We start from the raw sequence: 72,089 nt of genomic DNA on the forward strand, positions 1-72,089 counted from the left end.
TAATGTTACTTGTGTTACATGCTGAAGCTTACTAAAGATAAAAAGGCAACATAAATCAGGTAGTTATGGATGTTATTGCAGAAGAACCATTTTGTTATATCGTTCTTGTGTGGTTTTGTTACTTTTAAATGAACATTATATGGCAATTGGTCGTTATAACCGATAGGGGATAATCTCGATCGTGTGTCAAAAATATAAACAATCTTAACATAATAAAATACCAATTATATAGTGTCATATTTTCACACCTGAAGGTGTAGTTAAAAAAGGGGGGTCGATCCGAAACATCGTCCACATGTCAAAGCGTTTTGTTGCTGCGATAAAGACTTGGACTGGCTGAAATAAATGTATGTGTTGTCCTCGAGTAATTGTTGATCGTCTCCAAACTGTGGACTGAATAATATCGTTCCTTCTGCACCAAATTTTCGAGGTATGTATTTTGTTTTTGTTTTTTATATTTAATTCATCGTTCAGTGTGAAATAATCTAGACGAAGGCGACTGTGGTAGGTCACCGATTTTAGATGATCAATATTGCAATGCAATTGTCTGTTTGTGAGCAATTGATTTTTGTGGGCTTTGGAAGATATTTCAGACTCTAATTGTTGGGGAAAGAAATGCGTATTCGTGCAGCTGAGTTTTTGTGAAGATTGCCTTTATTGCAATTATTGCTACGGAGCGAATAGCTGCGATAATAATCAGCAGGTGTAAGGTTTAAAATGTATTGAGATTGAGATCATTTTTCATCTTAAAAAATATATTCGTCAATTGATTATAGATACTCTGTTAAAACCGCCAGAAGACGGTATAGGCTACTCATTGTGTAGTCCCTGTACAGTCATTGCAGCATCGTTTTGTTAAGCATCAAATTATTTGGTTAATGAGAGATATATGCGCACTTAACTTGGGCGATATAAAACAGATAAAAGAACGGAGGATCCTTTTTCAAGCCGTGTGAGCCCTAATGGAAAAAGAAGTTCCACATGTTTAATCATTAACATAAATATTAGTTAAATTCATATAATTTATTTCAATACTAACCAAATAATGGCAATACCCAACTATACACATTTAGTCAAGATATAATTTTGTTACAGTGCAAATTTATTGCAACCACAAACCGACCATTGTTTAATTATGAATAACAGATGAAACAAGACAACCCCATATGAGCCAAATTCTGGGAAACTGGGCTTCATACATGTGTCTTAAGTGGCATCCCAGATAAGTCTGTGCAATCTGCACAGGCTAATCTTGGAAGACACTTTCTGTCTACACTGGATTTTTGTTTAGAAAAGACTTCCTTTAAACGAAAAATTCCATAAAAGGGGAAAGTGTCGTCACTGATTGACCTCTGCAGAGTGCATAGGCTAATCTGGGACGACACTTTTCATACATTCATTAAGCCCAGTTTTCCCAGAGCGCGGCTCATATGTAAAAAAGTAAGAATGTAGACATTTTAGGAATTATTACCCTTTAATAAATTAATTAAAATGGAAAGATATTCTCTACAAAACCTTTTTAAAAGCCACTTTATTGCAACCACAAACTGATTGTTGTTACATTATGCATAACAGATGGCACAGGACAATGCCCATAAGCATTTATCAAGCATCATAGAAAGCCATCTATCCAATACACCTTACCATAGCTCGTCTCTAAATAGATGTACAGGGTGGATTCCCTTTCCCCTCATCCCTAAGTCAAAGAAATCACTCCCAGGCAGGAGAGTGGTCCCAATAACGATGGGGCACCTAGAAAAACAAGAAACCGTCGGAGACGGGTGATGCTCCCCAAAGGTTGTTTTTTTGTCACAATATTGCACTATATATTCAGATAAAAGGAAACGTCTTGAAAGGCATAACAACTTTGGACAAAATAAAACGATGGATGGTTTAGCAACTTAAAAATTTCAAAGGGCCATAACTATTTTAATAAATCATCTAACCAGAACCCAATAATAACATGCCCATGTCCTCAAAGTAGTTAAGCTTCCCATAAAGCTTCATTGAAGTCCAGTCAGTAGTTTGGGGAATATAGCCTGGACAAGAATTGCACTATACGTACGGTGTATAGAACTTTTCAAAGGGCCATAACTCTGTTTAAAATCATCCGACCATAACCGGCTGATAATATGCACATCTCCTGTTGGTAGTGAAGCTTCCCATAAAGTTTCATTGAATTCCCGGAATAAGTTGTTGAGAAATAGCTCGGACAAGAATGGCACTATATGTAAAATGGAAAATTTCAAAGGGCTATAACTCTGTGAAAAATCATCCGACCAGAACCGGCTGATAATATGCACATCTCCCTATGGTAGTGAAGCTTCTAATAAAGTTTCATTGAATTCCGGTCATTAGTTGCTGAGAAATAGCCCGGACAAGAATTGCACTATATGTACAGTTAATGGAAAATTTAAAAGGGCCATTACTCTGTGAAAAATCATCCGACCAGAACCTGCTGATAATATGCACATCTCCTCTTGGTAGTTGAGCTTCCCATAAAGTTTCATTGAATGCCGGTCATTAGTTGCTTAGAAATAGCCCGGACAAGAATTGCACTATATGTACAGTTAATGGAAAATTACAAAGGGCCATAACTCTGTGAGCATATAAACCAGGATCCTATCTCACTTAACATCATTAAAAAATTTCAATAAATATACTATTTTTGAAAAATTATAATTGCTCAAAACCATTGTCTATAATTAGTTCATGCAAGATATTTTACCATACTTTACCATGTATACCGCGCAGCCATTTATTTTAATTTAAACATGGGAAGTAAAAAACTGTGTGTAATACACAGTAAAGTACGGAAGTCATTGGCTTGGTATTGTTCACATGTCCTGTATGTTTGGAATATATTGGTCATTTGTCCGGAACTAAAACTTAGTTGTAAAATTATTTTGTAATCAGATTTTAAGTAAGACAGGGTCCAGCGTAACATGTTTACAATGACAGCAACACTATTTATTAATAGAAATGATATAATAGCAATGAAATTAAAATCTTGAAAAATCATTATAATTATCACTATCACCATCAAATTGATTGACTTCTACTTCCAGTAAATATTTTAGCCTAAGTTTCTAATTACCTGTTAAATAAGATGAAGATTGTAAACTGTTCATAAAAATGTACCCATAAAGTTTTACAATACTGAAATATTAATTCTGTGAAAATAAACAGCATTTTCTTAAAAATAATGATTTAAATTGAAAACTCTTATTGCATATTTACCACTCATTTTATAAGTATTGCTGTTAGCTATAAGGTCCAAAACTTATTACAGCCCACCTAACAATAACTATGATTAAATGCTTCTTCACTGAATAAATTATATCACAACAAATGTTTTCTTACAATAATAACAGTTTATGTTTTTAACCTTTGCCACTCAGAGGCAAAGTAAAAATGGCTATATGCCGGTTGTTCATGTTTAATACTGTTTGCCGCTCATAATTAACTAAGGCTTGGGAATGAAGCATTACAACTTTATTAAGAAAAGTCTTTAATTTAATTTGATTTTCAAATGGACTACAAACAGGTCAAAATGCGTTTCTGAAATGTAAAGGGTTAAATTCCTCTTCATTCATTTCCTATACCATGAAAAATGAAATTAAATTAAAGACATTCCATAATAGATTTAAAGATCCAAAGATAATGATGATCAGCAAACAGCATGAAACCTGAACAGACTGCGAGTTATTTGCAGGCTGTTCTGATTCTATGCAGATTCCATATAGCCATTTTCACTTTGCTTCTGAGTGGGAAAGGGTTTAACGTGTTGGGATACCTGCTTCCTACGATGTTCACAGAGCACGCCTGTCCCTTCTGTACATGTTTGAAGGAACCTGGCGTCAGTGGCACGCGTAAGACCAGCCCAGGCAGCATTAGATCTAGGGAGCAAATATGATATGACCCTTGCACTGAGAAAACAGTGCTTAATGTATGTGCCTAAAGTGTCGTCCCAGATTGATATATGCAGTCCACACAGGCTTATCAGGGATGACACTTTCCGCTTTTATTGTATTCTTTTCGTTAGAGTGTTCTTAGCTTAAACAAGTTTAAGCAGAAAGTGTTGTCACAGATTAACCTGAGGTGCAGACTGCTTAAGTGTTTCCACTGTATTAAAAAAAGAGATGTTTGTAAAACATGTAAGTCCCCTTTTTCTTTACTCCAACTTACCAAGTATATCAATTTTAAATGAGTTCAATCCCAATTAGACCTCAGCAAGCATTTTTTTTAATTCTTTGTACGTTTTATCAAAGGTTTGTATGTGATTCATGCAAACATGAGCCTCGCTTTGTGAAAAGGGGGGTTTCTGCGGACTGCACATGCTTATCTGGGACGACACTTTACGCACATGCATTAAACCCCCTTTTCACAGAGCGAGGCTCATATGTTAAGAATGGGATGCTACCTGCTCCAACCACAAGTTTCTTGAAGACTGTGGACCAGTGGTAAATCTTTCCACGAGATCTGGGTAGCGCCATAGCAGATAAACTGAAACAGAGTTGTTTTATCATAAAGATGATTGGCAGATAAAATACTGATGAACAAGTACTGTCACTGTAAGTGGCAAATGTCCCCAAAGCACTGTTTTGACCCAAAAGTGTGATCCTAACCTTCATAAATTGAGAAAACAGATAAGTTTAATTTATTGATTGAAAAAAAGGTAATCTCAATTTCTTCTTTTGATATATGCATTTTAATTGAAATCTCCTTTCACTAATGGTTTACATACCTTGCATTTCCTCTTATGAATTTATGTTTGACACATGAACAATTAACATTGTGCAAGTTAATTATTTTGTAGGAGTAAACTTAACTTTATATGAAGATACTAAATTATTCTGATAGGAAACGTTTTATTTTGGTTCTGAGCACCAAATTAACGGTGGAAAATCAATGTTGGTTACTGTAACAAATTCTTACCACTTGGATAGAGCACTTTCTGCTTGTCCACTTCAAGCAACAGTGGCTGTTTATTCACGCAGTATATGAAGGCATTCTCTCCAGTGTTCATGTAAATCTTCACAGAGCTCATGTCTTCTTTGTTAGGTATAATTGAGGTCACGTCTTCAGCACTCAGGTTCGGATATGATTTCTGTATTTCTACTCTCAGTTTCTTTCTAAAAATATGTAATGTAAATATTGTAATTGAATAAACTAAACATCAAAAGAATGTTATAATTTGAACACAAATTTTACATATTTTTTAATGAACATACATCATCAAAATGTTCTTTATACAAGACTTTACAATCTTAACTCATGTGTCTTAATTCAAATAACACTGTTATACACTACAAACTTTCAACTGCCAACATAAGACTAACCAACAGACACTTAGTTTACAAAATTAGTGCACCTTTCCTGTGCTATAATTGTCAATTTGAAACATCTGCTTTCAGTTCGATAACTGATTTTTATCAAGTTTTTGTTTTGAGCGATTCTCCAAAAACGATACGCAATTTGATGGCGATGGTAACGGCCACTAACGGGTATTGGGTTTGTAACAATATAAATTATGTATAAGGTCGATTTAACACGATTTTTAACATTTGTCAGACCTATTTTGTACATGTTTTTTTTCTTTACCAGGAAGAACTCTGTGATGTATGTATGCTCAAAGCATTCAAGAAGATTTGCTCCAGACTGGTGTTATGATTATTTAAATCACATATTAACACATAATTGTATGTGTGTTTTAGGTTTTATTAGTAAGTTTAATAAAGGTGTCATAAGTTGCTTATTTGTGGAAATTTGCAAAACAATTTGAATAAAGCAAAAACTCAAGTTTCCAAGTACCATTCAGACACCTTAGCAACCAATAAAAAAGACCGGTCTGATAAGAAACATTGTATATGAAATATGTTGATATATTATTACAGAGAGCCAAATTTAACCAGTCATTTGACAACCGATCAACAATTTATGTATAGTTTTCTGTTTTATTTCCATGAATTTAAATACAGATTGATATATACATATAGTGTATTCGTTCGGAGGGCAAGAACGACCGATACACATGCTACATATGCCAGTTACTGATAACTTTCCGAAATGAATAAGAGGAATTATGGGCGTAAAAAGGATTTCATGACTGATCCCCACACAATTTATAGAAACCGCGATACTCGGATGTGTAGTTCAGCGCTAAACCAATTTAGTTAGCCGGCCCAAAATATATTTGAGAACGTCCGAAATGTTTATCCGAACACTTTTAAGTATAAAATGGACATGTTTGACGAAGACAACTTGTCATAGTGAACAATTTTAGCTCGTAATTAATGAATTACCTATCTGATCCTTTCATAGATGTCTGCGATTTCGCTCTAAATGGTTTCTTAAACATCGTAGACGTTTTTCCCTGCAAGTTAAATAAATTATAGATATTGTTGTTGTTGTTTTCCGAATGATCCGAAAACTCAATCTCCACGCAGAGTTGTCGTTCCATGCTCTCACATAGAGTTATGGTCGTTTCGTGCCACCATCAGTTCGTGCCACTGATATTACTGTTAAAAAGGGGTAGCGTTTTGTCCCACTGATTATATATAGCCAGGTAGGTGTGAATAATACCGTATAGGTGTGAAGCAAAACGGGAAACTTTTGCACCTAAGATGGTCACCTCTGTGCCATGTAAAAACAACATTTTTCAAGATTATTTATTCAGGTTAAATGTATTCTACATGCGATTTTTCATCATTTAAGATTTATTTTAAATATAATAATTTCATCAAATGTATTTCAGTTTAAGATTTATTTTAAAGTTTTTATATAGATAATATATAGTACATTAACAATATTGATATGGAATACATAAATAAAATAAAACATCACTCCACAAGATATATTTCATTTTAAGATTTATTTAACATTTTGTACACATATATACACACAATAAAACAGCCTCTTATACACATAGCAAATATAGTACACTACACGTTATTTTATAAGATTTCACAAGATATATTTCATTTTCAGATTTATTTAACTTTTTTTTTACCCAAATATATACATATATACAAACAATAAAACAGCCTTATATACATATAGCAAATATAGAACACTACACGTTTTTTTTTCAGATTTCACAAAATATATTTCATTTTAAGATTTATTTCACATTTTGTACACAAATATATACAAACAATAAAACAGCCTCTTATACACTACACGTTTTTTTCTTCAGATTTCTTTCTTCAAACCTCGTCTTCGTCATGAACCTGGTCATAGGATGTGTCAGGTCCCAGACCTGCGACGCGACTACATGCCCGCAGAAGCTGGGTAGTTGTCGTTTCGTCGTCCTCATACTTCTCCCATATGAGGAAGAGTCTCCCGTGAATTTCTTTGTATTTCTTGCGATGCACGCGTCTAAGGGCGTGCTCTGACACTGGGCGGATCATCATATCCACCGTATCTGCCTCACAGCGTAATAGTGGGGCGAGCAAGTAGAACCCTAGGTCGGCACGTCCTGCCCCAGTGTTGATCCTGCGATGCCACCCTGAAAGAAAGATATATGTTGCGTACTATGATACAATATTTTATATATATATATATATATTTATATTTATATATTTATATATATATATATATATATATATATATATATTATACACTAATTTCATCTTATTAAAATTATAAATTGCTTTGTTATTATTAATTCAAAATAAAAATAATACCTTCGACGTCGTTGTTGGTCCTCACTGTCTGACGATACACACTCCAATTTGCTGGATACCACATTGATCCTCTGACCCACATTCTTTCCATGTACAGGACTACATTCAGAAAAGGGGCGCCGACCTAAAATACTTATTTATTGTTATAAGCTACAACATTCGCACATCATGTTAAATATTGTTATATTATTATTATTATTTAATTTATTTATTTTAATTTATAATAACAATTTATTATTATGAGGTTGTTTGTGAATTGTTATGGGGATAACTTAAACGATAATAATATTAATAATAATAAATACAAAGCCTGCGACTTTAACTGTTCGAAGGCAGGAACGATGTGCTAGCACGGCAAATACGGCAATGACATCAGTTTCCTCAAGAAGAGGAACTTATCACCCTTTGCCGCATATGCCGTTGCGAGGCCTTCGTTCACTACCTTCCGATAGACGCGCTGGTTCCAGTGAAACACACAGCCCTTCAGCGGAGTGCTGGCTGCCGCATAGGTACATCAACATGATTTGCTGATGCACCTTCTTTGGCAGTTTGAGCCGGCACAGCGAGATCATGAAGCGGTGGCTTGGCATTTACCCCTGCTGGCTATGTGTCCAAAGCCCTGGCAGCTATATCACCGGGCAGGTTTAACTGGACAGGGACGGATTTCCAGTTCAACACAGGTGCCGGTTACCAGGACTTTGTTGGGGACTGGGCCAGAAGTAAGAATAGTTATTTTAACCATTTTCGGAAAGCCAGGGGGCAGTGCGGAAGGGTACAACCCTTTCCATGTTTGTAATTTTGAGTTCGGATGAAAGGTTTGCAGGGTTTGTGATTGCAATGAGCAACGCACCTATTATATACTATGTGTTCAACTGACCTTATTTACTCTTTCAGTGTTAATTACACAGTTTGTACAATTTTAAAGATAGTTTATTAGTTTACTAATTGACCATTAAAGGTCTGGGTTGCATATTAATTGTCTGCACGTCTCTAATATAAAATTAGAATGCCTTTAGCGGCACATGCCGCTAATTAATAGTTTGCGAGTTGCTAGTAAAACATAATCTTTTCTAAAAGTAAATGACCAACCTTTTATTATTTATTTATTGATAATAAATTGTACATAATGCACTTTGCATTAATAACTGAAACACAAAAACGGTAAAATAAACAAGATTTTTTTTATTATAATTGTTAACACTATTGTAATTTGCTACATCAATATACACTTCATTATGATTCACACCTATACGGTATTTTTCACACCATTCTGGCTATATATTATCAGTGGGACAAAACGACCAATCCCTCCCAGCCCCTTCCTACACAAAAAACAGTGGCACGAACTGGTAGTGGCACGAAACGACCATCACCCCTCACATACACCTCTGCGTTGGGCTCAGCAGCCATCTTGCCAAGAATCTTGGCATGAATCTCGTCAAAACAGAACAAACGCAATCAAAGTATATTTGATTTGATTTTTAGGAGCAGAGGCGTTAAATAATGAAATAGGTATTTTAAATATACGATACATCGTGCAAAAATTTTAATGAAATTCTTTGGAACTATTGTATTGTCCATTTACGCAGATGGAATCATTCCGCGAACTTAACAGATGTAAACAAATAGACACATTGAGTGACGTTATGCATTGCATCGACGGCAAACTTGTATTTACAGAGAGGAGACGGTCAGTTCTGTTGTATTTATCAAACAAAGCAAGGGGAGATAGACAGTAAAGATAGATAGATCGATAGATGGTTTTCTTGCAAGCAGTGAATGTAATGTAACCGTCGTGCAAGAGATTTTTCGTATACTGTAACCTTCATGATGAACGCATGGAATGAACATGAAATGAATGAGACGCTCTCATAAAAAAGTCCGTTCTGAGCCCATCACAGAGGTGAATGTAATGTTACTGTCGTGCAAGAGATTCAATCTCCACGCAGTGTTGTCGTTCCTTGCTCTCACATACAACTCTGCATAAGGCTCAGCACGCCATTTTGTCTACCAAATAGCTAAAACCGAACAAACGCATACAATGTATATTTGAGTGGATATTTAAGATCGCATGCATTTAATTAAGAAATATGACTTTTAAATGTACGATAAATCGTGCAAAAACTTGTGAGTTTTAATGCAACTCTTTGGAACTATTGTATTGCCCATTTACACAGATGTAATCATTCCACGCACTTCACAAATGTAAACAATTGTACATATTTTTTATTGAGTGACGTTAGGCATTGCTTCGACGTATTTATGTATGTCGGTTTCTTAACATAAAAAAAACATATCAATTTTATAATAATTAATTAAGACTGATATAAGATATCATGGTATGAGATGGTTTTCTTTAATGCAGTTAATGCAATGTAACCGTCGTGCGAGAGATTGTTTAGTATACTGTAACCTCACTGATGAACGCTTGGAATGATCATGACATGAATGAGTGAGACGCTTTCATAACAATAGTCCGTTCTGAGCCCAACACAGAGGTGAATGTAATGTGACCGTCGTGCAAGAGATTGGCAAGAGATTGCCGAAAACTAGTTACAAGTCATGCGATTGGAGTTTTTGTAATAATCGCAATACATAGGTTAAATTCAACCAAGTATGTACATTATTGGATGTTGCGACTTTAATTGAGTATTCCCTTTAAATTTCCACAGTGAAATGTTAAACGACATCCGTTATTGTACGATTTTTTTTATATTGTGGCATATTAGGTTTCCAAGTGGATGCATTGAACTACGGGTTTAAGTGTTTATATAAAGAACATCACATCAGGACAGAAGCTGTAGTCCAGAGTTAAGACACAGACTATAAGACCTTGAGGTCCTTTTATCAAACTCCACCCATACCATTGGAGTTTCCTGAAGCAAGACATTTATCCACGTTAGCTCCTCTCTAAAATAAGCCAATTTGTGTATGTGTGTATGTGTCAACCGCTTGCTTTTGATGTATGTCGGCTAATGATTAACTTGATGGTCGATATCAGACTAATAACCTGAAGTTTAACTTAAAAGCTCACTGAAAACCATCATGATAATCATAATCAATAATAATTCAAAGAAATATAAAATGATTACATCTGTATTCATTATTTCTTAATAATTTCAGCATATCAACTCCACCAAAAAAAAAAATTGCCTTAACATAACTTAAGAGCATATGAGCATTCGTTTAGTAAAACTTGGAATCAACTACACCATGACATTGGTTTTGTTCCAAACACAAAAGTACAACATACAAAGTGATACATTTACTGGTTAATACTTCAACACTGTTGTCCTATAATTTATTGCAAAACAATAAAAACAATATACAAGGGACTTGTGCACAGATTTTTGAATGTTTTGAAAATGTAATTAAAATGAGTTTACTTACACAATTGTTATAGTTCAAATAGCTTAAATTAATACTAATAGCAAGGATAATTTTTAAATGAAAAATGTGCCTACCCTGGGGTTCGAATTGGGGACATATGTTAACAAAAGCTAATGCACTACACCACAAAGACTTTAAATTTGGTCGGTAGTTTAATCGGGATTACATTGTTTTACTAAATTGTCAATGAAAAGCGTTACAAATGCTGTATTATTTTTCCAATTTCGATTGATGGTTATCAATAAACAAACATATATTTTCAACATGTTTGTTAGTCAAGAGTAGTATTTTGCATGATTTAATCAAATGCGTGCATTTTTTTAATATATAACCTTTGTTATGAAAATCCTCTTTTAACCAAACTGTGAACAAGTCCCTTTAAGAATATAAAACGTTTGAATTGAATGCCATATGTGTTATGATTTTCTCCAAAACAACATTATAACATTAAAACAAACACCAGCTATAATAATATTAATGCTAAAAGCACAAAACAGAAACAGATTTCATCGCACAACCATCAACGATAAGACTAAAATTTCAATATAAAACTTTCTGTGTTAACATAATTCTGCACTAAAACTATGTTAAAAACATGAATTTTCAGATTATGAAAAAGTGATACATTTACTGGCTAATAATTCAATACTTCAACACTGTTGTCATATAATTTATTGCAAAAAATGAAAAACAATATTGAATGGACTTCTGGTCAATTTATTTTATTTTTTTTGAAAATGTTATGAAAATGAGTTTACTAACGCAATTGTTATACTTAAAATGGCTTAAAATAAGCACAACATACAAAGTTGTACAATTACTTTCTAATTTTTCAACACTGTTTTCCTATAATTTATTGCGACAAATGAAAAATCACTTGAGTTATAATCTCTGTACATTCAACATCATTCTATCAACAGGCAGGACTTAATGCAGCATGCAAAGGTGTTCACATGCCAAATTTCAAGAGGCCATACAGGTATCCTTCCTGAAACATCTCACGTCTGAGCATTTTATATATGAGCTTCGCTCTGGGAAAACAACGAATGTGCGTTAAATTTCGTCTCAGATTAGCCTGTGTGGTCAGCACATGTTAATCAGGGACAGCACTTTCCGCCTAAACTGGATTTTTGCTACAAAGAGACTTCCTTTAAACTAAAAATACCATAAACGCAGAAAGTGTTAAACATGATAAGCCTGTGCCAAATGCATAAACATTTAGCACCCTTTTCCCAGAGTTAGACTTATATCCATTATTATATCCAAAGGTGTTGTTCTTTGCTTACAAAAATACATCCACATCAACCAACAATAATCCATATTAGCACTTTGAAATGTATTAAATTCCCTACCCACATATATTTAATTTACAAAAATAAGAATTATATTGAAAAATTTTCCAATGAAAATGTTTTCAAACATCTAAGCTTCAAATTTATTCCCGGAGCTTATAGCTTTTGGAAAGTGTGGTTAAATGTAATGCCAATATACTGTCACATTAAGAGGTAAACACCTTGGATTTCTAAAATAATTATTGCAGAACTGTAAACATAATTCTATATTGCAAGTAAATAATAACATCAGTTTTTAACAAAACATGTGTGTAACCAAGATTATATGATTTTTAACATGTAAATACTCGATCAAGTATAATTCACAACACTTATTATGCAATATAATTTAATAATGATGACTGATACAAAAATGTAGAAAAAACTTGTGTGAATAATTGTAACAGAAAAGAACCCCAATTCAAGACACCTGAACATAGCAGAAAAAAGTTTATTACACATGAAACATTGAGTTTTTCATGGTTTTTGTCTGCAAGCAAAGTGAAAATAAGTCAAGTCTCGTAAAAAAAATTAACCATCTCTATATACTGTACACATTGTTCGTTAGAGTTAATCTCTATGCATGGCACCTAATATCAAAGTGTGTTCTGTCAATTCTTTTTAAATCTTCTTCTATATCTGAATTCATGAATGATCAATAACTATGAATTTTTCGCTATGTTCAAGGTACATGTGTCAACAGGCCTCCAGATTTATCCGTTCAACCAGTTAGAACCTTCCCCGGACAAGGGTAAAGCATGTTGAATCAATATCAGTACGAATACAAACTTAAAGTAATGAAACAAAATGACCTTTCAATGTTAATGCAAACAATACACGGGCATTCAATGAGAATTTTCACAAAACTAATTTTTCCATATAAGTGATGAAATAGATGACATTATGTAAATTCAAATGTTTAAAGACAATTTTTATTTTTATAATGTTTAATAAGACATGAATTTAAATGGGATCAACAAATTATGATTTGCATTTTAAAGTTGATATGAAAATCCTACAGGTATACACTTTACATGCACAGGTATAGATTGTTAATAAACAAATACTTCAATATGCAGTAAATAAGACTTCAACCAATTATTGAGACGCTGCAAAATATGATAGGAATACAATTATATATAATTATATAATTATAATGTTCATGAATTGAATTATAATTGCAACCATAGACACATACTTTAAATAGTTTAGGTCTTTTGTAAAAAACTGTGATATTGAAAAAAAGTGACAACAGAACACATTGCATGACAATATTTTTTTCTACATGCAGCAAAACCAGAAGATTTGTCAAAGGACAATTTCGTTATTATATTATAGATATCTTCTTGTACGCAAATATTGAACTCTAAAGTTTTTCATATCATTTTCATCAATCCGTGAAAAACGAAAAAATAATCGTCAAAAATTTGGTTCACTCAAATTCATTACGTTTAAAATGGAGTTCTGCATTAAAACATAAAAGATGCAACACTTGGGTAAAAAAATCTACGTAAAAATGTGAACAACATAAAAAAATAACTGGAAACAATGAAATTTAAGCACCATTGTAAAAATTAGTTTTACATATAACACATATACCATTCTGTGTTAACATGATAAATTACATTAATGGTTAAATAATATTAGATACAATTAAAGTAAATCACAAAATATAAAAAAATGTCAGTCGCTCATACATTTTAGAACACTATGACAAGAGTGCACGATTGACTGTGACTATTTTCTTGAGCAAAATTGAACACTAAAAAACAAACAATAGTAAATAAAATATGCAAGCTCTAACACAATTTATTGAACTGACACACAATTTTCTTTCAAAGAGCCTATATCATACATTTACAACACACATGTTTTCTCGGCTAAAAGCCTTTTCATATAAGTATAACCACGTATGTATAAATTTTGCATCATTAAAAATTATTCAATACAGGTACATATACAACTGATGGCATACATAACAAAACGTCAACCACCAAAGCCAATCTTCTGTTGTATTCGTTGCCATAGCAACTATTGGTCCACCTACTTTTTGAAAGTATCATAGAATATACTGAGATTACAATTTATGAGCGTGTCAGTAAGTTAACATATTTGAATAAAATGTATAAAAGTTGTTATTTATGCTAAAATAGTATTATAAAAATAGAACAATTCGTGAAAATGCATCATTAATTACTTCAAATAAAACTTCTATTACTCAAAATGTTTTATCCCACTTTTACAGCAAATTCGGTTGATTAAAGCCCCGTTGATTAAATTTGTGCTATAATACACGGCACGAATCGACGTCATTTTGTAGACAAAATGACGTCATAAATCCAGCGAAATTATCCAGTTAAACAAATTTTGTTTAAATGAAAAGGTTAACTGAATAAAAAGTGGAATAAATAGAATAGTAGGTTAGTGTTGATTATAGATCAGGTTTATCATGCTCGGCACGAAAGCGAAAAAGCACTCGCCAAGGCTCATGCTTTTTGTTTTCTAAGCCTCGCATGATAAACCTGATCTATAATCAACACTAAACTATTATTCTCTATATACATAAAACGTAGGCAGTTTTCTAACTCCAGTATTTCCTCGCACAAAACATTTCTTTGCCACATGTTTTAGATCAAAAATTATATTCCTTGCTTTATATTTTTGTGAACTGCTTTACAACAAACATGTAAATGAACGGCAACCATAGTCACTGCAAGTCATGCTCAACAGTGGGTACAGAAAAGCTTGTGGTGGGACAGTTTTGTTTGTTACCATGTTTACAAAAATACAAAAGTGAAAAATATTACCTGATGATAGATGAAACTTGCATGATAAATAAGTATATAAAAAAGCATAAATCCAGGACTAACATGTACATATTTTAGTGCAATATTAATAACACCTCAGAACAATTCAATCTTGCACTCAATTTCCAATATTTTTTGCTGTTTTTAAATAATGAAAAGTCACACAACAGGCTTGATAAAACAAAATGTAATGTTCACGATATACCAGGTAATTTCCCTAAATTGACACTTCAAGTGCAAAACCATGTTAAGCAGAACATGGAATGGAAAATTGTTCATATGTTCATATTGAAAGTTTTATCGGGTTCAATGCATACATTGGTGTGGTGTTAATTTGGGCATAATATTCGGGTCCAGCTTCTTCAAATTATGATAATGCAAACTGGAAAATAAAGTCAATAGGAAGCACTTCATTTCATATAGTATGTTTTTTTGGTGTTAAACAACAAAAGATAATACACGCTTATTTGATATATATACATTTTCCAAAGTTTGAAACTTGTTGAAACATACCCATGAAACCATGCATTTTTATTATGGATATATATTCTAAATAGTTATATTCTAAATAGTTATTTTTGCCTCTTGGCCACCAGATTTTTTTGTTTACTCAGAACTTTTATACAGGTGAAATTTGAATTGTGGCATAGGTCTTATCAATTGCGATTGGATCATTTATGGGTTTGTATAATGTGTGTCTGTAAAAGATCATATTAGCATTGATACGGTTAATAGCTCTGCGAGGGATTTGTGTTTTAATCAAGTGTATCGGGACGTGCTTGCATTTCTTCTGGAAACAATTTCAGAAATGATAATACATTGGTGGACCATTTAACAATTGCGTAAGTAACTAAGCAAGATTTAATAAGTTATTCGTTTAAAAATTAAAGGAGATAACATATATGACTAGGTGTGATATATTTAACGATTTTCTAAGTTTTGTGTATGTTTTCAGTTTTGTTCCTAACATCTTATATTTCGTGAAATGTATTTGAGACTATTTAACACAATTGATAAACACGCTATTTAGGCTGTTTTGATAATTAGAGACATAATATTTGAAAGTTTTGATATCACTGTTTTTGCAGATAGTTAGATCTTGATTAAAAAAGAATACAAAAAAAAAAAAAAAATCCTAAAACATATCTAGAAGTTTTTTTAATAATACCTTACATACTATTATCTTATTTTTCATGACCAGATACTGTATAAGACCATATTATCTATGGTTGTTAATGAAAAAAAAACAATATGAAATTGACATAAATATTAAACTAAAGGTCATAGTTTAGAAGCAAAGATTTACTTGTGGCTTATTAATACAATTTCAATGTCACCATTTAATGCCAACTGTAAAATGTAATATCCCGTTTGTGTTCTATGTCAAATCGATACACTTGCAAATCTGTGAAGGCCAATATCAGCAAAGGTATAAACTGTTATTGCAAGATATGATTGAAATGAGTTAAATTACCCCAATCAAAGTTGTTTGTTTCACCTAAACCGAACCACCATAATTTATGTACCGACTCTTAACTCTTTTGGTATGTATTTTTTTGTATTACGTTTTCGATTATTATTGCTACATATGACCATATTGGAAAAAGTTAACGTTAACACGTAAAAACAAAATATTTCCAAAAGCTTTAGAATGCTTCTATCATTTACTATCCATATAAAAAATATCATCGCACAATTAAACGAAATAAAACAAGTTTGGGCCGCCTACCTTCTCACTTGTTTGGCGATGTTTGTTGAAACAATCAAATGCAAAGGCATGGTTAACTTTTTTTTCTATAATTATGTATATATCAATTCAAGAGAAGTTCATAGTACGATTTACATAGTAAATTATGTGAAGTATGGCTCCTTGTGACATAATTGCATAACTATAATATATTTGGAAAATAGCATTTTATTTGAAGAAAATACATTTATACTTAAACATTTGCAATTTTTCTTCTATAATATATGGAGAATCTGGATAGTACAATTTTTCTTGATATATTGAAACGAGATTATGGATTGTTTCAATGCAAGTCCGAGCAAGCTATTGAACTTTCAGGGTTTGTATTTACTCGCTGAAAATTGTGTGCGTATGCTTATATTCTCTACTTAGTTTAAACATATTTTATTTCACGAACAAACATGGTACACATAGCATATACAGTAACAAATGAACCACGTTGTTCTAAACAACGGATTAGAACGAAAGATCAAGATATTATAGGGTTCCTCTATATACGCAGTAATTGCAAGCAAGTGTGTAACATTTTGTAGGTAGCAGGCATGTATTTTGACAGTAAAATACATAAAAATAGTTTAACAATTGACGTTATCTAAAAAAATATAATAGGTTCATCAAGTATGATGAAATAGATGTGAAGACACATCAGACAGAAGAAAAGTAAAAACAAAACTTTTGAAAAAAGAAATAAGACGAGCTCTTTTTTATTTTATGTGGTACAATATATTCAACACATATTAATGTACCAATTTAGTGTCGTATGAATAGATATCGTTGCGGAAATTAAAATGAAATATATTGTACCACAAAAAAGAGCATTATGAATCTTGTTAAATCTTTGTTACCAGGTCACATTTAGCATTGAAGTTTTGGCTATTGCTATAAGAAACACTGATTGCTTATGGGTTGACTTTTACGAAACATTTTACGAAATATTCGTTGATTTTGAGTGTTAATGGGGCTTTACCGTTTAACAAATTACATTTATAAATAATATTTAGGTATATAATTTTGTACCATTGAGTTTGAAGAACATGTCATTAATATGTTAACCCAATTGCAATCGATGTAATAATTTTTTTTACTTCATTCATGTTTCAGTAAATAAAAAATAGCATTAGTCTTCTACGGACTAAAATGGTGATCGATAAATTTCAAAACCTTTCTTTCAAATTAAAAGTAGTAACCGCCAAAAAATAACATTTAATTCAAAATCAGATTTTGGAAATCATTAATAAGAGTATGTCTTATGAATGACAGTTTATTTGATAACCTTTGATTTTCTGCGTTACCTATTAAATCTTAATAGAAAGGTTCAATTATAATGTCCTTTAGCGTAGTGTATTTACACACTTCATAGTTGGAGACAAAATTTATTAAATAATTCTTAAAGAGGGGTTTTGCAGAACAAAACAGATCAGATTTCAAATATGTTTTACTAATATAAACTCCAGCTGCATCAAAATAGATAATTATTTTCATCACCACTAGGTCCTTTATTGAAGGCTATTGAACAATTTTCGTACACACACGACAAGGCACAAATACAGGAAACATATTTAATTACATATACATGTCCACGTATACATATAAACTGAGAAAAAACGTGAGCATATAATTGACAACACATCTGACCTTGCGTTAGCAACCAATTGCAAGTGTTATACTTCATTGGTGTCTATTATCAAGTCAATAAGCGTTAGCGTTAGCTTAAGCATTAAAGCATAAGGCTTATTATATGTTATACTCAAATGCATGTTTGGGGCCTTATAACTTATATGGTTCACTTTAAATTGTGAATAATGATTTTGGCGCTTGTTTTCATCTTGTAATTGATGAAGGGCTTGCTTTAGGGATGAGAGAAAAAAAGAACATTCGATGTAATATAATTGAACGCTATGGTATTTCGGTTAACTTGAATGAAAGAATCCCACCAAGTAAAATTCACTGGAGGAAATGTGGGATAAAGATGTGGGCTTTACTTAAACTATGTGTTCATGTCTATTTGAAATGTACTCGTTTTATGTAATTAAAATAAATTTCAATACATTTTCATTTAAACATGCATTAAATGATTCTTAAATGTTAACCAATCATGAATGAGGCGGTATTTTACGCGTGAGAGCACAATTACCTCCTTCAATATCCACGTCTTTACTTTGACTTTAATCTCTGTGTACTGATAACTTAATAACATATTCCCCTAATTGTTTGAATTGATTTTAAATAAGTACGCCAGCAGGACAATACAATGTGCAATATTCAATTCGCGTGTCGCGTTATGGCATTCGTGTTTTCATTTTCTGGATGCAAAGGTACAATATATTAAAATCGTTTTAGACGGGCGTATGGTTTGTGATTTATTCTTTGGTTATTATGACGTTCGGCTAGTCCTTAAACTGATTTAAATCACAAATGCTTACATTGACCGTTCCACGGCGATGATCACAGTTTTAAACAATTTCTAGTTATATTTGGTGTTCTATTATAAAGAAGTGGATATAAATAAATATTCTTTTCATATATTATTTCTGGAATTTTATCTTTAGCAATATTAAAGATCAAAGTAGAACATTTAAGTATCAATTGCCTAGGATAAACGAAACGATCTACACACCTTTAGTTTTCGGGGCCTTTTTTTATTTCTCGGAATTGCAAGTATATTTTGTCATTTTGTCAACAACACAACCATTATTTGTATATCAATAATTTGATTTGCGTTTACCGGCATTGTATTAATAACCGACGGTTATTATGAAACATAAAACTTTTCTATTACATCTACACATGCAAATAAGAAAATACTTGTTAGATACACAATTTGTATTGACTTAATAAGCTTACTAGTATGATTCAATTTAAGCTTAATATGTCGCAATTTATTACGTTTTTTTTCGTCTTGTGTTCGTTAGCAACAACGAGTTAAAGTCAAATTTAGTTTACATTTAAGTTTTGTGGAATGCTTGAAGAGATTTTGAAATAGACAAATTTATAAATCCATGTTCCGTTTAATCATAGATTTTCTATCTTTTTGGAGGTACAGCGTGTTATTCAATACATTTTCGAGAGCTGACAATGCAAACACTTATGTTTATTGGTAGAGGCATGGGCTATCCAAATACTTCCTAGTAAGCAAAATGAGTTCCTACTTGTCGCTATTCGTTTGGGATATTAATACAATCATTATTGCAGTTGTTGAGCATTTTAAACCTGATTTAAACATGGTTATAATTAACCACTTGCCAGCTGTCAATAGAACGTTCAGTTAAGCCAATCAGATATCGATTTTTGACACAACCCGAAGCAGCGTCGTAGCGTCACATTTTGAACGTCCATATTTTGAAGCTCATGAAGGTTGATTTTGTCTTTTAAAAATCGCAAAATGTTTTCGAACGCACTATGTATGCTGCAAACATTCACTATTTGCTTTAACAACAGTCTTTCTTCAATGCATAGTTGTATACGTCTGCATCATGTAAAATTTTTACCGTTCAATAAGTTAAATAACGCTTTTCTTAACCTTCGTTATTAATATTGTTTAACGGTGATTTGTTAATATTCATGCATGGACACATACTTCGATTCCATTTGATACTTTAGGATAGGCCGGAATATGCCCTTCGGAATATATCATGCCATCCAGCGATATGACTCCTTAACATTTATACACAATATAAATCTACGATCCCATCATTGGTTTATTGGGACGTTTTTTTCAAATGTGATCATTTTTCAAACTTGTTTCATAAATTCCAAACAGAAACAGTGTACATAAAAGCAGAGAAGAAGACAACATCATGTCTAAAGAACTATACTGAAATAAGTATCTGATGTTGATTGTTTTTTTTATAAATTTGTTTCAGTAACAGAACAATTCGATCATAATTGTTCATAACTACACAGTACACGTGTAGCACTTTATTATAGGACGAAAATATTAATAATACTGACGTATATGTGGTATTGTTAGGTAAGGTGAGGTTAACATACGCCTGATGCCCAGTTGCTATATATGTCTAGGAAATTAGTTACCTAAAATCAGCAACATATTAAATTGGATCAAACATTAACATTATATTTCAACTAATGTACATGCGTGAATTATGCCTGCTGTGTCATCATGATTCATGAATTCCAAATTAATACTGGATATGAATTTCGATGGATAAAACATATATGAATAGATTATTTAATGCACCCTCTTGTTAAAATGTACATGTTAGAAATTAGCTACCCACATCAGACGCGATTCGTCTACTATCTTTGGTTGGGGTTTTCTAATCGATAGATCACGAAGATAGGTGGGCCGAGCGATAGGTTATTTGACGAGCGGTTAATTGGCACAACGTAATGTCTGTTACGACAGTCTTGGTGTCCACATAGTAAGAAAAGTTACATTTTTTATAGAGATATCAAACAATAATCTTTGTATCGGAAATATGTGAAAATAGTGAGTAAAAACTGTTTATACTTATAGTAGTAATTTTGGTTCTTCTTGCGTTTTGGACATGTATTTGCATTATACTGACTGTCAGATGTAATCACATTACACATACTACTTAATTATTAATTTCAGGGTTTGATATTACGATTTCATTATTAAATAGTTTGGACTAATATACAATAAATGTAGCATACTGTATAGATTCTTGATAAATTGAAATACATTTTTTAACCGCGATAATGGTTGAAGAAAGTATTGATTTTTATTCACTATTGTCAATGTATGTAGACAGCGAAGTTTATACAATATTACGACAGGGGCTGATAATTATCGATTACTATGTAAGGTACAGCAAGCGATAGCTCTATTGACACTATAATGATTAAGCTGCACATTTGCGCAAATCGAAGAGAAGCCCTCCTCACAGGGGGTTTCTTTCAATCATATGATTTATTAGGCATATGACTGTGCGATTTTAATAGAACACATACAACAATAATAAAATATAATACTAAAGTTACTGTTCACTAGTTATTCACAAAAACATGATCGATGCATACACAATATTAAACAGGCTTTAAATTTAAACGATAACACATATACTTGAATTGTAAAACAGAAAAAAAATGTTTCACCTTATTTCAGCAATAATTACGCTTCAATAAGGTATGAATTATGTTTGCTTTACAATTAAAACAATAAATAAGTAATTAATGACTGTGCACAACCACTCTTTAATTAAACTATACGCACGTTTTAGACATTTAAAACATTATGTTTCGGGTTTTTAAGGCAAAGTAAGTATTTGAGGGTTTAACACAGTCTTCAATTGCAATTAAACATCTGTTTATACACTTATAACACTAACATTATGTTATATAAAAAAATGAAACTCAGAAGCTGCAACAGTATTGCATTTCTATCATACACACCTTCGTGGTCCTTTATTTTTGACAAGGAACCAATTGTCAAAACGGTACAGTACGGCACAAAACGAAACAACATATACACATTGTAGAATAAAGCTGGGGTCACCGCCTTGGAACGGTTAATGCTAAGCACTGGAGGTTTAAACCGGTTATAGAGAGCTCACCCTCACACTTGGCCCAGCAATATTCATGATACATATAAGTGTAAATAAAATTTAACCTCATAGCATTGCAACTCAAATAAAACAGTAATTAAAGGAAATTAAACGCATTCAATTTAGTTACTATTTAATTACTCAATGGTAGGAAGGAAACCAGAGCAACAGAGTTACAACTTTTTGAGGCACGATGAAATAAAATTACTAACACGCATCAACTACATCCCTTCTTTGTACAAACAGATTAATAGCAATACAGTTTTGTTTCATAACATTAATGTTCTGCGTTTTACTTTGTAACGTAGATCACGTTATATGACTATTTCCACATATAACTCTCTTGCTATATTGTATTCACGCTCTTATGAAGTTGACGATATTTAAAGGACCCGTACTTATAAATTATGTGCCGTTACAGGCAATTTCGTCGCTGAAATGTATATTTGTATGATCACTTCTTCATATTGAATTCTGTCATTTCCTATAATTGTGCTCACCGCACTCGCCGATAAAAATAGTTAACCTGAGACACAGTAAACTTGGCGTTATGATAAAATCGAAATAAACCAATAAGTACCGACTGTATTTGGTTTGGTGGTGAACAACGCACAATACCACATACTTGTGTGCATTATTTTGACACGTTTACACTACACTTCTCTGATATTTGAATGTACGGGTGGTAATTACTCATCGTGAATTGATTAAACATTTATTTCGGTTCAATAAAGATTTCCTCCAAGTACTTCTGAGTTATTGTATAACTTCTATGAGTGTGAAATTATAATATAGGTGCATAACATTGTAGATTTGTTTTATGTGATGTATTGATTGATCATGAGTTTGTTCATGCCACCATAAATACCGAAACGTGTTGAAAGCAATGACTTTTGTTGTCTAACGGAGAGTGAAACATTAGGGAATGATTATAAATCTCGTCGAAAGTATTTAAAATTATAATGAAATTACTTTATGTTTTATATTTTAAAAAAAGCTCGACTTCAATCATTATAAACGCCTCTTTTGCGTGTAATGTCAGATTTTAAATAGATATCTTCATACGTCGCCTTCATTGCGATATATACTTTGATTGCTTTAACTGGAAAATACAAACAAAATGCATGTAACATATACAATCAAATGTCTTTTATAACAATAACTGACATGTTTTTAATAAGCTTTAAACAAATTCTCACTAACGTATTTATTATATAAAATACTTGGAAGAATATATAATATATAATATTATGCATGTTATTAAAAAGAAGAAAATAGTGTAACCTACACGGGTCAATGTGATATAATTGTTGTTTTTCTGTTAGCAAATATAGGACCATATGACACTTTGATTGTAAATGGGATATGTTTTTAACTTTTTCCATCACCTAAATACTTTTAATCATTGAAACGGTACGCTATTACGTTTAAATTCATTATTAAAGAGGCAAAATAAATACATCAATATTTCCAGTTTGTTTAATAACATTTTACATGAATATTGATATTTTCGCATGACTTATCTATTTCATATTAACAACGTACGAAATTTTTATTGTTATAATGTTTTGGTATTAATATCTTTGTAATAACTTATTTATTTAAACTCGATTACATCGACGGCTTGTTGAAACGCTATCAATTCCGTTTCCTGGGTAGAACCAGTACTTGGTGTTTTTAAACGCTCCTGCAGTGGGGATCAAACCCGTGACCTACCGGTCGCTTAGCGCATATCATATCCATTTCGTCATTAATATCTTAATATGTAAGATAAACTTTTCGATACAAAAAGAAAAACACATGTTAACAAATAAAATGTCTCAAAACACGGAGGTTCGCAAGAAAGAAGTACCGTATAACGCCTCATAGTCTCTTCAATTCCAAGCTTGGCAAGTATCAATAAATATAATTGTATGATAAACGTTATTCTAGTTGTTCAAATATTTATTTATCCCAGTGATATCTCGATTGAGTTCGAAACTTCATCCTTTGAGGTCAAACATCAGATCACTAAGTTCAATTAAAAAATGGCTTGAGGACGCTTGCTCAGTTTATGAAACTTGCTGTGAATATTTGACCTTAAAAGTTCCGGTCCTTTAACAAACATGGAAGCCAATTGTCTCGGCAATATGCATTTATGGATATATTTTGAACACTCTTGAAGTCACATTTTCGCTCAATCAACACAAATCTCGCTGAGAACGTTTGAGTGAGCAGTACATATCTAAAACTATTGCCAGAGGGCGGGGAAGTTTTCCGTATATGTGCGAGTTTATTAGTAGCGATATCATCTTGCATTTAATCAGAATATGTGTTCGAATTATTTTCAGCCGAGTTTAAACAATTATTTAACAAGATTAAAACCTTAAACACTCCAAACACTTGTTTAAGCAATCATCACGAAAACTGCAATTACCATTTGATTATGTCCTCACTTATGATATTTTGGCTGAGTTTTTAAATTCGTGTTGCGTTGGAAAGACAGTATATGTCTTTAACAAAACTTTCTGAAACCTTCCTCTCCCTTGGTCATATAATATGGCAACCGATAATGCGATTTGATAAAGGTGTTTATCCATTACGGGAGCGTATGTTAAAATACGGTATATGACTTTAATATGACATTTGGATCAATGTCTTAAGAAGGAAAACAACAATTCAATCGTTCATTCTCTCATTTATATGCATGGAGATGAAAACCATATTAAATATGTTATATGTTATATAACGTCACCATAAGCGAGCTGCTCTGTATTATGTATAGTATAACGCTAAAATCAATTAATTGGTTTCTTTTTATAGATGTGTACATGTTGATTAATGTTTAAACTAACATGATGTGTTTGTTCAAGAAAATACACAAATAGAATCGAGTACACTGTACGTCGATGAATAAGGTTGTATATAGAATTTCCGTTCATGCCTCGAATAAGTCTTAAATAGATAAAATATATCGATTAACTATGATGGATACTGAATGTGCATTTAATCAAGAGAAAAAAAAACACTATCACCCACTGCACAATTATTTGCTCACTCCATTTAAGGTTATTGTTTTAAGTGTTTACATGCCACACACATATTTTGTATTTGAAATAATAACCCGAATCTGTTACACTATGAAAATAACAGTGTATAAGTGTATTCCGTGTAATCTTATATGATTCGTACATCAATATATACATAGACATTACGTATGCCTATGATAAACACACCAAGTCAGTATTTTTGTAAACCATTGCCTAATATGACGGACGTCTTACAACAATGTTTTTGTTATTTCATACTAGTTGCACACATCGACCACCAATGTGTTGAAATAACAATGTCAAACCGAAAGTCTAGATGGCAGTGTTTATTATTAACCTGCACGTTGGGTAAGTATGCAATTTGTGTGTTATTTTTAATGATAATTATGTATTTGTATTAAAGAAGGGTTTGATGTTAAATTGTATGTGGAAACAGTGACACTCTTTGGTTCAAGTATATCACTGTTGTTCTATGTGTGATCTTTCATTTGGTAATAGCTAAAGTGTGTGTGTAAAGTGTCAATTATTCAAACAAAATATTATATTATCGGTTTAATAATTTATTTATTTCAATCGACATGAAATACATCGATACATAATATGAATGCGTGCGTTACTGTTTTTTCTTTCTTTAAGCTATGCTGTGGAAACATATTATTGTTTCTGCCCAAGCTTCTGGAACAGTAAGACTATGTATGTATTCTTTACTTGATACAGTGTAATGTGTGTGCGTCTTTTTCTATTCAATTTAAATGATCATTGACTGAAATAATAACGCAATTCAAAAGCAATAACAATTACCGAAAGCATCAACCGCGCAATTTCTTAATATGACACACCGTTTTTTCTACATAAATTATCTAATTCATTAAAATATAAATAAGTTATATTTTTGTAGATAATTTCACTGGAAAAGACGTCAGGCTGGTTGGCGGAAACAGTGAACTGGAAGGACGAGTAGAAATAAGCATTAATGGCATTTGGGGAACAATTTGTGCAGACTCATTGTTTGACTTTGTTTACGCAGATGTCCTATGCAGAATGCTACATACGAATCTGAGGTTTATGTGTTACTATTTTCTTACGATGACAATTTGAATCCCGTTTTTATGGTCAATCTTATTAAAGTGATTGTATTTCGTAGGATTTAGTAAATTTTTGTACATAATTATTTATTTAAATGACAGCATAATTAATTGTAAATGGTGTATCATTCAACAGTGCATATAGATTACTACACAGACGGACGATACGGATACGGTACTGGTCCAGTATTTTACCGTTCGTTGTCATGTCCTGGATTAGAAAAAACAATCTACAACTGTTCTGGTACAACAGGCGAAACGTGTGCCAATGCGAGCGACGTGGGCTTGATATGTGCAGGTACAAAACACTTTATTCATAAATCGTCGTTATTTGTTAGCTTGGAATCATTGTAAAATGTAGGTTTCACTTTCTCAATACCCTGTCTCGAAGCGGGAGGGTTGAATACAGGAATGTATTTCGTCCATCAAATCATAATATCTCTGATAACCTTTGAAAGATTTTAATCTAAACTTTCACAAGCATAAATGATACAAAATACAATTTGCATAAGGATAAATCAGTCACGACGGAACAAGGTCATCGTCATATTCATTAGAACTGTCTTGTTTTTTAAAGTTAATTTTAAAGTAAATGTTAATTTCATATATATTTACTTCATGTCAACTTAAGGCTGTTCACGTTTGACACAACGTCATTATGGATTGCTCGAACACGTCAATATCACCAGCAGTGCTGACGTATACACCGGCAGATGCAGCAACGGGACCTCAAATTTCCAACTCTTGTATCGATGTACACTCAACGGAATGTGGGAAGAGTATGGTACAAGATGTGAACCTTTAGGTTTTCCTAGTATGAATTACAGACCGTTTTGATAAATTTTATGATCCTCAATTCCAATCTTTTTAAATGTTGCGATTAACATTATTGTGTACAAATTGATAAATTAATGACAAAAGGTCTTCGTTTTTATATCTAAAAATGCACAGTATAAAGATATATGATGTGCATGTTGATATTTGGTATAATAATAACAATTTAAATAGTTAACAAATGATATTCTCATAATCACAATGCTGTTTGTTTATAATTATAAACAAATTCAAATATTCATGTACATTTATAAATAATGCACCAATGTATATAAACAAACAGTTTACTTAGGAAATATGTCTGAAAGGTTGAACAAGAGAATGCAAACCTTTGTTTTACGTAATTTACAAGCCTTATTAAACATGTTTCAATGTAGAATTGAATATACTTGTTGACAAACTATTGTGGGTCTTTTGTAAAATCTCCAAACAGTCAAGAAGCTTTCAGTGTTAAAACCTGTTAACGTATTTTTTCCAAAAAGTGGCTTATCCATTTACAGCCGTAAGAGACGCCCGATTTGTTGGTGGAGTCGGCCTGTATGATGGAGTAGTGGAGGTCCTAGTTGGGGATACTTGGGGTCTAGTGTGTGGATACGCGTACAGCAACAGCCGATATTATTACTCTCAGGGTGGCCATGTGTTTTGTAACATGAAAGGGCTGCGGTAAATTAATTTAATTAATATTTTAATCTGTTAACGTTGTTACAAAATCCACTTTTATGAAACCTGCTATGTAATCGAGGTTTTGACGTGCGACCTTCGAGACGTTGTAATTTGAATTGTGTAAACTCTCGTTTACTATGGCATCTACCACATGTTTTATTTATTGTTTATGCAAAGCAATGACGTTAATTATTTTAATGTTTGTCATAATGCACTTAAATGTCGGGTTCGACATTTTTCCTTTTAAAACTACGAAAAAGTGTTATCTTGTGAAAACGCTCATGTGTTCATAAATGCACATTCTTTTAACACTTCTCATATCAATTACCACAAATATGAAGTATTCTTTAAAAAAAAACGCAAGTATCAAGTAAGATGATTTGTTTCGCGTCTTTTTTCGGCGTAAGCTGTTTTAAGCCAGCTTTTCACCCTGACTTGACCTTTGTAAGTGTCCAATAATATTCAAATAAAATTTACCGCGTCTAGGTACGAATGAATACACTTCATTTATTCCATTGGCTGAGTTGAGTATAACACCAGAACATTGGAAACATACCCGCGTCTTTGTAACACTGTTTTACTGCATGAAACAATTTTATCTCTAATTAAAAGGCTCAATAGATAGAACAGTTTTACAATCAATTTTCGACATAAATACAGTTTGTGCGTTCACTTTTTATTTTCAGAGAATTACCAGCGCAAAAGCGTTTATACTAAAGGCTATATTCTCATATTTAGTACTTACTTGCATTGCATTTCAACCCGCGAGGTTTCGGGTCAATTCGCGGCCAGTGTGTAAAAGTCAGAGTTTATATACAGGTCATCACCGGAGTTCGCAGAAGGGGTTGCGATCTTTTCATTGAAGGAAAAAATTGTAATCTATGCTATTTTTGTCTGATGGAGTAAATAGTTCGTTTATTCGCTTTGTCGATATATCAATATTTTAGGCACAGCTGTTGCCTTGGTCGTGTACTGTTGGCGTAAACAAGCCGTCGTTTCAGCAGCAGAATTGTTACCTAACTTTAATGCATTGCATTCCAATCCGCAAGGTATCAAGGTCAGTTTGCGGTCAGTTGCAGAAATCTTTATATAAACGCCGTCTCGTAAACTTTGTGCACTTGAAGTCTGTTTTGATCAGAAAGATACTAAATAAAGATGTGGTATGTCAATCATCGATTTTTAATATGTTTTCAACATTTGCATGATAAGGACCAATTTTGATACAATTAATAAGAAATATTTATCCATTTAGACCAGTTTATTAAGCATGAGCACAATAATTCACTATACTATAATTATGCAATTAAATAAGATTCGAGTATTGCCGGCTGACCTATATGCACTCGTTTATTTTCATGTTTCTTGTGTTTTTCTATTCTGTAAATATAGATATCTGAGTAATAATATCACATAAAGCAAAATAAGCCACGAAATCTGGCGCAACACCCCGAAATTGATTTGCTTGTGATGTAGCTAAGAACTGCGCAGAAAAAAGGCATCCGCTACTTTTTATCTCATAGAGATAACTTTTGATCGTTCATAAACATCGACCACAATCAACGCCGTATATCTTTTTTTAAAGATATTTCTTGTTTAAATTGTTCATATTCTCGTAAACTATGATATCCGCCTCGGGGTTTTCATGAACGTTATGCAATGAAGCTAACATACTTCATTAATTCTGTAATGAACTCAGTACGTGCGAAACTTCTGATTTATTGTTCCAGATTTTTGCCAATACGTCGAGTCCGAAATTGCCTTAAAAACACATCTACAAATCGCTTATGTGTATATTTATGAAAGATAAAAATGATGCAAATTCTTGTTGTATTATACCAATATTCTGCGATTGGAAAAAAAAATAATTACGTTAAAGTGATATTAGACGCATCTTTCACTGTTGAATTGAGCTGAAAAGAATTAGCAGTTCAAAAGAGTTAGTTAAAATGTGGTAACTGATCAACAATCTGCAACTGATCTTGCTACCAGTTGTTTATAAAAAATATATATTATATTCGATATTTTACGTGACTAACCCAGTCCTCTAAGCCGAGCGGAACTGCCGCGTATTTACGAAAGCGATACGATTTGAGTCTTTCTCATAAAGTCACTTTACTGACACATCATTTATAACATATTTCTTTGAAGAAGTATGGCCGAAGATGTGGTTGACAGAGACACGAAGGTTAATATATTCATACTTTCAGAATTGTCATATGTTTCCGCGGTGAGTCCCAGATTTTAAACTTTCCAAAGTTACGTCAAAAACGAAAGTACGGTTGATATTCAAATTCATTATTTTCCTCTATATGCTGTAAGATGCGTCTAATATCACTTTAAGGAACTACGACTGTAATCGTAAAATATTACGTTACCAATTAGTTGTATTGTGTTTTTTCGATTTGTTTTTTTCCTGAACGTGTGTCGGGAGGTAAGGTGGTCCAGCGCGGCGAATGTTTACATGTATTTGTATTTGTATGTCTGTAAGAACTCATTTGAACTGTTCACACAATCGACAAACATATATTTTAATCGGAGTATTGAAAAAAAAGCATCGAATAACAAAAGGTGTACACCACTCATAGCATAGATTTTGAATTAAATACGACCTCTGTCCCGAATGGAGTATGTAACTTTGTTACAATAAGTATGATCTACATATTTTTTTAAGGAAAATAAAGCCGACGGTTACATAATGTACCACGTTCTAGTATCGTTAGATTGTGTTTGTTGATTAACCTTTCCTGTTACAGGTTACAAGAACACTTAGAATAACTTTTTTAATGAAAAGAGCCCATCATAGTGACATCTTTTCAGCATATTTTTTATCTTTTTTCATCTACAAATAAATTATAATTATCGGAAATCAACGCTGTGTCTATAAACGTGCAATCATGGCCTAAATGCTTACGAAAGTATTTTGAACCGCTTTCACAACATGTACCAATACTTTTTTGTAAATAACTGTTGTTTTTTCACTATCATGCGAAAATTTGGCGCGAAAGTCCAATTTGCATAGTTCCATTGTCAATCTCACCGCTACAATCACACAGACAACCAAACCCCTTAGCCCTTAAGTGGTTTAATGACATAGCTTATAAAAAAACAATCATTCTGATATTTTTGGTATCGAAGTAAATCTATTATTTGTGAATTAACAAAAGACCATGACAACGTATCGAAACATTATCGATTGCCTTTGCAAAATTAACATGTATATGAAGAGTTGGTATTATCTTAAGTGCAGTTAAATAAAAATGTTACCTTATAAACCCATTTTTATTGACCCACCACTATGTCTTTTTTAAATGTCATTTCCCCATAAGAATCATATATAACGCGGTAAGCTTGAAAGCATATTATAAAATATAATTCTTATAAATATCATTTTAGATGTATTGGCTACTATTTTCGCTACAATAGCACAGAGGCAAACGGATTCATAGGAAACCTTCAGTGTTCTTCAAATACATCCGATGTCAACATGTGCAACTATACAACAGTCTATACATGCGCCTATTATCTAGGAGTTAGTTGTGATGGTATGTAAATATTACTGATTTTGATAGAAAAATGTAACACAAAGTATCCCTCCGTCATTGAAATTGTATCAAAAGTACGTTCTGTATACATGTACATAGTTTTTTTTATGGAATACGTTTTACATAAACATAATTTTTTAAATTTTGAATAGCGTCTACATAATGTTTGTAGTATATCTTCTATGATTTTAGCTTCATAGGAAGTTCATGGAGGCACTGTTAAAATACTACATTGAATTAAAAATTACATGTCTTCTGTTGAAGTTTACGTTTTAATTGTAATGATTTTTGTTGTGAAATGTTTGTACAATTATATATTCAAGTGTTTGTATATTTTTTAATCAAAATATCAACAGCCATATTAGTATAAAATATATCTATATTTCAATTAAATTGATGTTTGTGAAACTATCTTTACTCACAACAATACAACCTAATAAGTGTTTTAAATTTAAATATTATTATTAGTATTATGAACATGTATTAAGCATTAGATTGTTGATATTACGTTTACAGTCAAATTTCGGATGGGACATCATAGTCTTTGATGAGTCAAATATTCGAGATATGCCATCTCATAACAGCGCATATATTCTGTGATGTTATATGAAGTTTCTTGGAATTGTTTGGGTATGCATTCTTTATAAATACCAATGTTACGACGAACTTAATATTGTTAAGTTATTAATATTGTTTATTTATATTGATAAGTATTATGATTTCAGGCTTTGAATATAAGCTCAATTAGTTTGTTTGTTGGATCAAGCGTACGTGATGGTCGTGTAGAAGTGCGAATTGAAAACACTGCTGGAACAATCTGCCAAGATAATTTCGATTTGAAAGATGCACAAGTAATCTGCAAAATGATCGGATTTAAGTAAGCAATAGCATAGCATATATATTCGTTTTAATGTTGGTTCTAAAATACCTTTAAATTATTGAGGCGAGATACATGATACATTGAAGCTTATCAAAATGAATGATTTTGATGTGATTTTCAGTGCCGCTTCTTCTTTCTACGCTGACTATCATTATAACACCACCGGACGCCTTCCTATGATAAGAGACATTCAATGCTCTGGACAGGAAAGTCACTTAAATAATTGTACCTACATAACTCTATACAACGGCTACACATGTGTCGATGGTGCAGTAGCACTTGTTTGTACAGGTATAGTACATATAACTGTAAATCGAACGTTTTATAAATGCGCATAAAATACTATTAATACGTTGATAACAAAAATAACGATGCCACTGACAATATCACCTTCATTGTAATAAATAACTAATTCTTATTAATATAATCTGAAAATGAAATTTGTTTTAAACTATTTGTATACAATTCAGACTGCGGCCCAGTAAACGTTTCGAATGGGCAAATAGCGTCATACAATGACGCGTCGAGGACGTTAACAATTCGATATCATAATGATATTGATAACCCAGCCTATATTCAATACATATGTGGAAACGACGGAATATGGAATAAAACTGCCGAATGTAAGCAAACTGATAATATTTATTTCAATCAAAACTATAGCGTGTAAACATTTAATACGTTTGAAATGTATTGTTACGGTTGATGATAATAATAAAAAACATCGTTATAGATAAAATTATACTTAACAATCAGGCAGACCATTCGTATTCTATCCTATTTAAAACTATTTGATCAATGAAAACATTTACACGATTGTTCCGCAAGCAATATTGTCATTCGGTTATTGCGATCAAAAAATGTTACTCGTTTGAATGTAATCAACAAACAATAAACTATTTCTTTAACAGGTTGGCCAGTAAAAACTCAACAAAAGTATTCATATTATTCCTGTTAATATCACTAAAGAATGCTGATTTATTCATACAAAAACACATTTAATTAATTGTGTAGGACAATAAGTGTTATAACATGTGTTATATGAGATGACTAAGTATTGTGCCAAAAGGTTGCAAAGAGAACATTTTATATAAATTAGAGTGTTTATACTCTCACGGTTGTACACATGTATTACCTAAATAAGCATTCAAATCATTAAATGGTCTGTAAATATTTACATAAACATGACGTTTATTCATAACCATAATTCAAAACTTGCGTGGAAACAGATGATTCTGACCCATGTGCTAGATCAACACTCAACTGCACTCAAACCTCGGGATGTACACTGGATAGGGACAATGAGCCTACTTGCTTCTGTAATGCAGGATTTACTTTTAATAAAACAGCAGGACAATGTCAAGGTTAGAATATTTTTTTTATAATCTGTATAGTAATAAATTAAAAAATACAGTCCATGTACTTTTCCATAACGATTACACAGACCTTGTAATTAAACACACTATTTAATTTGTTTCCAGATATTAACGAATGCTCTCAAAATATTTGTCCTTAAGACTGCATGAACACTATCGTCAGTTTTCATTGCAGCTGCTTACCGGGATAACAGCTGGTAGACAGGGTCTCATGTGAACGTAAGTATATGCACCTTTCTTTATACTGCGTTATGGCATATTTATGTCTATAACCCCTAATTTAATGCTGACAAATTTACAGAACGAAGCCAGAGTAAAGACATCACTCAAAACTTCTTTGAACTTAAAAACTTAAATTACCAGAATTCATAATTTTAATGCACAAATACGTGTATAGTTATTCCATCATAACCAGACAGAAACTTGCACCATATAAATAGAACATAAGTACGTGATGCAGTTAGAAAGATTAAATTCCAATTTAGTACTGAAACTTAATTTTAATCGCCGATCCTTAAAGTATGTGAGGTGCCAAACTGGGGTTTGAACTGTTCACAAACGTGCGACTGTACCGGACGAGGTGCCGAGAGATGCGATCCCTTCAGAGGCTGCATGTGTTCCAATGGTTGGACAGGAAGTTCCTGTGATGATGACGTTGACGAGTGCAATGAGCGTCCTGGAGTCTGCGAGGATGCCAGGAGGTCCTGTAGTAACAACATGGGCTCGTTCAGCTGTGATTGTTTGCAAGGATACGAGGAAGATGCTAGCGGATATTGCCGAGGTTTGGTGTTTTTGAATCAAAATTAATATATATGTATTGCCCAATTGTGCTTAAATATTACATATTATTGAATTTTATAATACTATTTATTCATAATATGCGTTTAAATACACACTTAGGAAGATATTTATATTTGAGTATTGTCTATACCACGACAGTGTACTTTAACACAGACATGGAAACAGTTGTTCCCAGAATCGAAATCGTACCTGTATCTATAATCATATCCAATACGCATTGCTTATAGCATACCTGAAACAACATACAATACAAGATTGTTACGTATAACGTTTTTGAAGCTGGACATTTACCTATGTTATACCGTATTCGGACTGCATAATGCATGTTCCAGACATAAACGAATGTTCGGATCCACAGTTGAACGAGTGTACCCAGACGTGTTTGAATGCAGAAGTAAGCTACACATGTGGATGTAAATCAGGCTACAAAGAAGTCAACTTTACACATTGTTCTGGTATATACTCGAGCATCTATATACGAAACTTGATTGTGGTCGGGATCATTTTCTAGTGACCTCATGTCACAGAGTAAGTTCCTGCTACACCTCTACCCAGTTACTCGTCTTTCGAGAAGACAGTACATATTATAAAGTATCAAACATATGACCCTTGGTCGAACCTAGTACTGTTCTCTACAACCCAACCGCCTATTATTGAGTAGACATTTACTGTGTTTGACAAAGTTCGGATTTGCATGGCATTTGTAACTAATATTGACGCGGTTGAACAGACCTATAAATTGACAATTCTCAAAAAAATATCATTTGATTGTGTTTATGTTTAAAATGTCACACTGAGCATTTTTTGCAAAGTCAAAGACAGACTATTTAAAGTAATCAGTAAAGCTTGTCTTCAATCGCAGATATAGATGACTGCAATCTGGCCGTGTGAAAACAATCCAGGATATTACAACTGTTATTGCTATTTCGGATACAGACTCAACGACGACATGGAGACATGTAGTAAAGGTATAATGTGTGCCCTTTAAGCCTTATATAAACAAATCAAAAAGTAAATTGATTATAATGAGTTTTTAAAGAAATGACGTTGCCTCAAAATTGTTTTCGGTTTATCAGTGTCGTTATGTTACCTGTTATTAATGACTTCACGTTTATATTTAAACTCAACAGAATATATTTCACGATTACACGTATGGTTTCCTTTATTATGAAAATATATCGCATTTGATTTGTTGCAGTGAAAGACTATTGCAAAGAACTCCACAATCTGACATGAACCGGCTACTGTGAGGTACAAGGCAACTGTGAGGTACAAGGCAATGTTCCATCTTGCCAGTGCCCGCAAGGCTTTAAACTTGACTCTGACTTTTACAGGTAACATAATTCCGTAGTAATTGTCAAAATATGATGTGCGTCATTGCTTTGGCATGTACCGGCTTGATGCGCGTTAAATATATTGTTAAACCTTTAATTGCAATTTGTTTTAAAATCCATTAAAAATGTTTGAACAAGTATTCACACATTTGTTTGTAATGAAGTATAATATAAGCATGTAACAAAGAATAAGCATATGCGTTAATATTCGTTTAACAGACATCAACGAATGTGAGGAGGAAAACAACTTGTTCCGGACGAGCAACGTGTTAAAATACCGTTGGTTCATATGTATGTGAATGTCCTGTCGGTATGATGCTGCAAAATGACAAACGGCAATATGAAGGTGTAAAATATTGGTATCGAAATTGTGATATATTACTGAGTAAGCTGTATTGCTACATGTGGTCAGTTGCTGATATACTTACGAGTTCTGGCTATACAATGTGTAATTTATGGGCTCCTCTTTAAAGTTGTGTACTTGTTATTGTGTGCGAAACATTTATTTTCGATCATCGTTGTATTTTGAATTTTGAAACGACTACTCTTAAAATTAATCCATTACACCTACGTGTTTTTGTAATGGATTAAAACAATTATGAAATATTTTTAAGAATGTGACAAGTACCATTATGGGAAAGAGTGCTCGCCAACGTGTTCGTGCATCCACGGGGTGTTATAGTATCTAAGGTGTTATTTTTTAAAATTTGAATCATATTATACATTTTATATATATATATATATATATATATATATATATATATATATATATATATATATATATATATATATATACTAACATAACTTATGTTACTACGCCTGCAGTATCTTTTGCTTCTAGTGCTAAAAGTTTTACGACTACAACAACCACTACTTTGATCTGATCGTTCTTTGCAGGCTGCGTGTGTGACCCGGGCTGGACAGGGGTAAGTTGCGACGTTGATGTCGACGACTGCAGGGAAAACAAAGTAGTCTGCATTGAGCCAAATACCCATTGCCTGAACACGCCTGGCAGCGCCTCTTGCGTCTGCCAAAATGGTTTCAAGAAAAACATAGAATCGGAAATGTGCGAAGGTTAGGACAAAAGCAAAGTTGTGTTATGTGGTTCTTATATATTTAGATCTTCCTTACACCAAGTGTCTTTTAAATGTATGTAGAATTATGGACTCTCAATCAGTGTTTAAGAGTAATCATACAATTACGTTTTCACAATATTATGCATAAAAATAAGAAAATAAAGTTTAGATGGCAAAAAAAAACGTACGTCTAGAACTAATGTAAAGATAGAGTTAGTGTGATTGTGTACTTAAATTTATCCAACGAGTGAAGAAAGGCTTGCATGGCGAGGCTTGCCGAGCCTTGTAAGCCTTTCTAAGACGAGTGGGATAAATTTGAGTACACAATCACACTTACATAGTATTCTTTTTATCCTACAAAAAATGTTACCTGTTTTTTCTGTTTATCATACCTCTTCGTTCCCGATTTTACCGGGAAAGAATACGACTTTTGTCGTTTGACGTGTTAATAATGACGTCACGAGCACGCGCGATTAATATTGGTAAAAAATGTTTTTTGCTGTTTGTGTTGCATTTTGTGTTTAAAATATATTACATCTTGGTATTTAATTGTTTGTTTTGTGGAATCTGATTCGATTTTACTAAAAATGAATACTTTATAATTGATTCCGAGAAATATTACCTTCCTCCACACATGACCAGGTGTGGGATAAACATAGGTGTGGGATATACCTTATCTTTTCTTTATGGGTCGTATTGTGTTCTATAATAGCATTAGCTGTAGGATACAACTTCTTACTTTTGTTAACCAAAATTTCAAATGCGTACACAGTCGGTTGGTTTTCTCCTACCTACAGCAACAGACTGAAGAAAATATTATATTTTGTTTACATGTGAACGAATGTCAAGCTGCTGACCAGAACGTATGTGATCAGATTTTTATCAATACACCGGGAAGTTTCCAGTGTAGCTGCAGAACAGGTTTTGTTGTGAGGAATAGAACGTGTTCAGGTATATTATTAAATAGTGTAAATATACCATGAAATGTTTATGTTTAATTCAAATTGAACAATGTGCCCTCGATGTATATTTAGATTCAATGTTTGAATGGGGTTATGAACGTGTTCGACGGTAATTTTTTTTTTCTGAAAGTTAAAAATTAAGATTTAATATTGAATATCTGATATTAATTATTTTATGTGTAAGAGCAATTATTTCATGTTAAAATAAACCCAAAGAAATAGTATTGTTAACTTTTTTATTATACTAAGACATTCTCGTGTGCAATGATCCACACAAGTTTTATTTATATGTATTTATTTATTTATTCAATTAATTAATTATTTATTTATTTAGTTACTTAGTTATTTAACTTATTTATTAGATATAAACGAGTGCCTGGGAAACAACAACTGTCAACAACAATGCGTCAACACTATCGGTAGCTTTAGATGCTTTTATGGAGCGTGATTTGTCCTTGATCTTACGGACCGAAATTCTTGCATAGGTAAGCGTTATATTTATGTGGAGTATTTATTTAAATTGGGTATGAAAGTAGGTATACAATTATTATATGTTCGATTCGCTTTATATTTTCGGTTATGGTGCAATATAGAGAAAGACTATTAGTTTTAACATGTTTCTTTCTTTTGGCAAATACAGTGTACATCAATCATGCACAATACAATCATTGTAAGAAAAGGATTGAAACAAAATAAATAATTACTTTATTGTTTCTATTCTTGCAATAGTATTTACGCAATAAATGGGTGTGCTTTAAGACGTGTTTTCATTGAAGATGCCAGAAGTAAGAATTATACATAATACATTTGAAAAGTGTAGAAATTTAATGACGAAGGATGAGTGTTCGTGCACTGACTATTGGCAGCAAATCATTTATGAAAGACTATTACAATGTGTAAATGTTACGCATACTATCAAGCTAAAAACTTTTAATTATAAGGTGTTGTGTACCTTTTAATTATAAGGGATTAAAGAGGCGCTTTGCATGAACAATTGCTTTGTGATTCTCTATCTGTAAAACGTATGTCTTTTTTATATCAAATTTGTATCGTTGAACAATATAAACACTATGTGTTTGTTTAAAAGTGGTTACCTAAGTGAACATTAACATACACGAGTTTGAGCTTGTAGTGTTCTATGTTGTTTTGTTTTATTTCACTTTAAGAGAAATTTTCTTTTCTAGCGTGTCTTCAAGGTCTATTCGGTATAAGCTGTACGAGTACGTGTTTGTGTGATATGACAACATACATCCGTGTGCAACACAGTGAACGGAAACTGCACGTGTGTCGCAGGCTGGATTGGTTCTACATGTAATACAGATGTCGACAAGTGTGCGTCAGCTGATGGCTTCACATGCCCAGCACACTCGACATGCGTAAATACACGTGGTAGTTACGAGTGTCATTGTAATCTGGGTTTCAAATCGAGCAGTAAACTAGATAGCTGTACAGGTAATTTTTATGTCTTGCCAGTATTTTTCGTACACCCACATAAGTATAATTGTAACAAAAAAAATGTTTCAAATTCATGATTCGTTTAAACAGCAGTGTTTGAGTCAGCGATTGCACTAAAGCGACTTCATATTTAAAACGGTGTAGCTTTTTATCATTAAATCTGCATTGACATGATTTTTGATACGAACCTCTAAGTATATAATATGTTTAAACGAAACAGAGAAATAAATTCAACCAAGTCTATACTGACAGTCTTTTGCGTACTTTGTGTTAGACAGACAGGCGGGCGATTTAGTTTTTACGGTCTTGCATATAATACATTACAATAACCACCAAATATAGCCATTAATTTTATTATCATTAAACGTGTAAAACGGCTGTGACTGATATTTAAGCTTAGATGTATTTTTTATGAAATGTTTCATTACCATCAAATGCAAACAAGGGCTAATATATTGATACCTAAACGACAAACTGCGAAAATGTGTAAATTAATATATATAGCTCTGTTCCAACCTGCCTTCTGAAATGTAATTTTATTATTGTGTAATCCGTTTTGAGACAAGCTTGTTCTTTTATAAATAATCTACGTTTACGAAAGCTTTTCTTAACGAATCTGTTTAAAATAGTACAGTTATCTGATACGGTCTTTAAGCTGACATCGGAGGACAATGTACCGATGCAAGAATGTGTCGGACAATCAATGCAATTTGTGAGAACAACGCATGCGCATATATGTCTGGTGTGGAAGACAAACGGACCTGCACATGCGACATCAGTAAGAATGTATTGACACCCTAAGCAGCAACATTTATTATCAGTAATCAGGCTTATCAGTTGCATAGTTATTTGATATGGTGTATTTATTTGCATTGAGCCATCACATGTTGCAATAGACTCCTCCACTGCGAAAACTGCGGTGATTAATATGTTCATTTTACTCGAAAAATTATTTGAACGAAATATGTTTTTGTGTGCTTGTTTAATACTCACTGGTTACTGAAAATTAAGGTACGAATACACAAATAAATTATTATTGATTCAACCTATGTTTCATGTTTACACAAACTCATGGTGAGAATGCAGTTTACTTTAAACAATAAAAGTAGCTGTACGCGTGTTGTTTTTGTAATTTCCAATTCTGCCATTCGGGCAAGACGCAGGGGATACAAGTCTTGGTCATGACCTATGCAGTGAACAAATTGTCTTCCCACCTGCGATTCCAGTCTTCAACAAAATGAGGCGGTCAATGCATGTAAGTCTATATTTGAGTATTTGCAAGGTTGCTTTAGCGGATACTTTGATATGTTTTATTTTTCTTACTTGTTTTCTTTAGAAGAAACGATAAAAATTCGATCGAATTATCCCTGAATGATTGTTTAAAATTGTGTTTATCACAAAGCAATACTTGAAATGTTTTGTAGGAAAACTTAATTGTTTGCCGGAAATAGTTTTGCATTTCTTAAGAAACAGTCACTGAATGAATGCTATCTAAAAACTCAGTAAAAATCGACGTATTAATATGACCCTAATACCCGTCAATTATGATCTTCTTAAGTTTGTGTTTTATTTGATTGCCTTACGTTGTAAATCATTTATATAAAAACCTCTCACAAATACGTGCATATTTAGGTTTGCAGGAGAGGGCTCATAAGTTTTGATGCAAAGTATCTCTCTGAAAAGCCTAAATTGGCTTTGGATGAGAAAGCAAATATCAACTTTCCAGTTGTGGCGGCATACTTTACAGAAATCTATTTGGACCATTTATCCACAATCACGTTTAGAACATATGATGTCCTTAAAGATTACCCATTTACACCTAAAGTGGCGGAAGAATTACGATTCCTTGAAAGTGTAATCAAGCGTGTCGAAAATATATCAGCATTCGACACAAGTTTTGTTTTGATAGCAACATGGAATAATGTTAAACCATCATTTAATCCGTATAATGTAAGTTAGTTTTTTTTTATACAAATTACATCCTAAAATTCAGTAAAAAAAGAAGAACGATTTATTTTACTTTAATGTTTGCATATAGAATTCTTTAATTATAAACAAAGTGTGCATCCTAGAAATATATGTTGTTTTGGTCTCTGTTTTCTTTATACACATGTTATTGTTTCGGTAGTTAGTCACTTGATATCGAATTTACTATAATTATTTTTTAGTAATTGTTAATTTTATTGTTGACATTTTCTAGACAGCAACGTTTCAACTGATTATAATTTCAAGCGGCGAACAGACCATTTCTTTTACAATTTACGGGCATAATTTAATGCAATGGACCACTGATAAAGAACGCATCCCTTTATGGATCGGTCATGCAGATATAGACAGAGATATATACAGTCACATTTACTCGTTCAGCAAAAATGCACTACAAAGGGATCGCTACCGAAAACAGGAGGTACGTTGCAACTATTCTTCAAAGTTATTAAATACATTAGTTTCGGAAATCCGTAGGATTGATATATCTAAATATTTTTTTGTAAACGTTTTATAAGTCGGTTAATCAATAATATATTTCTGAGATAAAATGCTTTTTAAAACAAAGTTTTCTTGCAGGAATCCGTGGGCTTCTTCTTAAAAATATAAATGATAAAAAGTCGACATTTAGTCACCACGCGTTTGACTGTATAAAGTGGTACAACAGAAACCTTCATTTGAAACACAACATCCATTTCTACTTGCAACGTCTCCCTAAGTGCCCATGTGACGTCGCTATGGCCCAATGGGACCCTTGGTTTTGGCAGATCCGCCGCCATGTGCGTCTGCCTGATAGCAACGATGTCGTCTGCGTGGACACGGTGTTGGGTCAAAGTTACAAACCATATGGAAAGGTGAGTAAAATTCAAGTATGCAACTCACAATTTGGCATGATATCTGTATGTTGTACTGTTTTACATAAAGCTTCAGGGAAAAATCATTTGCGGTAATACTAAGAATTTTCACAACATTTCAGTCATGTTGTTATTACCGTTCAACATTGGCATTCGTGGACACGAGGCCTTTTTCTGGTGGATTTTACTTATTACATTCATCATTCTCACCACGTGATCACGAGGCAAATGACTTAATCATGAAGGAAAAATGCTGTACGAAATCAGACAACTGCGATCTCTATTACGAACTGCATCCTACAGGCACATGCTACACCGGGTCGCCGTACCACTTTGGTAACAGATTTAAACTTATTGTTAACTGAAACGGTGCTAATTAGTGTGAAAATCGTGATTATATTGTCTGTCCGTGTACAATGTCAATTGACGGTTCTGGAAATCGCGAAATGTTCCACGTGTTATCTCCACACTCAGACCAACCAGAGAAAAACGATTGATACTCGCTGAAACCGCTTCCGGCTGGCCCTTTCTTAGGCGTCATCCGATTAAAAACATGTAAGTTATATGGTAGATGTACCTGTTTGAACACTCAATTTTGGCATCGAAGCGAGAGATCGTCGGCCATCTCGTCTTAACTCTGACCACGTGATTCCCTGCATGGCTAAAGTGCTTTTAAATAGCAAACTACTGTAGCCATATAAACCAGATATGGAGACTTCTGGTGCTCATAATATAGTAAGCTATTTCCGCTCTAGACGACAAAACGTTGTATCATGGTGTCATATTAAAATCAAACTTCAACGCATTTACGCCGTGTTTTATTATTTATTTAGTATAATTTGTATTGAATAAAATAAAATTTAATTAAAGTTATACAATAATGTTTATTTTTGTATCACGCTAAATTTATCATGTTAATGCCCACAGTATTCTTTGAAAATTGTTAAAAATGTATTAATACAAAAAGAAGTATTTCTCTTATTCCATGTCAAACAATGTGTTTTTTGTTTTCGCTAAAGTGGGTATACACGATTTGTATATGTGTGAAATTGTAATATATTGATAAAAATATGTTACAATAACACAAAATAGGCAAGAAAAATAATTATACATCGAAGACGAATTTCATAAAATGCAGCAGACAACTAAGCACAGGTTAAAGCCGATGCCGACACTTTTACTCGTGTTTGTTATGAAACAAAATTGTGTCTTTGTGTCGTATTAACGAATCTGCACTAAAACTAAATTTAGATTCACATGAATGATATACATGATGGCCAATTCGATTGTAAAGACATTTTCGATATCAGATTTAAATATCTGGCTTATTCCGCATTTTTCGACACATGTTCTTCTTAACTTTAATTAAATTTATATTGAAATATATGAATAATAAGTTTTTTACACATTTTTATATAAATTCATAAATATTTGACAAAATTGTGCATACTCTCTTTAAATGTAAGTCGTCGCATTTTTCTGATGGAATTAAGAGTTGTATGTACATGTGCTTTTAGTATTGTGTCGTTTTTATTTCCTTTCCTTATGTAAAATGTGAAAGCAAATCAGAATGTTTTAATTAGATAAAAAAAACTTATTTCTTAATGCCATTAATCAGCACAACATGATGTGGATTAATACAACATACGTACGAGCAAGCTATTGTTACATGAACGATTAAATACATCTCTTCAATTCATTATTACATCAATAACAACGCTGCCTTTCAGAAACATCCGTTGAAAAACCGCTCTTACTGCCAGTCTCATTCCTATTCGTATCTTCTGTATGCTTATATCCATGTCAAACCTATTTCTCCTCTATATTGCATGTCTCTGATAATCTTCTTCAGCTTCATAATTTTCTTGATTTTCTTACACTTTAATTACATTAACATTCTTCTGTGAACAGCCATGAGATCAATAACAAAACAGCCTTCTACGAGCATCCGTACCCCCACCTCCTTTATTAGCTCTGCCTCATGCCTCGACATCTCTTGTAGGATTGCATCAGACTCATCCACCATCTTGGTCTCATCGCTTAATTGCTCAGTACTGATCCTTATCTCCATATGCAGCAACTCCAGCTCCATCTTTTTCTTGCTGAACCACAACATCGGTTCTAGGGAGGCGACAACGGCCAGTCGTATCTTTGGCAATCTTAGTGTTACCCTCGGACCTTATATTTGCTGGTTTTCTTGCAAACCACTGCCTGCCATTACATTTCTCCCCGGGATCATAAAATATGACAGTTTTTGTCTGATAATAGCAGTTTCAAGTTCTCTCAGTCCGTCATGCAACCATTGAAAACAAACTATGTACATGAAACTTGTTCTGTGGGTTACTCTCAGCTTGCCATAATACGATATTTTTTATCACGTATGATGTTATTTTTTTGTACAAGGTCTTAGCACATTTTTTTACAATCATTTTGAGCATAACATTTACTTTCGCTTGTGTGTCATTAAGGTTGTTTACAAGTTTTGCCTCTCCGGTATGGAAACAAATTATCCACTCCATGTGTTTGTATTCACTTTCCTTAAATCCTACCGGGGTTAGATAGGCTCCTAATGATACGACTTTCTGAACTATGACTGGTGACGGCCAATGAAGGGGTCTTGAAGCGCATCTTTGTAGGCTGCTGGGACAGTGACAGTGACAGCGCAGGGCGAATACATTATCCGTTTCAAATTTAGCTCCAAAGGAGTCCGATATCGACGGCCCCGAAAGTTCAAGTCGGACGGTTGAATACAGTGGAAATCTAGATATAACCGCAAATTTTCTTCTATGAACAAACTACTACTTAATTGAATCTCTCCATTTCGATAATCACACAAACAATTGTAAATAACATTCCAAAGTGTATGCGCTAGTTTCTATTGTAACAGTATAAAGTTTCCTTGATATACACTTGTATCCATCCTAAAAAGATCAATGCCGTCTTGAATGGTGTGAAGATTGATACCAGTTTCCACACAAAAGACATGTTTCACCACGAATAAACGGTCCCAGTTGCTTTCTGACACGCAGGTCAGACCCTCTGCCTTGCTGCCTGTTATTATCATAGTTGTGTGACTTTGTGGGTCATTAAAAGCCTATCACGCTCCCTGTACTTCTCAAAGCGCCGCCGTCTGATCTCCTCGTCGTACCCAAGCCGAGTCAGTATACTAGAGATCTCCACGGACACACTTTCGACATAATTCTGAAAACAAAATCACACAATCTTTTTTTCATTTAAAGATGCGCCATTGTATTTTATTTCAACTATACTCACATCAAAATGCACATCTAGGAAGTTGGTTGAAATATAGGTTCAGATAAACTTGAGTTTTTTGTATTTATTAATATAGTGTAATGCCTTCTGATTTTTTTTACTGACGGTTTAATTATGCAATAATACCACAATTGTCCGAGTGCACTCACATGCATACATCATTTCTTGTGTTTTTACTATTAAGTTGATAGACACACATGATTGTAGTATGGATACTTATTACACATATACTGAATGTGTATAAGTTTACAGTAATATATGTGTAGTATGGTTATTAATAATACATAAATTGACATTATATATACTTTAATTGAACTGTATTTGTAGTAAGTAAAGTGAAATCGTCTTAATTATGATAACAAAAGATTAATTAAAAAATAAGTTTAGCTCTTATTCCTAGTCATATTGTTTTTTGTCTGATTATAGGAAATGAATATTACGTCATTCTCTAATTATTATGGAGGAAAACAAAGGTTCTGTTTTATTCACTAACATCATTGAAACGCGGCTGTGTATATACTTTATTTAAAAGGTGGATAAAGTGTAAACAAAACTTATTTCCAGATTGATACCTTTATTAACAGAATAGTAAGATCGTATAAGACTCATACGAATAATTCCCAATTGGTCGTTGTCGGCTCATACTTTACTTAAAAGCAACCGGAAATACTCCGGGGTACCATTAATTATTGTTTCCTTACCCCGGTTACTTTGTAGTAGTACCGCAGCCGAAAATGACCAGTCGTGGTCATTTATTGATACATATAAAAAAAAAATCATTTTTGATACAGATACATTTGTTTCGCTATTGCCCCTTTGCTTACGGTGGCTGTTTATCATAAAGGTACAGGTTGTGTCTGGTTATGCTTCCAGCTCCAGTCTAACCCGAGAGTGAACGATTGTACTGGCAGCTGCGTCTTAGAACACTCTCGGTTTCTGAATTATCCGAGATTTCCTTTTGTACAGACTGTTTTGTCTCTAGACGCTTGCTGTCCCATGTCTTACCCGAGAGTGTCGTTTGTACACGCTGCTGTATCTTGGAACGCTTTGAGTCTCTGATGAACATTTTGTTAACTTCAAATCACCTGGAAACAAAGACAATGATTGTATTTTTTCAAGCCTAAAAAAATATTTTAGTGAATCTTTTGAAAATCATAAAAATTATTATAAATCCTTATGGAAATCTTAAAAGAACCTTGATCTACCTTCTAAAAAGGGCAATTCATCAACTTCATGTAACATTGGTCTGAAAATAGGTGATGAAATCTGTTTTGATAAATTCAAGGTTGCTGATAAATTGAATATGTTTTATTGTACTGTTGCATCTAATCTTACTGCAAAACTACCTGCAGCATTGAACAGATTTAGCAAGCAGTTTGTATCTAATTTTAATCCATCAAAAGGCATTACACCTAGCCGTTATGCTTTTTCATTGCTGTCTGAAAATAGTATTGTAAAGTATTTGAATAAGCTAGGGGAAAATAAATCTACTGGCTTAGATGGTATTCCATATCGTTTTGTTAGGGATAGTGCAACTATTATTACTTTTCCTTTAACACATATTGTAAATTTGTCACTGATACAAGGTACTGTACCGGATGATAATGAAGAGTTGTTCCTCTTTTTAAAAAAAGATAATAAAACTGAAGTAGGTACTTACCGGCCTGTGTCTATTTTAAGTATTATTTCAAAAGTTTTTGAAAGGGTTGTTAATGACCAAATTTGCACTTATCTTTAAGAAAAGGATTTATTATATAAATTTAAATCTGGTTAAGGATGTGGTTTTTCCACAGACACCTGCCTTATTTATTTGTCAGAATTCATTAGGTTTCATATGAATAAAAGTTACATTGTAGGTATGATTTTAATGGATCTTCAAAAAGCGTTTGACACAGTAGACCAATCAGTTCTTCTTATGAAATTAGAAGCCATGGGTCTCAGTCCTGATGTTTTACAATGGTTCAAGTCATACCTTTCTGACAGGCAACAACTTGTTGATGTATCTGGTTCTTTCTCTTCTAGTGCTAAGGTTACATGCGGTGTTCCCCAGGGATCCATTTTGGGGCCACTTCTGTTCTTAATATATGTGAATGATATGCAGGAAGTGGTTAAAAATAAACTTCTTCTGTATGCTGATGATTCTGCCATTCTTGTTGCAGGTGAAAACATGTCTTTTATTGAAAAAGAACTGTCAGATGAATTACAGTCTGTCAGTCAATGGTTAATTGACAATAAACTATCTCTTTATTTAGGTAAAACAGAGACAATTCTATTTGGTTCTAAACCTAGATTAAAGTCAGGTGCTACTGTCAATGTTAGTTGTAATTATACTCATATTCAGTCAACTTCTTCAGTCAAATATCTTGGTGCTACACTTGATCAGTCTCTATCTGGTGATTTCATGGCTAGTTCTGTTGTTAAAAAGGCCAATACAAGGTTAAAGTTCCTGTATAGAAAACGTGATTTTCTCTCATTTCACACGTAGAAACTTCTGGTCATGGCTCTAATCCAATGTCATTTCGATTACGCATGTTGCTTTTGGTATCATGGTATTACAACATTTTGGAAAGAAAAACTTCAGGTCACACAACATAAATTTATTAGGTTTGTCCTCAATCTAGGTCATATGTCACATATAGGTATTGAACAATTTAAGGTTTTGAATTGGTAACCTGTTCAAACAAGAGTGAAACAAACTACCCTTTGTTATGTTTTCAAAATCAAAAATGGTTTGGCTCCTGAATATATTAGTGAAAACTTTGTTCCCTTTAACACTCTTCATTTATACAAGACTAGGTCAAGTGAAAGTGGGTGCTATATTTTACCTAAAGTCAAGGTTTTGGTGCTAAATCTTTTGCATTTAACGTTTGTGTTCTGTGGAACAAACTACCTTCTGCTTTAGGGAATATTACAAGTTTATCTACTTTCAAGTTGTCAGTTAAAACTCATCTTCTTAATATGTAATCATCCTTTGAGGTCCATGTAGTTAGTTATTAATTTACCCGCATTTTAAAATGTCTACTTTTTTATGCAAATGATTGTCTTTCATAACTCAAAGCTGTGATATTCATCCCATGCCTCTCTATGTCAATACATGTACTATCAATATCCAAGGATCGCAATGAAAATAAGAGATTAAGTTCTCTTTTTTGTGTAATCCTTGTTGTAATGTTAATGACATGGTTTCACTTCTCATACATGTTTATTGTTTTGGTATTTTATCATGCATGTAGATATATTTTATCATGTTGTTTCATTATACTGAAATAAATCTATCTATAAATCTATCTATCTATCTATCTATCTATCTATCTATCTATCTATCTATCTATCTATCTATCTATCTATCTATCTATCTATCTATCTATCTATCTATCTATCTATCTATCTATCTATCTATCTATCTATCTATCTATCTATCTATCTATCTATCTATCTATCTATCTATCTATCTATCTATCTATCTATCTATCTATCTTCTATCTATCTATCTATCTTTCTATCTATCTATCTATCTATCTATCTATCTATATATCTATCTATCTATCTATCTATCTATCTATCTATCTATCTATCTATCTATCTATCTACCTACCTACATGCCTACCTACCTACTTACCTTCCTATCTATCTATCTATCTATCTATCTATCTATCTATCTATCTATCTATCTATCTATCTATCTATCTATCTATCTATCTATCTATCTATCTATCTATCTATCTATCTATCTATCTATCTATTAATCTATCTATCTATCTATCTCTCTCTCTCTCTCTCTCTCTCTCTCTCTATATATATATATATATATATATATATATATATATATATATATATATATATATATATATATATATATATATATATATATATATCTTACGTAACCGAGACTGACGACTGTACAGTCTGCTCTTAATCGAGTACTGTACAGGCTGCTGCATCTTGAAACGCTTTCAGTCCCTGACTTTCCCGAGAGTGACAACCGTACCGTCTCCTGTATTCGGGAACGTTTTCAGTCTCGAATTAGTGTTTTATCCAGGCCGTTTTAGCGTGGCGCGGCGCCACGCCGCTTTTTTGAAGCGCCTCGCTGCCCCTTTCAAAGCAAATCAGCGCCACGCTGCCCTTTTCAAAGGCCACCGCCCTGTTTTCCGCCGTGCGCGACCTTACTGATAACATCTTATTTGCCTCTTAACCAAGCTTCTAAGCCGACTATTATCAGCGAAGATTCGCGCGGTTGTGAATACGTCATGCGTGAATAACCATGTGTCAATATCAATCGATAATTTCAGTGGCTTTGTAACACTAATCGGTCTTGATACAATCGTGCACAGTTACTTAGGAGACTTGATGAAAACCTCGATGTTATTCACGTGAAAATTGTGCATTTTATGCATAATTCAGTTATATCAAAACATTTATTTTTACGCGTAATTAAATTAAAAAAACACCAGTTGTATCTGTACAATATTGATTTGATTTCAATTTAATGCAAAACAGTTTTAAGTTAATAAAAATTAATTTACAGGGCTTGCACTAAGCGGCGTACGGCCGTATATTACGCCCGATAATTGTTTCCATACGCCGATTACAAAACCCCATGACGTCCACTGTACTTCCTGAAAATTGGCCATTCGCCGAAAATAGCAACCCGTGACATATTAAAGCTGTCGGTTAAATTAACGCTCCGCCTCCTATCCAATACAATTGGCGCAGGCTCGTATTAAAGCTGTCGATTCAAATAACGCTCCACCTCCTATCCAATACAATTGGCGCAGGCTCACAGTAGATGTGTGTTGATGAATTGTAGCAGACGACAATCTTAACACGTTTGCTGTTCACGGTTAGGCAGACCGCGCTTAATTGGAGCACGTGCTTGTTTATTGTCACGATGTTTTGATTACAATAACGTGTGAATGTCGGCAAAGAAGATGATACCCCGTCTTGGACCCTGTTTGGCCAAAAGTTGTTAATTGTTGTAACAGTAGTAGGCCTGCACCATTGGTTCAATTAAGAACATTATGACCCGTTTGTAACTTGTCAAAATATGTTAATTGGCAAACACAGATATGAATTTTACAAAAATATTGAACTTGTACCACTTATCATTCGTGTTTAGAATGTCGCAACGTACGCTTTCCGATTTTGGCATTCCACTTTCGACGAAACGTAAATTAGAAATTGATGCAAATTGCTTTGTAAGCAAAACAAGTTTATATCGGAGACCAATTAACGTATATTGAATTAATTGACAATGAACAAAAGACAGTACGGCGCCGTTCCTAGTTACACTTTTTGTGAAATAAAACGTACACAATACAACACGTGGTCATGAAAACAATGTCATTACGCAGAACTTTTTGACTATTCAACAAAGTGTTAGTGTTTGTGAATCTCCATTTAAGATGCATATAAAGGAATTGTTTGTGCAATGTGTGTAACGTTTTAAATATAAATAATTGTTTAAGAAGGTAACTCATTTAACAGTATTCTAAGACTTCTTTGAAAAGCTATAGTTTGTATAAGATATATATCCTATGGTGTTTAATCTTGTTTTTTGTTACTACATGAACATATAAAACACATAATAAAATATACATTCTGGATTTTGTTGGTTTAATTATTCAACAATAAATCTCAAAACTATACATACAATGTTTGTGTGTAACAAAGCTTGTTATTAAGTCACTATACAAATATATTTGTGCCCTTTTTATGGATGTCGCGCGCTAAAGTGCCCTTTTTTGAAATTTTGCACCACGCCCTTTTTCCTTCCTGTATAAAACACTACTCGAACTTACCCTAGAGTGACGACTGTACAGGCTGTTGTGTCTGGGAACACCTTTAGTCTCTGACTTACTCGAGAGTGACGACCGTACAGGCTGTTGTGTCTGGGAACACCTTTAGTCTCTGACTTACCCTAGAGCGACGATAGTACAGGCTGTTGTGTCTGGGAACACCTTAAGTCTCTGACTTACACGAGAGTGCCGACCGAACAGGCTGTTGTGCCTTGGAACGCTTGCGGTCTCTGGCCCAGCCGAGAGTGACGACTATACAGGCTGCTTTGTCTGTGAACACTTCCAATCTCTGACTTACCCGAGAGTGACGACTGTACAGGCTGCTTTGTCTGCGAACACTTTCCATCTCTGTCCTACCCGAGAGTGACGACTGTACAGGCTGCTTTAATCGGGAACGCTTTCAGTTTCTGACATGGCACGATCGGTGCCTCCTTCTGCCATTTTCAGCCAGCTGTGTGAACATCATTGTATTTAACATTTAAATATAATTATAAGGGAAGATAGCTAACATGTTAGCTCGAAAATTCAAATTCTGAAAATAATACCCGAACCCTAACCCAACTTATTAACATCGGACCTATGTAATTCTGATGCTCTGTAATAGGATCCAAAGGTTCGCAAATCAGCCGTTATGGTCTAAATAGTGATTTAAATTACTATACTGTAAAAAAACGATTTCGCAATAGATGCATGGAATTCCCCAGTTTTCTATTTTTCAAGTGAAGGCATGTCGAAACTTGACTATTGAATTTGATGCAATTTACATATGAGGATCTACATCATATACGTTTACATGATGACATGTGTTTATTCTATTTATAGAAATGCATGTTGGTGGAAAATGTATAAAACTGGTATTGATGGAAGACTGCTTAGAATTGTTAAAGACGTGTATTAAACAGTTTAATTTTGTGTCAAGTTAAGCTCTTCTCATTCTGAATATGTTAACTACACTGTTGGTTTACAAAAATTTTGAACTTTATTTGGTGTGTAACATTTACGCAGGCTAAAGTATTGATAATTTATTGTTATTTTGTTATTGTTTGCTGATGATATGGCTTTTAAATGAAAAACATCTGAAGAAACTCAGAGACAATTAGATTTATTGTTTTCGTATTGTTGTACATGTGGTCTAACTGTACATTCTACAAAAACTAAAATAATGGTTTTTCGAAAACGATTGAATTTATAAACAAATAAACAATGCACCTATAATAGCCTACCAATCGACGTGGTTTATGATTTTAATTATTAAGGTACTGTTTTTAATTACACCGGTAATTTTCGTAAAAACGTTGAACATCTTAATGGAAAGGCCTTTACATCCTCAAATGATGTTTGTTTTGTAAATGCAATGACAGCAAATCAAAAGAACCAGAACAAATTCACCGTACATTATGTAAACGATTACTAAGAGTAAGAAGCAATGCGTGTTATCTTGCAGTTTATGGTCAACTGGGCAGATATTATCTTTATATCCACAGCTACATTCGAATAATTCAATATTGGTTAAATAGTAATGACAGTGAATATATTGAATATTAAGGACTGCTTATAACGATGCTCTTAAAGACGGAATTATCGTGTAAAGAGAATTTGGTAACGAATGTAACATCTCTCCTGAACGAATATGGATTTACGTTCATGTTTGATAATTACCAGTATGTTAATAAAAACACATTTCCTTCTTAATTCATATGCAGAGTAATAGATTATTTTTTTTAAACATTGGTTACACGCACTTTAAAATTCAGTTTTAACATTGTACAATAACATTTAAAATATCATTTGAATCTGAAAATTTTTAGATGTCCTACCTTCAAGTCTCAGATTTTACTTCTGTAGAAAGTCATCCAGGAAAAATTCAAACGGGTAGTTTTTTTAATATGATTGTTTGTTTGTTTTTAAGAGCTGACAAAGAGATGAGCACACGTAAAAGCAAAAAGGCTTTCAGCACAGTAAAGACCCTCACAATAACCAGTCAGCCCAAGGCCAGTGTCAGCAGACGCTGACGGGAATCTCCTGACCGAGAGTGCCGCACTCCTAAACAGATGGACTGAATACAACAGCGACCTCTATAACTTCAACGAGCCCCGGTCTCCTTCAGAAGGATCCCAGACCAGAAGCGGGCGACGAAAGTCCGCCCATACTTCAGGCAGAGGTGGATGAGAGAGTGCGTAGTCTTAATGCAGGGAAATCTCCTGGAGTGGAGGACGTCCCTTCCGAGCTGATAAAACACGGAAGAGAGGCAACGACTGCAGCAATGACAGCACTATTGCCAAAAGATCTGGGAGGAGTTGACCCAGTCTCTGGTCATCCCCATACCGTAAACGGGCAACCACAAGCGCTGCAACAATAACCTCACCAACAGCCTCATCAGTCATCCCAATACATACATGCTACGCATCATCGTCAATCGATTGAAAAGTAAGGCTGATGAACTGCTGGCCAAAAGAGCAGGCTGGCATTAGAGCTAGGCGGAGCACAGTAGAACAGAACTTCAACTACAGAGTCATCATTGAGAAACATCTGAAACACCAACGTGACCTCTTCCATAACTTAATCGACTTAAGAAAGTGTTCTACCACGTGTGGTATGATAACGGTGGCATGCTATGAGAGGATTCAACATAGACGAATAGCTGATGCAAGCATCTAATAACTCTATGCAGACGCCGTACTCGTGGACAGAAGAGGGGCTTCTTCAGTACATCAGTGGGCGTCCGTGAGGGATGTCTGCTCAACCCGTCCTGTTCAACCCTTCCTTGAAAATATAATACAGGAGACTCTCCTAGACCACCACACCTCTATCTCCATCGGTGGAAGACCCATCTCAAAATTGAGATTTGCTGATGACAATGACCACACGGGTGGTACTGGCAGTGAACTTCAAGATCTAACCAACAGACGCTATGAAAGAGCTGGAGCATACGGGATGGAGGTCAGCACGAGGAAGTCAAAGATCATGGTGCACTGTACGACCAACATAAGTGTAGACATCACCATAAACGGTGAGAAGCTGGAAGAAATGACCTGCTTCAAGCACCTGGGGGCGACCCTGTCCAAGGGTTGTTCGAGTAGAGCTAAGGTCGATATAAGAATGGCAATGCCGACCGCAGCGACGGCCATACAGAGTAGGTTGTGGGCAAGCAGCTCAATCAGCTTCCTCACCAAGTACAGGCTCTACAAGTCCCTGTAGTCTCCACCCTACTGTGTTGCCTCGAGACCTGGATGCTTCACTTAGACACAGAGCGCAGGATACAGACCTTGGAACACACGCGTCTCCGCATCTCCTACTTGGAGAAAAATACAAACGCAAATATCCGGAACATGACTGCAACACTGGTTGGCCCACATGAGCCACTACTTGCGACCGTCAAACGAGTAAAGCCAGCTTGGTTTGGTCACCAGGCATGACTCTCAGTGCAGGGCTGTGCTTCAGGGCACTCTAGAGGGAGATCGTCGTCAAGGCCGTCAGAAGAAAAGCTGGATGGACAATATGAAAGAGTGGACATCACTCCGCATGGATAAATTACTCTCAGCAGTCCACAACAGGCCAAACGGGCGGAGGATTTATTTTCTGTATCGTCGTCCCTCATTCCCCCCAACGGCAAGACCGGTCAATGCAATGATGATCATGATGATGATGATATGATGGTGGTGGTGGTTGTGGTGGCGATTGCGGTGGCGGAGGTGGTGGTGGTGATTGTGGTGGTGATAATGATGGGTGGTGGTTGTTAATGTAAACAACATAATGCCCGATAGCCATCCTGTGCCGATATGTAAATAATACGATTGTTTACAACCACTGTCATGTATAATGTTAGATATTATATACACTACTTATTGCTGTATGATCCTATTATCATGACCTTTTGGTATGTATAATTAAAAATACAGAAAACATACACTATATATTGGTAATAATGCTTTTTTAATTTATGCTTTCCGGTGGCTCATAGAGAAACATCAGTGAATTTAAAAAATATGAAAACAAACTTTAAATTATCGATAATTGTCACTGTTTTTTTGTAAGATGACGTCATTTTTTTAACGAAATGACTTCATAGTCTAGCGAAATTCGCCAGATATTTTTTTTAACAATGTAAATAAACGGTGAAAGAAAAGCATAACAAAAAGAAAATGTGTTTGATTCGGTGGAATTTCGATTTTTAATCACTCATGAACATACAAAAAAATACTTTCACTCGTGAAAATATTATTTACTATGATATCTCGTGAATTCAAATCGATATTCCACCAAATCCAAGAAATATCTTCTATGTTTTTGATAAATGTTAGTTAAAATGTTAAAGGTTTCTTACTTATGTTTGCCTTTAAAGCTGATTTTACACGGCTCATCTACCGAATATACCGCCATATCAATGTTATTAAATATGTAAATATATATGTTTCCTTAATAATTGACCGCATCAGTTTATATACTTATTAAGATTTTTATTAAAAACCCACCAAACAACTGGCAATGCAAAATCTTAAATTTACACGTAAAGGTCCGTCCGTCAACTTTAGCATTGTTTACTTTTTCTTCCGTTTTGATTGAAACAGAACATTTCGTTATTGAATTTTTGTTTCACATATTATAGAAAGACGACATCTTTTGACTTTTTTGTTAACATTTTTTTCCTGTTTCAGTATCAGTGGATGTAAATCATCACATTCAGCACAATAGCACTTTCAGTGATTGATGGGAGATAAAGAAAAAATGTTCCGGCTTTATATTTTTTTGTTTTTAATACAATACGTCGACAGGTTTTCTGTGTGCAACATTGTATTCACTCCGTAGAATATCACATACAAACGCAGAATATTATATACATTCATATAAAACTTTTCATTAAGTATTATGAAATTTATAAAAAGAGTATTTTTGTACAGCTATTTGACGAGTACATATATATAATTGTCGGACATTCAACAAATATTCATATAACATTATAATTGTGTTATAATTCAAGTATTGTAAAATAACAAAACATTTACACTAGCGTGTACAGTATAAACTTAATTAATGTTGAAAATAAGTATGATTAGTATGTATATCATTTATCCTAAAAATATTGCACATAAGAAAATTGAGTAGTAAGTGCTGAATTGCATTGTATAAGAAAATTGCAGAGTTTACAAAAAACAACACAACTTAATATGTGATACACATTATGTTCATTATGTGCTATGATTAGCGATGTCGTTATATGAGAAGTCAGAAAAACAAGCAATATAATACAACTGATAAAACAAATTATTCATTATTATTTACGATTTGTATAATATAATTTAATGATAATTGTGCATAAATGCAAAAATCTGTTAACGCGTCAATTTAATATGTATCGTGCCTTGACTGCAAACAAATGTTTTATAGTCCCATCATAGATTGACAGGTAACTATGATACCAAGAAGAGTCTGGGTAATAAACCAAGACGGTGACCCACATCGCTCGACCATTCCGCTTGACGCTAGCACCTCCAGGATTCATTGAACCATCAGAATGACAGTTGATTGGACCACCGTACTTCGTGAACAATGGATGCTTTTGGGCGTTTCCGCAATCCGACAAGCTGTATTCTACGACTTTGATGCCGGTGAGAAGGGAGGATAGGCCTTCCGGACAATTGGCAGTAGGCTTGAGCGGGTTGTTTTCCAAACACGTCACAAATTCATTGGCAGCCCTAGACATTTGCATTCAAATAGAGTAGGAAGCTTCCGTTAATATTTATATGTATATATATATATATATATATATATATATATATATATATATATATATATATATATATATATATATATATAGATATATATATATATATATATTTATATGTGTACACAATATATTTATTTTAATATATGATATACATACGTATATTCAACATTAATTTAGTTTGTATTTTACAAGATAGTGTGTTGTTGTTTTAAAATACGTTGTTCAAAAATATTATAATATTGTGTTTTGAAATATAACACAATTCTAATTTTATATCAATGTATGTTGACTGAATAACACTTTCATTTAAACTTTATAAAAAGTTTTGTATGTATGTACATAATATTCTATGTTTGTATGTAATATCTTACGGAGTGAATACCGTTTTGCACTAGAAAAACAAAACATATACATACTTATTTCAATTAACTTGACCTTTCCTTAAAGGCTAAATAATATTTTATTATTTCATGAAAAAGAGATAAAAACTACATGATAACATTTTGCATGAAAGAAGGACATCGAAAAATCATCTTTCAAATGTGAATCAATAAAGGAATGTTAATTTGATAACTACAAATTGAATAAAACTGTGTTGTATCTTGTTTTGTTTGTTTTGTTTGGATGTGATCCAAGAACAAGATAATTTCATGAGCGCTGACCAAAACATTCGTTTTAATTGTATCCAGTAAATATATATATCGAATAATAACAGATAACAAAACAAAGACGTTTTATGTGTATTGCATTTTCTTAAATAATGGTCAACATTAATTACTTGCAGTATCCTGTTTTATATCGCGTGTGATCAGTGTTGTAATACGGATCCGCATTGCTTTTCCTTGATGCTTCAAATGCAGGCCAACATGTTGTGTTATCAAGGTTGTAATCACAGCGGACTGTGTGAATGCGAGACCAATCTGTAAACAAAGGCAGACTTTGATTAATTTTAAACTTAACAAGGTATTAAAGGTTGGAAAAATAACCTGGCGAAAATTACAACTAATTGAGTCGGTGGATCTTCTAAAGGTCAAGGTCATGTTTAGTGGTCAAAGCTTATACTTCAATACATATTTTATTATAAACCTTCTTCGATGCACATCTTATCGATGCATTTAACTTTTTTTAATACTACGGCACAACAAATAAGTGATACGAGAAGCTTTTTCAAGTACATGGATTACAGCGCAACCTTGTCAAAGCGGCATTTTAGGTATAACTAACTGAAACTGATAGCTTGTATTTGCGTACTTAAGGCGTATGAATAAAGGATATTCATAAATACGAAAACGCAAACATGCAGAGTTTAACAAAATTTAAACATGCTTAAAATGTTGGTGAAGTCAGTGGCGGATTGTTATTTTAATGAGAAAATGAAGCATAATAAAAGGCGGTTCAGTAAAGAATAAAACAATGATCTATTAAAGAACTTTACACCTTTGTAAAAAAAAATGTGTCCAACGTCAGCATCTTGAATATGAGACGTGTATTGTTTAACAGCAAAGAAATATCAATCGACATTTGAGTTAAATATATACTCTATATTAACTATAATGATATCTACATGTACTATATGCTATTTATTATACGAACCTTCTGGATTGTCGCAAATCGCTCTGTAATATGCCTTGTTTGATGTGCGACGATAAATAAGGCTTAACACCGATTGAGGGCATGCTGAGAAAACCTTTTCCACGCAACACAGTCCAGAGTCTATGCTGAAATGCAAAACTCAATCATTATCATATGTATGTGCATTGTTTAGTTTATGTGTTTTTTCATAAGTCTTCAAATACAGACTAGTTTTAGGAGAATCATACGTTTACCATTAGATACCGACTAAGTTCACTGTTTAAACAACACAAGCAAGGCGTTCGTTAATCCATACAGTATTGTATCATCAAATGATACTCGAGTGACGAATTTGTTTTACCCGACGCTACCGTATACCTTTTTATAAATCGATAGCACTGTTTTTTTGCGTGAAATACACTGTTTATATATTAGTTGCCGTACCAGAATCGAACAAAGAATATTCCACAAATTTCGTGTTAGTATGTGTATCCTTTAATAATTGCACGAACAAAACCTTAAAAGAATTTAGGAAACGATTCAGGCATTAGAGTTATGCTATTATAGTTCACGAGTGTAAGGCTGATAAATAGTAATAAATGTACTACAAATATACAGGGCTGGTAAATAGGAAATGAGTTTAGTTGTTTTTATTTTTCGAACTTACTTTTTACAAGCGTTGACAATCTCATTTGGATTTTCAACTCTTATATTGCTGAAGTATCGCTGACATTCTCCCATGCCTTTCTTGATGTCATCATTTTGGGATTCGCTACAGATCTGAAAAAAACGGATACATGTTAAATGGGGGAAACATACAAAAAGTTCGGTAGAATAGGATGTTTTTTATGGTTTCTGTTTCTTAACTAATCAGAGAAATTTACATAAATATTTATATTTCATTAAGCGTCAATTGTTTCAACGAATAAAAGCACGTGCTCATAAAATACCACGCCGTATAGTATACACTATTTTTATACATATTTCAAGTTAAACTGTTGGGTGAAACCATTGTCTATTACCGGTATACATGTCCCCATTACACAAATGTCATGGTCCATTGCCTTGAGACATTCGTCTGCGATGTTTTATGACATTATGACGGTTGTAAAAATACGTAATCGAAGTGTCACCAGATAAGCGCAATAGCGCCAAATAGAGTCATAAATTATAGACGAGTAATTACTGTAGTCATATACATTCTATTGACGGTTCTCTAGGTTCATGGTCTTGTCTACTTATATCTGATACCCTGTTTGTTCAATATATATAAAATAAATATTTGATTATGTTTATGAATTTTACATGTCCCTAGTTCCAAACAGTAAGTCAAACTGTTGTAGATTGTATATTACAAAATATGTTTAAAAATGTAGTCCTACCGCTGTCGTTACTATATAATTCAAATTTTACTCTTTAAAAGTATGCACCCATTACCGGCATACATTTGAGAATTGTAGTCAATTTACATCCCCTGAAATTTAGAAAAGATACCAATATGGCGTTCACATTTTTCACTGTATAAATATTGCATCAATCTAAGTCAGTAGTGACTAGTTACACCGAACAACATAAGCATGTCAAATATTTATCACAACTAACTATTTGCACTTACCTGAGAAAAGACCAGTGGGATTACGGCAGCCAAATAAAGCACAACACCTGAAATAGTGTATCACATATACATTAACAAATATAAGTTTTGTGCATATCTATAAAAATAAGTATATATCGCACACATGCACATAACATATCAGAAATCATAAGATTGAATATTTCATTTCAAATGAATATTATCTACACGCATTCTTATAAATAATAAACAAATGTACCTATCGCTTAATTTTGGTTTACTCTCAATTCCTGGCTAATAGCAATGCCATTTATATAACAAATGCACACATACATGTAGAATAGAATTAAATAAAATGCCTACCATAGTTTGCCATAAGCATTTTGCACTCAAACAATTTGACACAGCCTCAAATGTTGAGACACTTAGGTCGAAGCAACAACAGATAACCCAAGGCGTTAGCTTCTCTTATATAAGTAACAAGGACGGATGAAAAAAAAGACGAAAGCTTGCGCTATTGATCAGATACGCCGCTCAACGATCATTTATGAAAACATTTATATCCTTTGGTCCAGGAAATATTTACAAAACAAAGATTATATCAACAAAAATCATGTAAATGTCTCGTACATCATTGTCGGCTGCGTGTCTCTCAACACGAAACCAAAATAGTTTCTTTTGTTATTTTACTTCCTGTACGACTTTCTTTATATTTCGTTAAAAACGCGCTAAATATTTGCATCCCATACATGCATCCACGGATGCAAAAATAAAACCAAATCCCGTTCAGAGTAATTTTATACCTTTATCGAGAACGTATAAATGCATATAATACATTCATTTCCCATTTATGCACATGTAATTAACCAATCAGCAAATTTTATGTCAGAACCCGGAATATTGGAAATACATATTGAGAAGATTTAGCCATATATTAACTACAGATTGAGTAAAATTAAATGAAGCACATCATTAATATAATTTTATTGAACAAACAATAATAATACTTTGTAGCATACTGTAACATTTTATACATGAAATAAACAACCGACTCGTTTTAAGCACATTACAACATTTACGCATGTATTGTGAGATAATTGATTATTAAACAAATACACAAAATCACTATTGTTCAAAATTGTATTCACAAGTTCACAAAATAAAAGAAAAGTATTTATACAAGGCAGATTCATTTTAAGGAGTATGCCTTGACACACGTAGCAATATTATAAGTAATATATGGAAAAAAAATAGTGTAGAAAAATGAGTGTTCGAATAATAAAGTGTACTGTCACAATATATTTATGTGATAAAAATGACATTTGTGATGTAAACAATATAATGCATTATCCGTTTATATTATTGTTCTTAAAATATAATTATGGTATACAAATAAATGTATGCAGTAAAATATGAATGCGGTATAGTTTGTAAAATAAACGTATAGTAAACTTGTCTGGACTTTCCTTCTACTTAACAAGGATTCTAATTTGCTCACCCATTGCAATAAAGCAACTTCCAATGCATGAAGCACAAAGCATCAGTGAGAGATGAAGATTTAACTATTAATAGTACAGTGTAGATGAATGGATGTTTACTAATTTATATTTAACCCGATGTATCTGTGTGGGTGCGTGTGCTAGTGCGTGTGCGAGTGTGTGCCTGTGTGAGTGTTATCGCTAAATGACCTCGTTCACTGTGCAGTTATAATAAGAGAACACCGACAGCGAGCAAGAAGATGAACATTTTGAAGTCAGTCCGGAGCTTGAACCCGGGGCCTCTCGCTACTCGGGAGATTGCTCTACAAGGTAAGCTAACCGGGACCCTTACACAGTGTATCACTTGTCCCGTTTGAGGTCTGTGTCATGACATTTTTCTTTGCAAAGTCGGAATTTACCCTCGAATTTATTTTAGTCGCACCTATGTCCGCAAATCACATCGGGCGTCATTATCGAAGGGTGGTAAAAATATCAGCCAGTCCAATACTGCAATTAGACAGCTCTCGCTAGCAAGGATGCTTTACAGAGTGAGTAAAACGGTTCACTAATACTTGTTTTTCTCAATCCCGCGTAAGTTCAGTTCTGAAACACCTGATTTGATTTGTTAACAAATTAATTAACCCCTACTATTCTGAATCTAGACAACATTGACCTATTAATTGGCGTCTAGACAATCTTTGACGAGTACTTATAAGTCATAATTGCATCATAGAAGTGATGGTGCATTGGAAGTGTGTATGGACGCAGACCTTTAGAAGAACATAACGTATTCAGTACAATACAAACAATATCAAAACACGTAAATGTTGACAGGTTCATATGTAGAGGGGTCCTTTAATTATGTGACTCAAATGTAACTGTAAAAACACATTCGAAGGTTTTATGGGTGCAGATTAGTAGAGTCTCATAACTTCAATTATGCAAGAAGACGCCAATTTGAAGAATGTATGGATTTAGATTGATATTGGTTCATTAGTTATTCAACATAAGTAAAACAGTATAAGAAATTGTGTTGTTTGTTTTGTTTAGAGTAGTGCGTGTTTATAACTTCTTAAATGCAACGAAGATCATAGAAGAACCATCGGAAGTTTGTACGGAAGCATATAAGAAGGGGTCCATAACTTTTAAATTGTTGATAAGAGAATATTAGCACATGTCAATTGTAAATGGGCGCAGGTTACTATGGTCCGAAAGTCCGTTAACGCCACTGGGAATATTTAAACGTAATTTAATAGGGGATCATAACATATACATTGGTACTAAGACATTTTAATCCAATGTTAAGAATATCTTGCCAAGGGTAAGTAGGGGCTCATTACATCTATAATGTAGTCACGACCTATAAGCATCCAGGGGAAAATTCTGAACAAAAATTGTTAAGGGCTCATATCTTAAATAACCCAATACAAATCGAGCAGCCTAATGAACACGTTGCAATATTCATAATGTAGCACACATGTTACCCTATAAGATTCGTCCAGATATCCATGGCAGGGTTGTCATTATGATTGCAAACAAATGATTATTTTTTAATAGTAACCGATTCGGCCAGGGGTCAAGGGGGTCATTCATTCATGTAGACCTATATGTATGCATAGTTTGGCAATCTCAAAAAACCTTATTTACCTACTTATTAAATTATGTGTTATGACCATTTGTATAACAAAATGCATTATTCAATTGAAGTATATTTGTCCCGTAATCGTTCATAGTTCATGGACGACACATAATTACTAGCAATGTTCATTACTCTTAAATTACCGGTGTGTAGCCTATTATTCGATATCTCGTCATGCGCGAATTGCCAAGATGACGAGTTTTGCATTAACTACCATTTTCTCGTGTCGCGCATGAGACAAGTCGGTCCCTCTCTATTTATGTTAATTTCTCTGCATTACGTAGGATAAAATATTCAACAACACCATATATCTGTTTCTAATCAATTTAATGTCTGACTTAACTAATATTTCAGTTATACAAATATGTTGTGATTGCTACATGATTGTGTTCTTTCCATCTGTCCACCTCTAGGTCTAAACGCTAACTCCCTGTTTCCCTCTAACATCTGGCCCGTGGAACTCAGTTATGAATCCCATTGGTCAGTGTTCTATACGTGCTTGTTCCTGATTGGTTGAATTACAACATAGGACTGGGTATGTGCACGCTAATCAGCATTGTGATACAAATAAATAATGCAAATACAGCCTAAGGCTTGTGTCGACAGCATCGTTCCCCCTTTGTTGTTAAACATACACCAGATCCAAATTTTTAATCTTTTGACCGTCATGCATACTCGCCACTGATATACTTGTCAATATTTCGTACATAAAGAAAACCCAAATATTTCACCCAATTTATCATCATTATTTGACACAACTTATCCTCTCAATTGGATTTTTATGTATTTTAGGATACAGAAAAATCTTTAAGAATGTAAGTATGGAAGTAAACGAAAACATATTAATACATACGATGTAGAAAATCAAACACGCAAACATGAAAACATCAGTGACTAAAACATATATATGATGAAAATCTGCAAATTATTAATGAAAGTTTTAACGAATGTTTCTGCTGAAATAATAAAACGTCGGAATATTTAAATAGTCAATGTAAATCACGATGAAGTGAAATGCGTCACTGATTTGGGAAATCCAATGCGAATAGTGTCCATTTTTTGACATCTTTGCTGGAGGCGATGTGGCGTCTGGGTGAAGAGATGAGACGTCCGGTTGGAGAGTATGTGACATCTGGTTGTAGATGGTAACATGCAGTCGATTGAAACCGGCGGCTTCCGAATGAAGACGATGATGGTCGGTCGGAGAAGCTGTTGGTCCTCGGCTGTTGCACGATTTAGAATACTTCAAACGTTTATTATATAGAGTTCTGAAGAATGACTGCGCTAATGACTGTAGCATCATAATAATTGTTTATGTACACGTAATGAAGGATAACAAACACATATATATATATACGTTCATAGACGATAAAAGTGTTCACCTAATATATGTACAAAGTACGCGCGATTTTTCATCATCAAGTCCATTGATATCATCGTATCGTTAAAAATCATTTTCGACGACGCGTGAAATGTCCATTAACAGTCCACTCGTTGTATGGTACTGATGCTGGTTCACAATTTGGATCAATGTCGACAATGTTGGATTCTAATTGAACTCGTCTGTTACGTCATCTGATTCTCGACGGATACATCGTCGTCGAAGATATCTGTATGTCGATGACATATTCTTCTTCTTTGTCGGGGTGTTAAGATCTGATCACGATCTGAAATGCGTTATGAACGCATGTTGATGCAGGCAAACCACGCCAACGATGTCAGGAGCGCTGCTTTTCTCCTTAACTTGTATCACATTGGCAAATCTGATAGGGTCAATTACATGAAATGATAAACGGGCCTTTTATTTACATATTAATGGAATTTGCTATATAAGCACTCAGATTACCATTCACACCTATGATAAGATATACCCAAATAAAATTAATGTGCTAAAGGAACGCGATTCTCATGACGCAAATTTATGATGTTTTATTTAAACTATACGATTTTGTCTATTCAATGAAATGTATTGTGCTTTATTATGTTTTATTAACTTAGAAAACAAAAATTTACTAACAAAATCCCTTGTCTTAATGTAGTTATTCTTATAAAGAAAGGAAAAAAACTATATATACGATCAGTATCAAAAATTTAATGAATCATAGCAATATAGTTGTATCTTTTGTATTATACTAATAAAAGATACAGTGCGTTGCTTTTAAGGATATTTACAAACTATATTAAAATGTTATATATGCCGAAAATGGTTTTTACTTGAGCGCTGTAGGGCATAAGCTAGCGTTGGTTAATGTCGTTGTCAAGTGCGTTGTCATAAACTAGTCTGATACGATACTAAAGCGTCGGTCAATCGGATTAGATCGATAAACGAATTGGGTATTTACCGTCCGTTGCGACAAGTGTGGTCTTTTTGTCATGTTTGTACCCGATTGAGATATATACACAATTATCAATTTGGGAACAGGAAACCTCGTTTCATTAAGCATACTTGATCATATAACCAGATGTTATCTATGGACAAACCTCATTGTTAATATGAAACGTAACACTGCGATAATCTTGGGAAATTGGAATCACACTTATATAATCAATTATTTAAATTTCATTAGTTTGAAGTAACGTTGACCTACGAGCCTAATTGTTTATATAGAGCTAAGACCATACCAACAGAAGTTCCCGATAATTGAATTACATTGGGAAAATGAAACCATATTTGAACAATAAATTATTCAAACTTCATTATTCGGTGTGACATAAAACTTTATATGGCCTGTACAAATAAGATTTTCTGTTGACCGCTTTCATATTTACCGTTACAACGATAAATGATGTAATAACAATCTTATATGTCAATAGGTTGACCTGGACCGTTAATCAAATGTCTGTCAGTTATATAAACCTCCAATTTCCTAATTTTAACATATGGTATTAAACTTTTCAATTTATTTACCCCACTCTGGGTGTAAATGTATTCGTGTTCATACTTAAAATAAATCTTAAGTCGGGTCTAAGTTTATGTAAATATCTCCTAAATGTTCTATTACGCTTCAGAGCTGGTTGCTATTGCGCACGGGTAATTGGCATTTCACCCGTATACTAAAGTATGACATTTTCATTTCATTCTTAACCCGTAAATCAATGCTAATGACGATACATTATCAAAATCGGACGATACCGTCCTCTATAATCCTCTTTTTACATTTTTAATACATATACATTCAAAACATATTTCTCTATATACAAAATTTTGGGGTCTTTAAGTCTCGACATCTATCTCACTTTATTTTGTAGTCCATTCACATGTGTTCAGCCATTGTCTGAAGGCACGTGAAAATTGCTTTCTTCATTGCGTTATTTGAACGTGAAGTCTTTTTTGTCAATTTTCGTTTTTTGTGTTTTAACGCTACCGCGTCAATTTGCATCTGATCATCTGAAGAATCATTTTCAAACCTACGTACAGGTGAGTTTTGTGAATTACTGTTAGTGTAATGCATCGTATCTGATTCACTGGAGTCTGACTGTATATCCGCGAATTGTTTGTTTCTCAAATGTTTTTTGCAATTCCGCAAGCGGAATGTTTTCCTCTTCATAAGTTTTTGTAGTAAACGGGGTCATTTATTTCGAATTTAATATTTTTCGTATTTTTATTTGCATAATCAGCTTGTCTACGTTTCGATTTTTGAATTTGGGCACATACCTTTTTAAATGATTTGTGTTGTTCTTTCATATTATTTTATGATAATCTTCACCGTGATATTTACGCCTAGGCTTTAACAAGTTGTCTATTGGAAGAATAGGGTCTCTATTAAAAAGTAAAAAGAACGGTGTGTGCTTCGAAGTCTCGGATGTACTAAATCTCATTGCCGCTAAAGACATGTTTAAATGTACGTCCTATTGTTGTACATTTTCTTGAACCCGTTTGGACAGTATATTGTTCATAGTTCCATGTGAACGTTCGTTCATGCCATTAGCTGCAGGATGATATATTGTCGTCTTTACGTGGTCAATGTTCATTGATTTAATGTTTCAGTGAACGCTGTGCTAGTGAATTCTTTTCCGTTATCAGTTATAATTCTTATAGGACAACTATGACGGCAATAAATCTCGTTCATTAACAGGTGTATTACGCTATCGGAAGATTTATCCGGCGATGGAAACCCGTCTATGTATCCTGAGTATTGATCTACGAAACATATTATATATCTATTTCCGGAAAGCGTTTTCGGATATGGCCCGCATATATCTATGGAAACAACTGAAAACGGAAACGGCGGTATTGAGGTATCCGACGATATGGGAGCTTTGATTGCTTTTAAGTTTCTACTTTGACATATAATGCACTTAGATACATAATCATTCAATTCTTTGAACATTTTAGGCCAGTAATATTTCTCTTTTAGTGTCTGAAAAAGCCTTTGAGACCCAGGATGCCCGTTTTCATCATGATATTGCTTGACAACTGAACCAGTCAGGTGTTTAGGTACAAAAAGCCTGAGAGTAGGTTCCTCATCTACGTTTGATATGTAGTACAGTATTGCATCGACCGTAATATATCTATCATCTTCATTCTTGTTCTGTTTCCTTAATCTTAATCTCGCTTTAATTTCAGATATATGAGGGTCTTTTTCTTGTTCTATTTGCATATTAAGCCCTGATATGTTATCGTTCGACGCTGTGTCGTCGACTGGGAGTGGCTGCGGGGTAATAATATTATCAATTATTTGCTTGTGGTCAATGTTTGTGGAAGTCGATTACATTTATTTCGCGTGTTTGGTCTTGTTTATTTATTTGCGAACTAATCGTAAAATTATTATCGTTAATATCTAATTCTAGTTCCGTTTGATCGGATTGAATATTCTTTATTTTGGTTTTTGGGGGGTCGGCTTAGAAAGTCGGCAATAATATTCTTTTTTCCCGGTATATATTCAATTTTGCAGTTATAACCCGCTATACTTAAGGCCCATAATTGTATTTTCTTGTTTTGCATCGGACTTTCCAATAAATACTTAAGCGGCCTGTGATCACTCCTGATAACAAATTCAGCATTGTGTAAATAATGGTGTAATTTACTTAGACTATAAAATATGCTGTAACATTCTTTTTCAATAGTACTATATTTGCATTGCGTGGGGCTTAATCTGTGCGATATGAAAAATATCGGCTTTTCGCCCACATAATCCCCGATCTCGTTATTCCCGCATTTTTGAGTTAAGCAAGATCCTATGCATTTATCGGATGCATCAGTATACAGTATATAACCTTTTTTCGGATCAGGGTATGAAAGATAAGGGATTTGCGTAAATGAGTCTTTTAATTGTATGAAACTATCTTCGCATTGTTTTGACCATTTAAATGGGACATTCTTTCTCGTGAGATTAATGAGAGGCTCGACTACTTCTGAATACGACGGACAGAATCTCCTATAAAATCCTGCAGCACCTAAGATAGATCGTACATCGCGCACGCACTTTGGCCTAGGGAATTGTCGGATCGCTTCTACTTTTAACGGATCCGGCCTTATGCCGTTTTGATCTATGATGAAGCCTAGATATCTAGTCTCTCTTTGTAAGAATTGACATTTTGATAGTTTAAGCTTAAGGTTATGTTTACTGATACTCTGTAGTACCGTATTTACGTGTGCTAAGTGAGATTGCAAGTCGGGTGAGAATATTAGAATATCGTCTAGATACGCCACAGCGAAACCCTCACAACCCTTGAGTACTTTATTAGCCAATTCTTGAAATATAGCACCGGCAGAGGAGGCACCGAAGGGCATAACATTAAATTGAAATAGACCCCTGAATCCCGAAGCAAAAGCCGTTTTTTCTCTGTCCTCTTCTTTTATAGGTATTTGCCAATATCCCGATATCAAATCTAAACAGGTGAAATATTTACTTTTACCTAATAACGCCAATATATCATCTATTTATGGTAATGGATAGGCAATTGGTTTTGTAATTTTGTTTAATTGTCTAAAATCAACACAAAACCTTTTCTCATCTTTATTATCTTTATTTGAATCATGGTTATTTTTCTTTTTATCTACTAAAACAATAGGGAAGCTCCACGGACTTCTTGATGGACTTATTATGTTTGCGGCTAGCATTTCGTCGATGGCTTTATCTATGAATACCTTATTGTTTAACGGTGTTCAATACGGTTTCAATTTAATGGGCGGATGATCCCCTGTATCTATGGTAAATTCTATCGCTGAAGTTTGTGTTAATTCTAAATTATTTCTTGCGAAGAGAGTTCTGTGTTTTAAGAGTACCGGTAGAATATTTTCTTTTTGATCTTCATCTACACGTAAATCTGATAAGATTTCATCTTTAGATAAGCCTGCTTTCGGCTGATTATTTTTGATAACTTCTTGTACTGAGCATATTTCATTATCATTTACCGATTTTATTCGCCCTATGGCACGGTGTCGTCTAAGCCTTATTGTTTTTTGCGTATTGTATATAATTAAAATGGGAAATTGTCTATCACGCGTTGTCTTGACTACTGAATTAACAATTGTTAAACCAGGTTCATTATCAAAGAAAGAATTGCTTATTCCATTGAATTCATAATTTGTATTTGAACGTATGCAGTTTCTTTTAGCTTGAGCAAAGAGTCTATATGCAGTTTGTGGTTTTAACACAGTATGTCTAGTTAATCTCGCTATCGTTGAAAGGTGTACATCTCCTTCTAGAGGTACAAAACAGTTATCAATCCTCAAACATCCTTAATCGAATGCACAAACGGACACCATTATCTTGTAAAAAGTCTCTTCCTAAAATAACATTTCTATTTATGTTCCTTACTACAAAAAACATGTGCTCTTTATATATGCTCCCTATTTTGAATCTCAATTTTACACTTCCGTGGACATGTAATGAATTTCAGTTTACCGACTTTAGATTTACTTTTTTAATTATCAGTGTTGGTTTTTGTTTTAACATATCATAAGTACGTTTACTCACGATGCTTACTTCAGCACCGGAGTCTATCAGGCTTCTAATTGAAACCCACCTTTTGAAATAACACAAGAATTTGGACTACCACACAAAGCGATATTATATGTCTCGACTTTTTCATTCTTACCATAGACCCCTTTTTGGTAAGAATTTCCTAGTTTTTTCGATTAATGTACGTTTTTCTTTGAGTACATTCTCTACTAAAGTGTCCTAATTTACCACAATTCCAACAATCAATTTTATCTTTCCAATTTTTGTCATATTCGTTCTTGCGACTGTTATCGTTTTGATCTATCGTATGACCGTTCCGCCCTACCGTATATGCACTTATCTCGCGTTGCCTACGGCGACAGATTTCAATAGAATGACCGTGTTTCTTGCAATATGTGCAAACAATAGATGACCTAATATAATCGATATCTGTCTGAATATTATCGGTCGTAATGTTATTAAGGCTATTTACCTGTGATCGCAACTCAAATCTAGCTCTGACACTTTGCTCATGTATAGCGCTTTTTAAAGCATTTGATAGGGTTGCATGATTTTCGCGCATTAATTTAAGTCTCAAATAATCGTGCGATAATCCGTCGTTAAAAATTTCTACTAACTGTTTTTCTATATAGTCTAAATTACCTTCAATATTTTCGTATGCATCAGTCGCAAGAGATAAAAGTCGCTCAGCGTATATTTGTACATTTTCGTCGGTCTTTTGTTTAGTCGTCTTTAATAATGAGAAAGCGTATTGTGGGTCTTGAATTTCTGCAAATCTTACTTTAAGCTGTTCCTTTAAATCTGTCCACGTCCCTGTCGGATCATCAGTCAAAAAACGATGTATGTAATCACTAACAAGCCCTTTACTAGATTGTTAAGCAACAAATTTTAATTTATTCTCATCTAAATTGGTAAGCGTTCCATATTTTTCTACATTTTTAATCCAATTTTTAAATTCTTTTGAATTTCCATCAAATGATTGTACAACCTGTGAAATAGTCTGAGTGCTTATGGCCGTTTTAACATCTTTAATTTGTTTATTTAAATTTTGAAATAATTCAGGGATTATTTGATTTGCCATTTTGATACAAGCGTTAGGAAATAAAACAGTCACTCACCGGAAGTTGCAGAATATGTGCGGTCTGATGTCGTTGTTCCCGGCTCACGGTCGTTGTTACTGGTTACAGAAGTTGCCGAAACGGAGTTTCTTCGCGTTGTTTTTCATGGCTTCGTAATCGTAAGTGGTAGTATTTCTTTGTTCGAATCCTTGGTTCACGAGCACCATTTAACGTCCTGTGTCCCGTAATCGTTCAAAGTGTATGGACGACACATAATTACTAGCAATGTTCATTACTCTTAAATTACCGGTGTGTAGCCTATTATTCGATATCTCGTCATGCGCGAATTGCCAAGATGACGAGTTTTGCATTAACTACCATTTTCTCGTGTCGCGCATGGGACAAGTCGGTCCCTCTCTATTTATGTTAATTTCTCTGCATTACGTAGGATAAAATATTCAACAACACCATATATCTGTTTCTAATCCAATTTAATGTCTGACTTAACTAATATTTCAGTTATACAAATACGTTGCGATTGCTACATGATTGTGTTCTTTCCATCTGTCCACCTCTAGGTCTAAACGCTAACTCCCTGTTTCCCTCTAACATCTGGCCAGTGAAACTCAGTTATGAATCCCATTGGTCAGTGTTCTATACGTGCTTGTTCCTGATTGGTTGAATTACAACATAGGACTGG

The 72,089-nt window shown here is 33.6% G+C and overlaps 2 protein-coding genes and 1 long non-coding RNA gene across 3 annotated transcripts; 2 read left to right on the forward strand and 1 right to left on the reverse strand.

The window, feature by feature from the left end:
- Positions 1-21,269: 21,269 nt before the first annotated feature.
- LOC127868091 (uncharacterized) lies at positions 21,270-28,067 on the forward strand. Its single transcript, XR_008043884.1, has 7 exons — positions 21,270-21,345; positions 25,782-25,868; positions 26,157-26,213; positions 26,419-26,581; positions 26,742-26,903; positions 27,237-27,389; positions 27,940-28,067. It is a non-coding gene; the product is annotated as an uncharacterized LOC127868091 (long non-coding RNA).
- A 4,941-nt stretch (positions 28,068-33,008) lies between these two features.
- LOC127866495 (uncharacterized) lies at positions 33,009-43,599 on the forward strand. The gene is made up of 16 exons (XM_052407049.1): positions 33,009-33,147; positions 33,754-33,888; positions 34,076-34,119; positions 34,421-34,681; positions 35,034-35,229; positions 35,564-35,669; positions 35,900-36,035; positions 36,255-36,381; positions 36,933-38,062; positions 38,436-38,558; positions 39,258-39,525; positions 40,184-40,783; positions 41,161-41,478; positions 41,729-41,935; positions 42,234-42,368; positions 42,491-43,599. Exons 12-16 carry the CDS (start codon positions 40,766-40,768, stop codon positions 42,731-42,733), a joined length of 921 nt encoding a protein of 306 aa, XP_052263009.1. The 5' UTR covers positions 33,009-33,147; positions 33,754-33,888; positions 34,076-34,119; positions 34,421-34,681; positions 35,034-35,229; positions 35,564-35,669; positions 35,900-36,035; positions 36,255-36,381; positions 36,933-38,062; positions 38,436-38,558; positions 39,258-39,525; positions 40,184-40,765; the 3' UTR covers positions 42,734-43,599.
- Positions 43,600-56,171: 12,572 nt separating this feature from the next.
- On the reverse strand, positions 56,172-60,805 carry LOC127866501 (uncharacterized). Its single transcript, XM_052407062.1, has 6 exons — positions 60,670-60,805; positions 60,349-60,395; positions 59,401-59,513; positions 58,755-58,879; positions 57,940-58,081; positions 56,172-57,129 (listed from the first exon to the last, which is right to left on the reverse strand). The coding sequence occupies exons 1-6, from the start codon at positions 60,686-60,688 to the stop codon at positions 56,775-56,777; spliced, it is 801 nt and encodes a 266-aa protein (XP_052263022.1). The 5' UTR covers positions 60,689-60,805; the 3' UTR covers positions 56,172-56,774.
- Between the last annotated feature and the right edge of the window lie 11,284 nt (positions 60,806-72,089).

Source organism: Dreissena polymorpha, chromosome 1, assembly GCF_020536995.1.
Source record: "Dreissena polymorpha isolate Duluth1 chromosome 1, UMN_Dpol_1.0, whole genome shotgun sequence".
Classification (NCBI taxonomy): domain Eukaryota; kingdom Metazoa; phylum Mollusca; class Bivalvia; order Myida; family Dreissenidae; genus Dreissena; species Dreissena polymorpha.

Bases quoted from the DNA above. Each gene is read 5' to 3' on its own strand.
- LOC127866495 (XM_052407049.1), top strand. The intron at 41,479-41,728 runs GTAAGTTAGTTT...GACATTTTCTAG, and splicing joins CATCATTTAATCCGTATAAT to ACAGCAACGTTTCAACTGAT. The intron at 41,936-42,233 runs GTACGTTGCAAC...CGTCTCCCTAAG, and splicing joins ATCGCTACCGAAAACAGGAG to TGCCCATGTGACGTCGCTAT.
- LOC127866501 (XM_052407062.1), bottom strand. The intron at 58,880-59,400 runs GTAAGTTCGAAA...TTTGCATTTCAG, and splicing joins ATTGTCAACGCTTGTAAAAA to CATAGACTCTGGACTGTGTT. The intron at 58,082-58,754 runs GTTCGTATAATA...CTTTGTTTACAG, and splicing joins GATTTGCGACAATCCAGAAG to ATTGGTCTCGCATTCACACA.